This window comes from Triticum urartu, chromosome 3A (genome assembly GCF_056163025.1).
Source record: "Triticum urartu cultivar PI428250 chromosome 3A, HENAU_Tu73, whole genome shotgun sequence".
Classification (NCBI taxonomy): Eukaryota; Viridiplantae; Streptophyta; class Magnoliopsida; order Poales; family Poaceae; genus Triticum; species Triticum urartu.
The window spans coordinates 12,740,992-12,796,299 of NC_141875.1; the positions used below are offsets into that span (position 1 = coordinate 12,740,992).

General features: G+C 42.6%; 3 protein-coding genes, 1 long non-coding RNA gene and 3 pseudogenes across 5 annotated transcripts in view; 4 read left to right on the forward strand and 3 right to left on the reverse strand.

The window, feature by feature from the left end:
• Positions 1 to 2,146, forward strand: part of LOC125547605 (S-type anion channel SLAH2-like) — a 2,194-nt pseudogene extending 48 nt beyond the window's left edge. Inside the window, exons 1-2 of the transcript XR_015617963.1 lie at positions 1 to 538; positions 626 to 2,146. The exon at positions 1 to 538 is cut by the window's left edge and continues 48 nt beyond it. The product of XR_015617963.1 is annotated as an S-type anion channel SLAH2-like (transcript). The remainder of the gene's footprint in view (positions 539 to 625) is intronic.
• A 5,960-nt stretch (positions 2,147 to 8,106) lies between these two features.
• Positions 8,107 to 11,525, forward strand: LOC125542378 (transcription factor BHLH6). Its single transcript, XM_048705399.2, has 5 exons — positions 8,107 to 8,201; positions 8,309 to 8,552; positions 8,619 to 8,885; positions 9,180 to 9,350; positions 11,178 to 11,525. The coding sequence occupies exons 1-5, from the start codon at positions 8,122 to 8,124 to the stop codon at positions 11,253 to 11,255; spliced, it is 840 nt and encodes a 279-aa protein (XP_048561356.2). The 5' UTR covers positions 8,107 to 8,121; the 3' UTR covers positions 11,256 to 11,525.
• A 1,150-nt stretch (positions 11,526 to 12,675) lies between these two features.
• On the forward strand, positions 12,676 to 20,673 carry LOC147977788 (uncharacterized; annotated as a pseudogene).
• Positions 20,674 to 31,323: 10,650 nt separating this feature from the next.
• On the reverse strand, positions 31,324 to 36,123 carry LOC147977789 (uncharacterized). The gene is made up of 4 exons (XR_015617964.1): positions 35,996 to 36,123; positions 35,323 to 35,392; positions 35,191 to 35,241; positions 31,324 to 31,432 (listed from the first exon to the last, which is right to left on the reverse strand). It is a non-coding gene; the product is annotated as an uncharacterized LOC147977789 (long non-coding RNA).
• A 3,611-nt stretch (positions 36,124 to 39,734) lies between these two features.
• Positions 39,735 to 40,740, reverse strand: LOC147977790 (uncharacterized). The gene is made up of 3 exons (XM_087545963.1): positions 40,615 to 40,740; positions 40,265 to 40,396; positions 39,735 to 40,163 (listed from the first exon to the last, which is right to left on the reverse strand). Exons 1-3 carry the CDS (start codon positions 40,717 to 40,719, stop codon positions 39,747 to 39,749), a joined length of 654 nt encoding a protein of 217 aa, XP_087402089.1. The 5' UTR covers positions 40,720 to 40,740; the 3' UTR covers positions 39,735 to 39,746.
• Positions 40,741 to 43,409: 2,669 nt separating this feature from the next.
• LOC147977791 (uncharacterized) lies at positions 43,410 to 46,188 on the forward strand. The gene is made up of 11 exons (XM_087545962.1): positions 43,410 to 43,822; positions 43,912 to 44,097; positions 44,199 to 44,324; positions 44,398 to 44,531; positions 44,609 to 44,684; positions 44,761 to 45,023; positions 45,093 to 45,279; positions 45,355 to 45,474; positions 45,540 to 45,793; positions 45,869 to 45,944; positions 46,021 to 46,188. Exons 1-11 carry the CDS (start codon positions 43,661 to 43,663, stop codon positions 46,132 to 46,134), a joined length of 1,698 nt encoding a protein of 565 aa, XP_087402088.1. The 5' UTR covers positions 43,410 to 43,660; the 3' UTR covers positions 46,135 to 46,188.
• Positions 46,189 to 46,362: 174 nt separating this feature from the next.
• Positions 46,363 to 47,415, reverse strand: LOC147977792 (uncharacterized; annotated as a pseudogene).
• Between the last annotated feature and the right edge of the window lie 7,893 nt (positions 47,416 to 55,308).

Sequence of the window (55,308 nt, forward strand, 5' to 3'; positions counted from 1 at the left end):
CTGATATCATTGCCACTTTCAGGAGAGTGCTCTGTCGAGGTTCATGGCGTCCATGGAGAACATCCATGTCCGGACGGACGGCGAGCCGGGGTGCGCTCTGCCGCCGGAAGCACACGCTTTCTCGGGGGATATCGGCGGCGGTACGACGATCGAGACGCCTTTCTCTGTGTCGTTGAGCGTTCCGGCCTCACCGATGGAGACGAAGATCGGTGTCCACCACCCCGCCATGCCCCTGAGGCAAGCCCGTCAACACTCGCTGCCGTCCCCGGTAGTCAGAGGTAATGCCGACGCGCCGGCCGTGCCGCGGAGCGACACCATGCGGAAGCGGGACCGGCGATTCGACCGCTTAAGGACCTTCTCCGGCCGCCTCGACCGCCAGCTCTCCACCCTCCGCGGCTTGTCACAGGAACTGCCGGCTGCTGACCCCGAGCGTGGCAGCGCCAATATCTCCGAGGAGGACACTGATGAGGACCACGACGTCCCCACCGCCGGCCGCTACTTCGCCGCACTCGAAGGCGCCGAGCTCGACACCCTTCGTGTATGTATATATCACATTTTACCATTTCCCGCAAGCAAAACCAGGGGTCGTTGCTTTGTTTTTTAACAACATGCTGAATGTTTGCAGTCGACGGAGGTGGCGGTGCTGCCCAAGGACGAGCTGTGGCCTTTCTTGCTTCGGTTCCCCATCAGCGCCTTCGGGATGTGCCTCGGCGTCAGTAGCCAAGCGATGCTATGGAAGACGCTCGAGTCAGAGCCCTCCATGGCGTTCCTCCGCGTGCGCCCCGCCGCCAACCATGTCCTCTGGTGGGTCTCCGTTGCCCTCACCGCCGTTGTCTCCATCGTCTACCTCCTCAAGGTCGTCTTCTACTTCGAGGCCGTCCGCCGCGAGTTCCACCATCCGGTCCGCGTCAACTTCTTCTTCGCTCCCTGGGTCGCCTGCCTCTTCCTCGTCAAGGGAGTGCCCCTCCCAGAGTGGGAGATCCACCATGTCTTCTGGTACCTTCTCATGGCGCCGATCTTATGCCTCGACCTCAAGATCTACGGCCAGTGGATGTCCAGCGGCGAGCGGCGCCTCTCGAAGGTGGCCAACCCATCCAACCACCTCGCTGTTGTTGGCAACTTTGTTGGTGCGCTACTCGGTGCCAGGATGGGCCTCCGCGAGCTGCCCATCTTCTTCTTTGCTGTTGGGTTGGCCCACTATGCGGTGCTCTTCGTCACCCTCTACCAACGGCTCCCCACTAACATGCAGCTCCCCAAGGAGCTCCACCCGGTCTTCTTTCTCTTCGTTGCCGCACCTAGTGTTGCGTCCATGGCATGGGCGAGGATCTCCGGCGAGTTCAACAACAGCGCCAAGCTCCTATACTTCATCTCGCTCTTCCTCTATGTATCGTTGGTGGTGCGTGTCAACCTGTTCCGGGGGTTAAGGTTCTCGTTGGCTTGGTGGGCCTACACGTTCCCGATGACGAGTGTTGCCCTAGCGACGGTGTTGTATGCGTCAGAGGTGAACACCATGGTAACACAAATGCTTGCGGTCGGGCTATCAGGAATTGCCGTTGTCACCGTCATCGGCGTGTTGGCGACCACCGTGTACCACGCCTTTGTGCGTGGGGACCTGTTCCCCAACGACGTTTCCATCGCCATCACGCAAAAGAGGCCCAAATTTAGCAACATACTTGCACACCTCCGCTCGCCCACTCCGGCGTCAAGTAGCTCATCCTCTTCATCCTAATTTCATTTCCAAGCATGACACCTACTTTGATGAGTCTATCTCCAACTCTAGGACAACGTGCAGCGTCGGTGAGACTCCGGTGGTGCATGGGCATGGAAGAGCAGAGTGTTATATGGTCGGTGAACAGAAGGATGCATGTTGTGAATGCACACAAGAGTTGATATTGATTAGTACTCCCACTGTAAACTAATATAAAAGCGTTTAGATCACTATCTAAACGCTCTTGTATTAGTTTACGGAGGGAGTGCCAACTTATTTGTACAAAGTTCCTTCTCTTTGTTTTCTTTTGTTCTTTTTCCATCATTTGCCAACTGACTACACGTAGTGGCAGGTGGCAGTGATATCCTTGAGCAATTTGCATTGCCATGGACCATGGTACGATATATAATTTCTAGAATTAACATTTGTGTTTGCAAATTGAGTGGGTTCTTAAGAAGTTTAAATTAGTACAATATCGAATTTTCAAGTATTGGTCGCCTTTCTAAGACTCTATTCTCATCTCCAATAATTCCATCGGAGGTGCTAAAAATCAGTCGACTGAGACTTCGCGAAGTCTCAGTCGACAGTCTGGCCGTTCGATGTTTGTCACTTCAAGATTGACGTAATATAATGCCTTTGTATCAATTCGGCCTGTTAAGATGCGACCAGCCCACTTTCTTTTTTTTTTGCCACGAAAGGCTACACGCGGCTGGCCAGCGGCTGGATGGCCTTTTCCATTGTTTTGCTTTTGTCTACAACAAGCAGGAAACTTGCTAGCGCAGCCCACTCTCGTGTATACCTGTATTTTATTTTTTGTTTTTATTTCCCTTTTCTGTTTAAATGTATATAATCATCAATTTATTTTTATTAAAATGGTTTATTTGTAATTTCTTTTTATCTTTAGGCAATACGGAACATCTAAATTTTGTAGAACAGACTTTTTTACATGCATGAAGGATTTTACGCTCGATTGTTGATATCTTTTGTACATGGATTTTTGTTTATTTGTATGTTGCCAGTTATTTTTTTTGTACATGGATTTTTTGTTTATTTGTATGTTGCCTGTTCTTTTTTGTAATTTTTTTGTTTCACTCATGTATTACCCAGGAATATATTTTTTGTAATGTTGATATGCCCTATTTTTCCTACATATGGTTGACAGAAAAAGGGTTGCATTTTCTTTCTTTTTTTTGTCACAAAAACTCTTGTTCCCCTTACGTACAACTAGAATTATTGGAATCCATGCAACTACGTGGGTGCAACACGTATGCAATTGTATGCATCCAAAACTACGTGCAACTCAATGGATAAAATGTGTCCGCAACTGTGACGAGACTTGTGTGGCGATGAGATCGAAACATGCATAATATGGGAAATTTTATTATTTAACTTTATTTTATTTTATAGTTTTTGTACTTTCTTTTTCCCATCCACATGGAAGTCGACATCCAGTGGGATATTCAATTTATTTTGTTTTTCCTGCAATTTGCCCCGTCGATGAGGTGTTTCTTTCTTTCTTTTTATTGCTCTTTTCAAACCTTTTTCTTGCTACCTTTTTTATTTTTCATTTTTTTTATTAAATAACTGTTTCACTTTTGAAAATTGGAAATGTTGCCATCTAGTTGCACAATCGGCCCCAACTGCAACTACATGTCTTCAACATGATGGTAACTCAGTGGTGTTTTTGTTGGGGAGGGAGTAGCTAGCAAGGGTCACCCCTAAGTATAGCTGTACATCTTCTATGGGATTGCAACTCTTTGGTGTTTTATCGAAATATGTGGTAGTTGCATGTCTATCACTAGGCACACAACTCCAAGTGCCCGCCAACTACAACTCTATGATTTTTCATCGGGAGGACAGTTGCATGCTTGGAACTACCATGCAATTGCAAGTGTCTTGTCCTGACTGCAACTGCAAGTCTTCAGTGCAATTGCAACTCTGTATTGTTTTGTCGGGAAGAGACAATTGCATGTCTGCTACTAGTCATGCAACTGCAAGTATCGCCCTATAATGCAACTATGTGTTGTTTTGTCGGGGGAGGGGGGGGATGGTCGTGCCCCGGCGGCAACTACATGTATTCAAACACGAATGCAGCTCTATGGTGTTTTGTCCAGAGGACAATTGCATGTGTACCACTAGGCATGCAATTGCAAGTGTCTCGTCCCGACTGCAACTGCAAGTCTTCAACGCAATTGCAACTCTATATTGTTTTGTCGGGGAGGGACAATTGCATGTCTAATACTAACCATGCAATTGTAAGTATTGCCTCGTAATGCAACTATGTGTTGTTTTGTGTGTGTGTGGGGGGGGGGGGTGGAGTTGCATGTATGCAACCAGGCACGCAACTCTGATTGTCGTGCCCCATCTGCAACTGCATGTCTTGTAACCTGAACGCAAGTGGACTTTTTTGTTCTGTCGGAGGGGGCGGGCCAGTTGCAAGCCCGACAACAGCCCCGCAACTGCAAGCACCGCACCCGACCGCAACTGCATGTCCTCCAACATAGTTGCAACTGGACCTTTGTTTTGACGGAGGGGGCGGGCTAGTTGCATGTCTGACACTAGGCATGCAACTGCAAGTGTTGCACTCGACCACAACTGCATGTCTTCTAGCTCGACGGCAACTGGACTTTTTTATTCTGTTGGAGGGGGTGCCGGTAGAGGGGGCAGACCAGTTGCAAGCCCGACAGCATCCCCGCAACTGCAAGCGCCGCACCCAACCAAATTTGCATGTCCCCCAACGTGGTTGCAACTAGACCTTTGTTTTGTCGGTGGGGGAGGCGGGAGAGGGGGCGGGCCAGTTGCATGTCCGACACTAGGAATGCAACTGCAAGTGTCGCACCCGACCGCAACTGCATGTCTTGTAACCCGACCGCAACTAGACTTTTTTGTTCTGTCGAAGGGGCGCCGCTAGAGGGGGCGGGCCAGTTGCAAGCACGACAACTACAAGCGCCGCACCTGACCGCAACTGCATGTCTCCCAACATGGTTGCAACTGGACATTTGTTTTGTCGGAGGGGGCGATGAGAGAGGGAGCGGGCCAGTTGTATGTCTGACACTAGGCATGCAACTGCAAGGGCCGCACCTGACCCCAACTACATGTCCCCCAACATAGTTGCAACTGGACCTTTTGTTTGCCGAAGGGGGAGGCGGGAGCGGGGACGGGCCAGTTGCATGTCCGACACTAGTTGCACGTCCCCCCATGCGCAACCACATATATTGCAAGTGACACCACCTGAGCAAAACTAGGGTGTGTGTGTGGGTGGGGGGGGGCGGTTGGTTGCTTGGGCAGACCGATATGACAGGTTTATTTTTAGCTTTTTCGTTTTCTACTTTTTTGTGTTTTTGTGTTTTGGATTTTGTGTTTTTCCTTTTCTTATTAGTGATGTCTAGGATTTTTATTTTAAATAACGCCACTCGACTTGCATACCCATGGGCCGAACAGTCACCTGTACTCTGGCCTTGCCCATCCATGTACAACTTAATATATTTTTATTTTTATAAGATAGTGCCACTAGTTATGCACGTGCCACCCGCATGTCAATCGTCCACGCGCAATTGCATGCTCGTCATTTCTATGCAACCTTTTTTCTCAAAATATTGTCATCTGATCGCTCACACGTTGATCACACGCAATTGCATGTCCGTCATCTGCGTGTAACTTATTATTTTATTTTCCCACGGATCACCTAAAACTAGTGATATACACTAAGAGAGAAGTAGATGGTCCCAGACTAGGCATATGCAACATTAGTCTTGTTTCAAATTACATTTTTGTTGATCAGAGAGTGACCTTTAGTTTTCTACTATCTGCTTCCCCTTTTTAGCAGTTTTTACGACAGGCACCAGGAAGCTCATTTTTAGTTCAACCAAAGATGTTCTCTAATGATCTTAAAAAAATATGTTCTCTAATTTATTTTTCTATTTCTTGTGTCAAAAGTATGTGCTCAAGTAATACAAACACACATTTTTTTATGCATTATGTTATGTTTCATGGAGACACACTCCACGCCTGGCAGCGTTGACACAGACACTGATATATTTGTCAGGCCAAATACAAAAAAAATAACCAACCAAGTAGGAGACTAGACAGCCCAGTACACTTCAGAAAAATAGGCACCGGAAAAGAAGACAGCCCAGCACGAGACAAGCTTTTGGGAGGACAAAATAAAAGAAAAGCAGCCCACTTAAGAAAAGAGTCGTACACACAGCCCACATGAACGAAGAGGAAAATCAATCGTCCGGGTCAAGCCTATACGTACGATCCTGACGTCAGTCGATTGAGAGTCTCAGTCGACTGAGTCCTATCTAAACCCTAATTCCATACATAACTAACAAACTGAAAATGGCACGACAGGGTGTTCCTACAATTTCATATAGATAGGAAAAAGAAAGAAAATACAAAGTGGCCTGGTTTTTTAAGAGGGAAACAAGGCCAAAGACCGAAAGAGAACAAACAATGAGAAACAAGTAAAAACGACTAAGCGGTCACCGGACGAACAAGAACAGCAGCACCAGCATATCCACCAACTGAAGAGAACTGAATGGTTTCTTGGAAGACGCCTTCAAAAAGGAAACATTGCACCCACAGGCACCGTTGCCGCTGGCATCGACCCTTGTCGAAGACTAAGGTTTCGCCCAGAATCACCCACGACCACATCGCTGAAACCATTTGAAAGGGTTCGGACACGTCATCTTCAAATTCAAGAGCCTCGGTAAATTGATGTGCACTAGTAGAAAACGGAGCTTTAAAACCGGTTTGTAAGGGCCTTTAGTGCCGGTTTCATAACCGGCACTAATTGGTGGGCACTAAAGCCCCCCCCCCCCCTTTAGTACCGGTTCGGCACAAACCGGCACTAAAGTGCCACCACGTGGCGTGAGCTCACGCCCTGGTATGGGGGACCTTTACCAACCGGTGCTAAAGGATTTTTTTTTTGAAAATTTTGGAAAAAAATTTGATTTTTTTTTCAATTTTTCTAAATTATTTGGTGATTTAGTCTTTAATCACCTCTCTTAACTGCTCAAGTGTGGATCACTCATTCTAAATCATCTAACTTCCAGACCGGTCACCCATCCCTCTCACTACTCCAGCCCGAGCACGCTTAACTTTCGGGTTCTATTCTCCTTCGTTTCCAAGTCTGCACTTGTTGTTTTCCTAACAATAGTAAGATGCCAATCCTATTAACCCTCAGTTTAGCTTGAGCATGAAGTCACACATTTCACTGTTTGAGTTTTTGAAACTATTATTCTAAAAAACAGTAATTATTTAGTGACACTAATATTTCTTGAATAAGTTTGACCACAGTTTGACCATAGTTTGACCAGATTTGACCAAAATTCAAAAAATTAAAATAATTATTTAGTAACACTAATATTCTTGAATAATTATGTAGTAACATTAATACTTCTTGAATAAGTAGTTTGACCAGATTTAACAAAAAAAAATTTAAAAAACTGAAATTTGACCATATTTTTTTTCCTTTTGGAATTTGAGGATTCTAAAAAATTGCAAACAGGCCACAGGCGGTCTCCGTCGGATGCGGATTTTCGTGCTGAATTTTTTGATATATTATACGTTTTTTTTCCGACATCGTATGCAAAAGTTATAGCCGTTTTACATTTTCTCTACACTTTTTGCGAAACATGTCCAAATTTAAGTTTTCAAATTTTCCTAACTAGTAGATGTAGTAATATAACTACCTCTCGAAGGATTTTATTTTTTGAGGTTTTTATCATTTTCAGAACTGAAATGGCGACACACGGGGGTGGGGGGGTGGGGGGGGTAGAGTTTGAAAATTGTCCTATAGTGTCGGTTTGTGTCACAAACCGGTACTATAGGTCAGACCCCTTTAGTACCGGTTCGTGACACAAACCGGTACTAAAGGTTAGCCCTTTAGTATCGGTTTGTGCCACGAACCGTGGAACGAACCGGTATTAAAGGTTCAACACGAACCGGCATTAATGCATAGTCGTTCAAACCGGCACTAATGTGCTTCACGTTTGACCCCTTTTCTACTAGTGGTGTCACCTTAAAATTCAAGAACCTCGTGAAACTTATGAACCAAATAAAGAACTTATCAATCAACCTGTCCATGGGGTCAAGAGGCCGACTTATTTTGGCTCTATGCGCCGTGTTAATTATTGCCAGGCGCCAAAGCTGATGGACCCAAACATACTGAGATATTTACGGGACAACAGCAGCGCACAGATTCAGATTCCATCTCGAATTTTATGGGGGAGCAATCCGAAAATGGAGAAGCAGCCAATTACCGTGCAGTATGCACGATGGCTTGGTCGGCAGGGCGCCAGGTGGCACCAGGATAGGGTACTGCTCTCGCTCGCCACGTCGGCCATGGCGCACAACAAAACCCTGGAAGGAGAGAGGGAGAGGGAGAGGGAGCAGTGCAGAGCAGAGCAATGGAGGCCGACATGGACGCGAGCTTGGACTTCTTGGAGCTGGAGGCCCATCTGGTGTTCGATCTCGGAGACGCCGATAGGTACGTACGTGATGAGATGAGATGAATTCAAAATATTGCATTGCTTCTCAATCTCGCGTCAAACTATTGCATTGCTGACGACGTCTGTTTCGCTCTGCCCTGCCTAGCAAACGTTGGATGAGCCTGGCTGACTGCTGCAGCTCGTACCTGCCGGCCGAGGACTCGCTCTCCGGCCTCGACTCCTGCTACAACGACTCCACCGGCTCGCCGGACGGCGCCACCAGCTCGCGGTCCACGGCGTCGACGAGGGCCACCAGGGCCAGCAAGAACATCGTTGAGGAGAGGGACCGGCGCAGGCGGCTCAACGAGAAGCTCTACGCCATCCGCGGCGTCGTCCCAAACATCACCAAGGTCTACTTCATACTAGCTAGTACAGTTTGATTTGATAGGGTTTTCTCTTAATTTGTGCGGCGTTAGATGGACAAGGCGTCCATCATCCAGGACGCCGTCGCATACATCGAGGAGCTGCAGGAGCAGGAGCGCCGGATCCTCGCCGAGGTGTCCGACCTCGAGGCCGGCGGCTGCACCGCCGTGGTGGTCAAGTCGGAGGCCTCCACCGGTAGCGAGGGGGTGGAGGACGCCGGCGTTGGCTTCTCGCCGCCGAAGAAGACGAGGAGGACTGCCTCCTCCTCCTCCATCAACGACCCCGTCACTTCTCCTGCAACGCATCTGGTCCTCCTTGAGGTAAAGATTGCTCGCCGGAGAAGTTGAGTAGCATTTTTCGGGTCTTTGTATATAAAATGATCGAGAAGTCCAAATGTAAATCTAGTGAGAATGTTTCTGACCAAAAGAATAAAAAAAACTTGTGTAACAACTAAAATGTTAGCAAAGAGAAATACTCTATGAAACATTTTATAGACAACAAAACGCTTCCAAGATAACATGGCAAATGTGAAACATTTTGGGGCAACTCTATGAAACAAGACCAGGATGTCAAAACACACCATTGAATAACCGCGTGGTTTATCATTTCTACAGCTGGAGGTGATGCCCATAGCGGAGAAGCTGGCGGTGGTGAGCATGAGGCACGACAACGCGCAACACGTCATGGCGAAGATGTACAAGGCGCTCGATTCGCTCCGTCTCAAGGTCATCACCTCAAGTGTCACCGTCGTGGACGGCCACACAGTCCACACAATGTTCATCGAGGTAGCCATCCGTGATTTGCTGCATTTCTCGTCCAATTAGTTTCCTCTAGTTCTCCTCCTGATTTCATGAACGAAAAGCTTGCTTCCATCTCTTTCGCTCGGTCGCTCTCGAATTCTTTGAGTGATGTCACATGAATGACATCATAAGGAATGTCACTGTTGGTTATGGGAGTTCATCTATACTAATATAAAAAGACCTAAATGGGCAGATCCAATTAATCTCGGCCATCAAAACATGCAATCCAACGACCTAGACTGCTTCAATGTCGAGCGCTCAACACGTTTAGCGTGCAGTTAATTTCATGTCAAATATAGTCTAATCACATAATAACACGCAAATAATATCATACTTAATATCCGTATGCACTTAATATACTTCCAAATTAACGTGCATTGCACGTACACATTGACTAGTAAATTTAGGAGTCATGTTTTACTTCACAAGGGAACCAAGTCCCTATTTGGTTTCAAAGGAAAATTACAGCAATAGTGGGGAAACACAATTCATACAGAAAGTTTTCTCTTCAGCCCACTTGGAACGTAGGATAGCAGCCCCTCCCCCCCCCCCCCCCCCCCCAAAAAGTTTTTTCCTATCTTGTGCTCCAAACGAGGCCTAAGAGGGTTGCCATCATCTCTTGTTCTTCAACCCTGTCCAATTTTTGTATGTTCTGCATTTTTTGCTTTTATCATTGGATAACTGAGACGATTTTGCACATGCTCGAAATCCTGCCCACAGGTGGGAGATATTTGAAAAAGCATTGTGAAAAAAAGTAAATGTATAGGCATGATTTGAAGGTTTGGATACAATTTTTCTTGTCTATTATTTAGTTTCATGGATATGATTATGAAAAATATTATTGAAAAAATAACCATAAAAGAATGTATGATCTAACAAATTTTCATCTAACATGTCATCCTAATGGAAGACGACAAAGAAATAATGGGCACCAGTAGAGAATCATTCACCATTTCAATCTCCCCAAGTTCCCCACATCACCGACACCTCATTAGTCAGTGAGAGGCAAGGGAACCACTTATCAATGCTTGGTGTTCATTTCTTATACGTTCTTTGTTAGGTTTGTGTGCTTTCGGCGGTTGAGATGGTGTCATGCCGAACATAGATATTTTGGCTCCATCACTTCCCTGGCATTGTTATCATGATCTAGGTCTACCATATAGAGCCAATGGTTCTCATTAGTAGTCGCTTCATACTTTTTATATTCTTCCTCCTCAATGCTGACTAGGCATCATTTTGACAAGTTTTCCATGTGAGACGTTCGACCCGTACATGGCTCATTTAAAAAAAAAATCTTGAGGTGTGCAACTATTAAGTCTCTTTAAACGTTATGAGGTTGGCTCTTTAGACCTTATGAAGTTAGTCCAGCTTGTATGGAATTTGTAACTTCATCATCAGGTACATGGGGAAACATCAAGATGGGATCTAAAGATGTCCGCTTCGAAGGACCTTGACATGATCTTTGGTCTTGTTGTTGGTTTTCATTTCAGGTCTTCTGATCTACTGGACTTTATTTCATGAATCAATAGAGCCATGCCGCTGTTCTGAAAAAGGGATTGCCAGCAAACTTATTGCATAACATAATTTTTCCAATTACGTTGATCAATGACCGTGTTGCCAGTTCATATGACTATGTATTTTAGTCACACTTTCTTTCATACGACTCATTAGACATGCGTTGGCTTGACTTAAGCTTGTGAACACATGGATTACACATATGCATTTGGTAGCATGCACATAATTTCACTATATTTTGTGCAAATATCTGCAGCCATTTATATTCTTTGAAAATCTAGTTATTATATTTTTCAGATGGAAGAAACGGATAGTGTTGAGACGATCAAGGAGATGGTACAGGCTGCACTCAGCCATCTCGAATTCTTGATGTGAGAAGAAGCCCAAAAAAGTCCATGAGTCACTGATGAAGATTAAGTGTCTCAAAGAATGCGTAATGGGCACCCCAACTACTGATGCTCCATCATGATCAATATCATGGAGGAGAGCGCGTGGTTTGGTCCAATCTGGTACTACAACATTCTAATAAAAGTGACTACAACTGCAATCACTTGTATGGCCCAAAAAATAGTAATGTGCCTAGAATTTATGTAAGCTCATAGTATTAGTACTCCCTCCCTTGGGATTTGTGAGGACATCTCCATACATCTCTACTCCTAAGGGAGCAGTTGGTAGTCTCGCTTCCAGGTTTTTTTTAGTCCCACCTCCCACGGTTTATTTTGGTACCTCCTCCCACCTCTGACTAAGCCACCACAAACCGAAAAAACCTGCTCCTGAGTCCCAAACCGCACCATTACACGTGCGAACCTCAATAGACGTTCGAAGGAAAACGTGCGACAAAAAAACCTACGACGGTTAACCAGCGATAGGAAAACCGTGCGGCCGCACGTAGGAGCGAGTCCTGTTATCGAGCTAGGTCTCCCTTCGTGGCCGCCCAACATCCCTGCGCCGCCTCGCTTCAGTCGCAACCCTACATCCTCGCCGCCCTCCATCCTGGTCGACGTCCCCGCCCCGCATCACTCGCCTTCCTCCATCCGCGTCCATCCTGGACAAGGTCACCGCTGCCCTCCATCAATTCGCCGCCGAGTTCAACACCTCGACGATCCGGCGCTAATCCGCGCTGGTCCTGGATTAGGTCGCCGACGCCATCCATCTCTTCGCCGCCGCGCTGGATACAGGATTCGGCGCTGATCCTGGACGCGGATACGCGGACACGTCCAGGACCCGGCCAAAACACGTCCTGGATCCGAAAAATAGGTATACAAACCATCTCAAACGTCAATCGCATCTAATACATCTCAAATTCCATACATAACTACCATACAATCGCATCTCACCCAGCCATGGCAAGTGCTTTGACATGGGATGAATCCGCCTGCATGATTGATTTCTGTTCTACACAGTTTAGGTTTTTTTTCATGTTAATAATAGTCTCAAGTACACATGTTTAAATATCCCGCATCCTGCATTTGTATAAATATGGCAAGAAAGAAAACACAGACCATACTGGACCAAAGAGTATGTTTCCAAGAAAGTACAGAGATGTAGAACACGTCCTGGATCCGAAAAATAGGTATACAAACCATCTCAAACGTCAATCGCATCTAATACATGTCAAATTCCATACATAACTACCATACAATCGCATCTCATCCAGCCATGGCAAGTGCTTTGACATGGGATGAATCCGCCTGCATGATTGATTTCTATTCTACACAGTTTAGGTTTTTCTTCATGTTAATAATAGTCTCAAGTACACATGTTTAAATATCCTGCATCCTGCATTTGTATAAATATGGCAAGAAAGAAAAGACAGACCATACTGGACCACAGAGTATGTTTCGAAGATAGTACAGAGATGTAGAAGATGCAGATGAAAGTGCCATCGCATTATATATGTAGAATAAAAAACCATTTCTGTCTTCATGTTTTTTGCCATTCAATAGTTGCATATGGGGAATTCAAAAAGCACAGCGGGCGAATATCAACCAGAAGACGACGTAACTACAGGTATGCTGCAGACTACCATGTTTCCTTTTAGTCGTGAGACCTGAATATCTAACAGTGAAAGACTATATGCATAACATCTTCCAGGTCTTACATGTGGGAGTAGTGATGCAGACCACAATGCGAGCATCATACCCGTAGCTGATAATGTTGATAACGTTTACACGACGGAATCAGGTATAATGCAAACTTCATCCCCTTACATGCAAGTATAAGACTGTGTCAACATTGCTGATAATGTTTCGTGCATAACATATATTTTGTTGATTGCTAAGCTGTAGGGCGGGAAACTTCAAACGATGGGATTCCGTCGTATTCTGAGAATAATATGGATGGTACGACTAAGCTACAAGATGATACTCAAGGTATTCACAGGCATGCTTATACAGCTTCCAAATAGACATCTTCGGTAGGGGATCAGAGAGGTTAAGTCCATGTTCCCAGATGAGCTTAATGGGCCTTGTGGTTTTTACGCTTAACGTAATGCAGATGACAAAACTTGCGAGCAGCATGCAATAGTATGCATATTTAATGAAGAGAATCAAATAGTTGGCGAAACAAGGAACCAGTTCAACGCACAGAGGCGTGAATCTTATCGGAAGAAAAAAGAGGAGGATATGGTCAGATTACAAAAATATTATCAGCCATCCCTTACAAAGTCTGGTAAGTATTTAAGCGTGATTGTGCTCACTAATCTTGGTGTTTTCTGAATACCTATAGTATGCAACTTAATCGTTATGGTAACCTGACTTCATAGATGTTCCCCGTGTTGGTTTCATAGATTTTGCATCAACATATATCTAATTGATTTGTACGTACCTTTGTTGTTCTCTAACTGTCATCCATGTTGTAACAGTGGTAGACAATAGGGATCTTATCAACGCGTGGAGGCGGGCATCTTATCGCACTAAGAAGGCAGATGGTTTTATAAACCAGACAGACGATGGGACGATTGTTCACTGCCGTACTCTATGTGATATCACAAATGTTCAACAACCTTCATATGTGATCCCTGGTACAATGTCGTTAGTTATATGTGTGTATTTGATAATCATACTGTTTGTGATTATGTTTAACTTATCTTTGCTTTCTGAACGCCCGTGCTGGATTACAATAGGAACTAATGTTGGGGTAGATCATATTTTGGGGCAGCTAATCAAACCCACGCGAGATGAGAAGCACCGGAAAGATGATCTTCGTCCCCTTTGTAATTCAAGTAATATTATTTTATGTTACATCCTAGCATTCATGGTTCAGCCATTTTAATAAGTAGTAACCTAGCATTTTATATCAGATGACCCTGCAAGCTCGGTTGATACATCAATCTTGCATAATGAATCAACATATCCACCTAAAGCTACGAGCACGTCGGATGTAATTGCAGATAAAAATATAGAAGGTAAAATGATTGAGCTATTTCCATACTCGTTTGCTGTCATGTTGTTTTTACCTTTCATTTTTGAGATAATGACATGTAAGACATCAGTAGATGACTTGAATGATACCACAGAAAATACGCAAGTAACAGAAGAAGAACGCAAAAGAGACCGTAAAAATGCCTTGAGGAGAGCTGCATATCGGCAGAGAAAAGATCGGAATCTGCAAGATCAACATGCACATGCTATTAATTTATCTGGTAACCTCTAACGGTTTTTACCATTATAGTCAGTACCCGACTTCATGTCTTAACGATTGTTTAACCGATTTGTTGATCCGATTTGTTTAACCAGACAACCCAACTAGCTCCAACTATACATCATTTTCGGTTGATGCGACAACATTTCATGCTACTACTACAGTCACATCTGGTCTCAATAATGACAAAGAAGTACAAGGTAATCCATTTGTGCGTACTCCATTCGGTTGATCCGATTTCATGCTGTCATTGTTATGATTTATTGTCTAATGTCCTGATCGACATCAGATGTGATCTTCAATGACACACTAGAAACAAAGCAAAAAACCGACGAAGAACTCAAGAGAGATCGTAGAAACGCACTGCGGAGAGCTGCTTACAAGAGGAGAAAGGATAAGCTTATCCATGATGAAAACCTATGTCCACTTTCGTAATCAGGTAAAACATGATCTATATTTTCACCATGAATTACATATCTTCTTGTAATGTTCATAGGTAAATGTTCTTTTAGCCACCATCATGCTCTTGGCCTACATTTTATTGTGGCATATTAATGCACCATCATGGTTTTTTTTGGTAAAGACATCTTAAATAATATTGGTTCTAACTATGTTTTCAAATCAACACGAAACCAGCCAACCCTAATAGCTCCAGCTATATTGAATTCGAGGGTGACGCAGCAATAATTCCCCATTCAACATTAGACGCGTCTGTTGTCACTCATGACAATGATCTAGCTAGGAGGAGAAAGGATAAGCTTATCCATGATGAAAACCTACATCCACTTTCGTTATCAGGTAAAACATGATATATATTTTCATCATGAATTAGATATCTTCTTGTAATGTTCATATGTAAATGTTCTTTTAGCCAAAATCATGCTATTCGCGTACAGTTTATTGCAGCATATTAATACAACATCATGGTTTTTTTCCTAAAGACGTCTAAAATAATATTGGTTCTAACTATGTTTTCAAATCAACATGAAACCAGACAACCCTAATAGCTCCAGCTATATTGAATTTGAGGGTGACGCAGCAATATTTCCCTATTCAACATTAGACGCGTCTGTTGTTACTCATGACAATGATCTAGCTAGGAGGCAACGTGATAATGAGCGGAAAAGAAATTTAACAAACGAGCAAAGGGAGCAAATAAATGCACAGAGGCGTGCAGATTATCAAGGGAATAAGGAAGATGTATCCGTTGATGTCAGAGAAACAGTGAATGAAAAAGTACGAGAGAAGCGAATGCAACGTCGCAAAAGCATGTCAGTGATTGAGAAGGGGGAGTCAAGTGCTCGGAGGAAGGCCAATTATGCCAGAAGAAAAAACACCCCATGTAACGAATCCATCGCGCTCCCACGTCCAGACCTAGCAAACTCAACCTCTGAATGTCCCACTTTAATCTGTCGTGCATCAGCCGTCTCTCGGGCGGCCGAAGATGATACATCTGATGGCGACCCTCCGATGAACAAGACAAATTACATTGATGGTATCGAAGGTATGAAGTTGCTACTGTCAATTTCGTGTTGTCATTATCATCAACCATCTTCTAACATGATTTTATCTATGGTGACATTCGCAACAACGAATGTCCAGAGGGCATCGAATTTTTTCAAAGCGGCATCATGGGCGATGAGCCGACAACAGCTGAATTGATGGATGAGGAGTACTGCATGTTCCGCAACGAAGGTATGATCAGATATGAAGTACGACGGCGTGCAGCTATATTGTAGTTAAATTTTTTATGTAATTATTATTTTGAACGTTATGTTTCAACAAATGCACGTAGGGTCCGATGATGATAACATGGATGCTGACGAGGAAGAAAGCATGTCGTTTTCTATACCTAGCGAGGTTGATCCATTAGAATTTGTTTACACAAACATCCCAGACACCACTCACATCCTGAAGCTCGACACAAACTGCAAACACTGCAAGGCCAAAAAGTTTGTGTCTGAGACCGACGGGTTCTGCTGTCGCAATGGCCAAATCGAACTTAAACAACCGGAACCAATCCCAGAGCTGATGAGGCTATGGTCAAGCATGGATGCAGATTGTAGACATTTTTGGGAGAACATACGGTTCTTCAACGGGCATTTCGCCTTCACAACCCTTGGCGTCAGCCTTGATGAGAACTACACAAACATGAAGTCTGGGGTGTACACATTCCGTGCCCATGGCTCCATTTACCACAATGTACATTCGTTCGGGCCTAGCTCCCGTCCAGAACATCTGCAGTTGTACTTCTATGATGACGACCCAACCATAACTCATCGTAAGGTGGCCACCAAGCAATTAGACCAGGATGTCGTGAAGAAGTTAGTAGACATACTCAAAGAAAACCCGTACTCTCAGCAATTTAGGAGTTTGGGTGCACACAAGGACAACCTTGATGATTATAGGATAGACCTAAACACCGACAAGAAGCTTGACCAAAGAAGATATAATAGACCGTTGTCATCTGAGGTCGCTGCAATTTGGGTTGAGGGCAACGACCTAGCAAAAAGATTTGACAGGAGGATAACACTTTGTGGTAACAACAACTAAAGGCACAGTATACGTGTGACCTCCGGAGCATATGACCCGTTGTCATATCCCCTATTCTATCCAAGGGGGGAGCTAGGTTGGCATCCAAAGCTACTTAAACGTAATGTTCCGGATGAGGTTGTACTACATCCTCAACTGGTCCATGATGATGATGAGGATGCAGGTATGCCGTCTGCGTCCCATTTTGCTTCAAATAATGTCTTATTTCTCGAATATATCCTCATTTTGATTGTACTTAATCATGTGCAGAGGGCAACAACAGGTTGTGCGTCTCTGTCAGAGACTACTACTGTTACATGCTGCAGACACGGCCTGGAATCTTCAATCCCATACTCTATGGAGCACGCGTCTTGCAGCAATGGGCGGTCGACATGTACGTCAAGATTGAAAGTTGTCGGTTGAGGTGGTACAGGAAAAACCAGACGCAGATTCGTGCCGACTTGTATAAAGGAGTTGTTGATGCAATAACATTGGGGGAGACCCGAGCAAGCGCTGTTGGGGTAAGAATAGTGCTCCCTAGAACATACCCTGGTGGCGACCGCGACATGAAGAAGAGGCATATGGATGCCATGACAATTGTTCATACATACGGGAAGCCTGACATCTTCTTGACGATGACTTGCAATCCTAAATGGGAAGAGATAACGAATGAGTTGCTGCCTGGTCAGACGGCACAAGACCGACCTGATATTGTGGCTCGCGTGTTCTACGGCAAGCTAGAGGCTATGAAGGACATGTTGTTCAAGAAGCACATCCTGGGTGTGGTTGTCGCATATGTATACGTAGTCGAGTTCCAAAAAAGGGGCCTCCCCCATGCACATTTTTTGTTGATCATGGACTCTAAATATAAGCTTATCGTCCCGGAGCAGTATGACCGACTCATTTCCGCAGAGCTCCCAGACAAGCATAAGTATCCGGAATTGTATGCTATGGTGGTAAAACATATGATGCACGGACCGTGCGGTGCTCTCAACCCGAAGAATGTTTGCATGCAAGAAAACGGATGCAAATGCAGATACCCACGGCCGTTCAATGAAAACACATCACAAGGGAAGGACTCGTACCCAATTTATCGGCGTAGAGACGATGAAGGCGTGCTAAGGTCCGAGGGAAGATGTTGGACAACAGATGGGTTGTGCCATATAACCCATACCTTCTGCGGATGTTCAATTGCCACATCAACGTTGAGGTCTGCTCCAGCATAAAGGCCGTCAAATATCTTTATAAGTACATTTACAAGGGCCATGATAAGGCTTCTTTCAGCATCGACCAGCCCGACGCCGATGGTAACATTGATGAGATCAAGAGATACATTAATGCAAGGTGGATCACCCCTCCGGAGGCTATGTGGAGGATATTTGGCTTTCCACTTTGCGCCAATTACCCGCCTGTCTTGCAATTGCCTCTTCATCTCCCGAATATGCACAAGGTCACATTCAATGCGCAGGCTGACTTGAATAATGTTGTCGCATCTGAAAATAATTCAAAATCCATGTTAACGGAGTATTTCAAGGCTAACCAGGAACACCCTCGGGCTAGGCATATATTGTACAAGGATTTTCCCGGAACCTTCACGTGGCAGAAGAAAAAGAAGTTTTGGAAGCCGCGCGTTGAGCGTTTTCAAATAGGTCGCATCGTGTCTGCCAATCCTGCCGAGGGTGACCGATACTACCTGCGTGTGTTGCTAAACCATGTTACGGGCAAAACATCCTTCGACGACTTGCTCACCGTGGATGGCGTTCTATGTGGGAGCTTTAGAGAGGCTGCTGAAAGGTTGGGAATCATCGAGGCAGACAACACGCTAGACGACTATCTTACTGAGGCTGAGCAGTGGGCGATGCCATGTTCTCTTAGGAGGCTCTTCGCAACCATCTTGGTGCACTGCGAGCCAGGCGACGTTCGTGGTTTATGGCATAGGCACCTCGATCCTATGTCAGATGACTATCGTCGATCACGCACGTCCCCTATCGAGGTGGAGCAGATGGTGTTGCTTGACATTAGGGGTATGTTGCAATCCATGGTTAAAGACATTGTTGATTTCGCTCTTCCAAGCATAGATGATGCGTTTGACCCAACCAAGGGTGAGGCAAGAGAGGTCATCGAGGAATCAACCGTTGAGTTTGACGTGCATGACACTAATTTGGCGTCTTCCCTAAACTTGGAGCAGAGGGCCGCATACGACGAGATACTAGCGACTGTTGAACGCGGTGATGGGGGTGTATTCTTTGTTGATGGCCCTGGAGGTACAGGGAAGACCTTTCTATACAGGACGATTCTTGCCAAGGTGAGGAGCGATGGCAAGATTGGTATCGCTACCGCGACGTCGGGCGTCGCCGCTTCTATCATGCCTGGCGGCAGGACTGCCCACTCGAGGTTCAAGATCCCATTGAGTTGCGATGATGGAGCCTCGTGCAGCTTCACGAAGCAGAGTGGGACCGCCAAGTTGCTTAGGATGGCCTCATTGATAATATGGGACGAGGCCAGCATGACGAAACGACAAGCGGTCGAGGCATTGGATAATAGCATGCGCGACATCATGGGAATACGCGACCGACCCTTTGGAGGAAAGACTGTTGTTTTTGGCGGGGACTTTAGGCAGGTGCTTCCGGTCGTCAGAAGGGGGTCGCGGGGCCAGATAATTGATGCAACCCTACGAAGTTCTCATCTATGGAAGGGTATGCGGCAGCTTCGGCTCATCACCAACATGAGGGCTCATAACGACACGTGGTTTGCAAATTACTTGCTAAGGGTCGGCAATGGCACTGAGGAAGTCGACGATCAAGGCAACATACTACTCCCTGAAGACATTTGTCTGCCGTCTACAGGCGAGGCTGACGACCTGGAGAAGCTTATTCACCATGTGTTTCCGAGTCTAGATGACAACATGTCTGATTCAAATTACATGACATCTCGAGCAATCCTTTCCACGACAAACGACAATGTCGACAAGATAAACATACGCATGATAGAGTGTTTTCAGGGAGATGAAGTAATATACCATAGCTTTGACAGTGCGGAGGACGACCCATATGGCTACTACGCTCAGGAATTTCTGAATGGATTGACTCCTAACGGTTTTCCTCCGCATGCACTCAAGCTAAAGCTGAACTGCCCTGTCATACTTCTAAGGAACATTGATCCAGCAAATGGATTGTGTAACGGCAGTAGGCTTGTTGTTAGAGGTTTTGAGAGGAACACCATTGATGCCGAAATCGTGATTGGACAACACGCTGGCAGGAGGGTCTTCCTTCCTCGAATACCTCTCTGCCCATCTGAAAACGACATGTTTCCGTTCAAGTTTAAGAGGAAGCAATTTCCTATAAGGCTTAGCTTTGCTATGACCATTAACAAGGCTCAAGGGCAGACAATCCCGATTGTTGGTGTCTACCTACCCAATCCCGTGTTCTCTCATGGTCAGCTCTACGTTGCTTTGTCTCGAGCCACCGCAAAGAGAAACATAAAGATACTCATTCAGAAGGAGAAGCCGAAGGAGAAGTCCAACAAGCAAAAGGACAATCCAAAGAAGCGAAAAAGTCCGACCGTGTCCTTACTGACCTCGATGAAGAACATCGTCTACAAGGAAGTCCTTATAGGCTGAAGTCCGGTCTTAATAGACCGGCAGGTTATGTAATGACGCAACATTTACTCTTGTGATGGTCAAGATTTATTGTAATTCGTTTTTACATATATCCTTTTTATTTGGTATTTTGATAGTTGGATGTATACTCCATTTAGTTGAGCTACTAAATGCATTTCAATAATCAGCCGTCATGTTGGCACCATCATCGCTGTTATATATTTTCTACTATCGCAATGTTTCTGGCAGTGTACATGTCACCCACCGTAGTATTTCATGTGTGATATGTGATTCAGATATAATGATTGGCCTGAAAAATACCTGGAACATGCAATGAAACTTTTGTGTTACGGCAAGTGATCATATCCATTGTTATTATTTTGGTATTTTGATAGTATGATTGAATGTAAATTTATTGGCGTCCTTATTAGCCCTGTATTATTCTGATATGTCAGAAGTACAGGATTATGATTTGTCTGAATTATAAGACCAACACACGCAGAAGGGAAGTTTGTGTAGCTTTTCAAGATATATTTTGCATATGTACATCTAATAAACAATAAAATGGTAGCCTGCGTACTTGCAAATATGTTCAAATGGACGTGCTACTCTGGAGAATGTGACAATGCACGTGTCTGATCGCTGAAGTGTGCAGTATTTTGGAAAAAAGATTTATTATCTGTACTTTCACGTATCTAAACTAATTATTTATCAGTTCAGCTCAAGTTTCATTTTAATTTCTTGCGTTGGCTCATGTACCTTCATGAGTTTAATGCCGATCTGAAAGAGTTCTAACCTAAAAAATTGTAGAAGGCTGCATTAATCTAGGACCTGGCGAGTATTGGTTCAGAGAGGAAGCATCGTTCTGTAGTATTTTAATGACGCTGGTTGGGCTGAGGGTCGTCGACTTAAAGGTTGCACCCAGCCAAGACGTTTGGCTGTGCAGGTATCAACTGTTTAAATGTTCATCAAAATGTGTATCCTTTTCTAGATGCCATTTAATACTAGGTTTCTCTATTTACCTTCTGATCATAGCATGCACCAGATTATATTCTTTTGGGTACGTCCGTAGCAACTAGCATGGCGACTAAGGCTCTTAGCTAATTATGTAGAGCAAGCTTCTGTATTACTTATGGATTTTCTGGTGCAACATGATTCAAACCCGGGCAACATGAATCAAATAAATAAATTATTAGAGATTGATAACTCCTAAAAGATAAGCTTGGAGGACTTTCTCTGGCCTCAGCCACGGAGATTTATCCAGCTTCCCCTTTGTGACCTACCCGTTTGTGACAGGGTTGCCATGTGGTAGTGGCCATAGTGTCCAAAAGTGTGTATGTAACAGGAGACTTCAGCCTGCAAAATTATTCATGTGCTCCAGCAGTGATTTCTAACATCCTATACAGAGCAGTCAGCTGATTGAACCATAACTGTACTGCTTAGAAGATGATAGCTGAAAATGTTTGAATTTGTTTCCTGCTCTTAGGCTACCTTTGTAGATGCATATCCTCTGCTCTCACTTACCTTTTCAACCCATTTTAATAATTTGAACAGACGCTTGCATCTAGAGTAGCTGAAGAAGTTGGTGCGGAACTTGGAGAAGAAGTACGATATACAATAAGATTTGAGGATGAAACAAACCCTGTATGATATAAGTTTTTATCCTTTCACTGATTTTCTTTGTCTGAATTCTACAGCGTGGAACACATTTTTGTACTAATTTGTTTAATGTCATGTACTCTGCTTATGCCTACATCGTTTGACACGGCATGACCATGATCATATTGCCTACATTCGCGCGTTTGCGTGGCCGCCGAGGCTGGATACCTGGAGCTGCTAGAAGGATGGTGGCATCGGCCGCTGCTGGAGGGGATCAGTTCGTTTCGAGGTGTAGGGAGAGAATAGAGGGATGGATGGAGGAAGGCGAGTCCACGGGCTTGCTGGCTTCTGCTGCTCCTTTCGGGAGAGAGAGCGAGAGATGAGCCATTTTTTTGACCGAATGATGTCGCTCATGTGCTGCTTCTGCTAATGCATGGACAGAGAGTGGCATCTGTCTAATACCGTTGCTGCTAATGCATTGGCATAGATAGACAAAATTATGTTTATCATTTGTACGTATGTGTGTTGTACAGATTGTTATGATGAAAAAGAACAAACAATATGATCTTTTGCAAATCTTTGTTTGACAAAAATATTTGTAGTCCAATAATATTTTTTGATATACATTAGGATCGTAAATTTATTGTGTTATACACGATTTATTTGAAAATACTAAAATTAACATTTGTCCCGTAGCTACGCACGGGCAATAACCTATAACATAATTAAAGATATCATCAAGGTAATGGAAAATAACATAATAGAAGGGAAAACAATAAATAAATTAATGTGATTATCATAAAGGTTAAGAAATATTCATATAGAAGAAAATTAATTTTTCATAGGCAACTGAAAAATCAGATACGTTTTCATAGGCAAGTGATCATAAATCACAAATTTGCATTAATGAAATATAATATGAATCATTACAAAGGATCATGGCCCGATTTTGAGATGTCTGTTTCCTTGTTTAATAAACAATTTTTAATAGGCTGCCAAATATTAAATATCTTAATATAGATATGTCACCCACAGGGGCGTAGCCAGCCAAAAACAAATTTTCATCACTATTTCGTTTTCCCGCCGCCCTATGCTTATATAAAAAAAGCCCCGCTGCACCATATTTGTCACCATCTTTATGTAGAGGAGAAGTCATCTCCTCTACGACTACAATGGTAATCTCATACGGATCGTTCACCTCTAAGAGGGTGATGGCGTCGCCGCCAGTTCCTGTCGTCAGTCAACCCATCACCCCTCCGATTAACAGGCAAGATAGAATAATCTTTTTGTACGTATAGTTGCCATCACTAGATAATGTGTTATTTTATTGAAATAATCACCATTGTTTGGCCACTAGAATGTTATGTTCGTTGTTTGGTTATTTTTATCCTCCCCTTGCAAAATAATTTTACCTCATCCTTTTGTTTTTATTCTACGCACAGGAACTTGAATTTTCATCGCGTCCAAATGGAGCACATATATCAGAATTGCTGGATTATTCAAGCTAGGGTCATGTGGAAGGCTCACATCAAAGAGAATGCCATGGGAAACTTGTATCTTCAGTTCATACTACTTGATCGGCTGGTAAGGCATTAATCATCTACTTGATAGCCCGCATTTTCAAATTACAATATTGACATGTATTTTTTTGCTCATAGTTGTTATGATTCATAAATATATATTAGGGAACAAAGTTGGAAGCGATTGCGTACAACAGGCAGGCAATCCGTTTCAACAGCATACTACAAACCGGTAGGACCTATGATCTCAATCGCGTCGGGTTCAACCCCACAGATTTGCCAGATGGACATTTCTGGTACCTAGCCATGGACTTTGTCACCACACTAACTGCTACGACTGAGGTTAGGATGTCGGCACAGCAAATAACGCCGACAATTTTCCCACCGTGCTTCCCACAGTTTGGAGAAATATTTGAGCTACGGGACAAAACCATCACTGGTGCATCATCTTTATATTTGTTCTTGCATATTAATCTGTACAACTCAGCGTCTCATTGTTATTTCAAATTTGCAATTTCAAATTTGCAGATGTGGTTGCTATCCTTGCCTACGTTGGTCAGATAGAATATAAGTGGGATTCAATATATGAACGCCGCGTCCCTTCACTCGAGATTGGCCTCATGAACTTTCAGTAAGCACCATTTATGATTTGAGATTTTTCATATGCTTTTCTTTTGTAATTTTATTGTTGCAATGATAGACTAACATTTGTATTTGTCTGTAGACGGCAGATAATTTCTTACGTGTACGTGAAGAGCACGTTGGGCGACACTTCTGCCACTTGCAATGCACTGACAAGCTGTTCGAGAAGCTTGTTGTTACTTACATTCAGGTAAATCGAAGGCAGCGATGCTTGCAAACTATGAGGGAGAGCACATTCTTCTTCTCTCCTAACATTAATGATGATCATCATTATCTACAAGGTAGGGGTTGCGTTCTATTTTAAATTTGTTGTCAATGTATTTTTTATGTACTACTATGTCACTACTATATAACACTGATTTTTATCGTAGATATCCATGAAGCCAGCCTCATGACACTTGACGAAACACGTGCGTACGTCATTGGTGTTGTTCAAGCTAGGAACAATGGAGGCTAGAATTATATTTGTACACAAGTGCACAATTTGTCTTAGATATAAAAATGTATGAACGCTTTGCATGCAACATTTTGTTGCCAATTGTCACATTATGAAGTGTTCGATTATGTCTTGGAGGTTTAATAATATGTGATATTCAATAAAAAAATCTATCTAACAGTGCCGTCATATTTCAGAGCCATATAATGTGAAGTTCTGAACTATATATTTGACTAATATATATTTGATGACCAAACTGTCCATAATGGACTTCAAATGGTAGCCTGTCTACTCTCATTTGAGCTACACGTACGAATCTCTTTCAATCTAGGTTCAAATTTGTTAATATACAGTGCAGCGCAAAAAGGAAAATATGTTTACCTTGACAGATGCTATCGCATGCTATCATGCATTATGACATTCCAAAGATAATATAATTAATTTTGTACATGGAATCAAGGACTGCCGTATGCCCATGCGTTGTGTTTTTTTCTACACACGGAAACAATAGTTCTTCAAGTGACGCGGGCTTTTTGATCGTGGTGAGGAGGACAAAAATATAAGAAGAAAAACTTTGTGTTTCTTTATATTTCTCGGACGCCCGTGTTTGACGTATATTTGGGAAATAAACTAATTGTTTCTTTTTATATATCTGGAGGCAAAGTTTGGAAAGGAGTCATAAATTAGGAAATATATAATCCGGCGTTGATACATTTGCCAGGTGGAGCATGCAACGAAAATAATTTTATACCATGTTTCCTATAGTTTTTGTTATGGAATATTGCCATTACGGAAGGATATGGGCCACCTTCCGAGTACATGCCCACGATTCCTCCCGGCGAGGATATGTCAATTAGAATTATAATTATCATTAAAGTCATTTCCTTCCAAAATGTTATATTGTCCAATCTCCCGGTCCGGCCTACCATACGTTCAATGGGTTTCCCAGTGTGGCCATTAATATTCCCTTAATCGGATATGTTTCTAACGAAAGTTATATTAGGCTTCTTCCGATCGGGAAAGAGAGGAATATATAATAGATATATAATCCGGCGTATATTTATTTGCCCAGTGGAGTTTGGAAGAAAAATATATGCTTGTCCTTTTATTAGCAAGGATCTATAATGGAAACGTGCACGGATGGAATAATAAAGGGCACCTTCCAATCCATACAACATGCTAATGCGTCACCGACCTGGTGCCGGACACTCATATATACTCATATATATGGTCCGGCTGTGAGTCCACCGTTGTCCACTGCCCCCTCGCTCGCTCGTCTTGGTGCTAAGACGACTTTCTGCCCGTGCCAATGGCTGCAATGCCGATTTTTGATGGAGTGAACGACGCAGTCGAGTACATATACAACTACGTCATGCTTTCCTCAGTCGAGGAGCAGTTAGAGTTTGTTCTGGCAGCCCTAAACTCTATCAATAATTTATTTGCAATTATTAGCTGCAGATCAGTACCATTATATTATGCATTATTGGCATCTTATTTTGAACCCGAGTAAAAATTTGTTCTTTCACATAACCCACGTCGATGAGTTGGTCATGTTCATAAGTTGTTGCATGGATGCACTGGTTAGGATCATGCGATCCTTTCTAAGTCCATACGGTTCTTAAGATCTAACGTAGTGGTTGCAAAAATCTGTTCATGCGCTAATATTATCCTTTTACATTACGCCATGTTAGTACCATCCACAGCACGTTATTTTAAACTACAAATTTTCAATGAACTGTAGTATATTGCAACAGGTCCTGGTGCATGATACATGTACCATTTATAGTTTTTATCATATCTGTAATAGGAATAAGTTGCAACCGAACATATCATAATAGATTTGGTTATCTTATGAAATAGTATTTATTTCCTCAAATGACATGACAACTCCAATTTTTAGGTACATACATTTCAGACCTTTCTAGAGTTGTGAATACTAAGTATTGTTTGCCCACATATTGAAGTACAATATTTTTATGATACCCTGATTTTATCATGCCGGTTTATTTGCAGCACAATATGGATAAGGAGCCCTCGTCCATTCGTGATCGAGTTAAGTCTACGGACTATTCAAGACACCATGCGAGGTGATACATGGATCAATCCGAGCTGCTTCGATCTTGCAGTGCGTAAGCTTAGTAGCGACGCGATACAGAGGAACGCAGGAACAGACTTTGTTGGCTCCACACATATGTTTGATTTGCAATTCCATGGCCTAGCACGGGTGCTGAGTCAGACTAGCTTATGCCAAGCTGAACGCACCAACTTGTTGATTAACAATGTCATTGTACGGCCTTTGCCGAAATACAACGTGCTCATGACCCCTTCCATTGTAAGGATTTTCCTTTTTAAAATTTGGTGTGTACCATTAACTTTGTATACTTATTGCAGTACCTATTGCCGTTGTATTTGGTGGATTCCTCGTACGGCCTCCTTGCAATTAATATTGAAAATAGGAGGACTCTCCTGATTGATCATTCTAACGAGTCATTCCTAGGCTCAGAGGACTTTCATGACAAGGAACTTAAGAAGGAAGCCCTGATAGTTCTGCAAGAATTTGGCAGTGTATTGCAACAGGAGAGGCCTGGTTTGAATCCCCAACTCGTGGATTGGCCACAAGATCATACCTACATTACAGCCTCGCGGTAAATGTTTTAATTGGTCATGCACATTATAGCCTCACTGGTATAGGTTCTAACATATGGAGTTTTTTTGTCACAGCCTAGACTCTGGATTCAAACTCCTACAAGAGATGGCTCACCAAGATGATACTCTCGGGCATAACATTTCCAGGACTTCGGTAGGTGCATATATAACAAGTTTCTCTCTTCCATATATTTGTTGAATATAAATTTTTGTTCTTCCACTCACATAGGTTTTTTGTGCAATTCATTCTTCAGCAGTTTATTCCCTACATATATATAACAATTCATTTTTTTATGTTTTCTAGGATGCAATACAGCTCAGAAAGAACTTGCTGGTCCAGATGCTGACGATCAAAGGCAATGAAGCAGCTGGAAACATCCTAGCTGAAATTACAGCGGCCTTGATGTTTTTGGACGAATGAATATGGACTGATGCATATTCAAATGTCGCAGATATAATAAGCCAATATAGCTTTGTTAGGGATAAAATATCAGATTTATCCTTTTGGCAATATGAATAATGTATTGGATTATATATATGTAGGGAATAAATGCTTCGATGGCACCCTCTAGCGTCGTCTTCGCTTCAACGTTGTCTGCTTGTTTTGGTTCTATCTATATAATTTGGCTTCTATGTATATTTTGTACTATAATACCGGTGCGGTCAGGAGCAGGTTTGTTGCTCCCGGTGAACCGGAGGCATTTTGGAACGGACCATGGCAGGTTCAGCCGGCAAATGAGGTTTTCAATCATCCCTCACATCATATATCGTGTAACTCCATCCATACACGCTCTGCTATACGTTACAAGGGTCGGAAATCGTCACATGCCAGCTATGGAATAGCCAACTAAAAAACATGATGGTTATAAGTCACGTTGCTTCCATTCCCTTTAATCTTAAGTTCTCACGTTATCCAGCATTTTCCGACAAACAGTATACGTGACCAACATTTTTATAATTTGATGTGGGGAGAAGAAAATTATTATTAAGCTACTCTAATGGAGTCACATCTTTTTCAATCAAATATAATATAATCGAAAATAATTTGTGTTCTATGTATGAACTTTCTCTAAACAAAATAGCCATATATTCCTAGATATGATGTTAAATAACAATAAAATAATAAAATAAAGGAGGCACCAATAACTGATTCAGAGGACGAAAAAATAGGTGTCTTTTTCAAACAGGAAAGAGATAATCAAAAAATGTGCGTGGATTTGGGAAATAAATAAACTAAATTGTTTTATCAAGTTTGGATCTTTTACATATTCTCTAATTTATTAGCAGACGTATTCCATTGCAATCCTTCGGTGTATATACATTAATATGAGTTCGTACATTAAATATTTCATTTGTCTCGCATAGAAAAATAAGATTGTATTAAATCTAGAGATATGATTTTCCTAATAAAGAAATAATGCTTGTACATGTAAAGGAAGTGGGCTGAAATAATGGATATGGGAAGATATTATCTAATATTGGGAGATATATAAGATCCGTCCACAATTAATAATAATTTCTACAAGGAAATGGATGACGGCATTAATTAAACGGCGTTCAACATTTGGAAGGCAATATCAACTCTCCAATATATTAGATGTCACGGTAACAAAATGATATTCTCCATCTGCCTACTATTTCACCATCCACCCAAGTTCACATATATCCCATCAGCAATTTCCGATCAAGAACGGATTTTCTATCACATGGAGGCGATCATTGGGAACGCTGCGCACGCACCCCAAGAGGGTGCGCCCGCGCCCCAGGAGGATGTTCCCGGGCCCCAGGAGGATGTGCCTGCGCCCATGGATCATCTGCCTCCACCAATGCATGCCGTGGAAGATGCACTCGAATACATATTTCACTTTATCATGGGCATTCGAGACCAAGATACATTAAAGTAAGTTGTCTTTTGCTACATACAAAACATGTTGGAACACTCTGCTACACATCAATGAAAGATAGCTAGACTGGCAATCCTAAAACATTCATAGGTACATGTATACGTTTTTTAGTTGATTTGATACGTGTAGATACATGTAGGTGAGGACAATGTGACCTCATGCAATGTCATGCAAACGCCATGAATTCAGATTCTAGATTTGATACGTGTAGATACATCTAGGTGAGGACAATTTGACCTCGTGCAATGTCATGCAATCTAAACATGAATTCGGTTTATAGGTTAATGTAGACAAAGTTAAACTAGAAGAGGACCATTTATGTCTTTTGCTATATGTTGTTGTGAATTTTTTTCAGCTCAATATGGATAAAAAGCACCCGGCCGTACCAGATCGAAATCAGCCTCCGAATGATCCAGGACACCCTTTTTTTCATAAGAAACTTCATCCCGAATGTTTCAACCTTATTGTTCGTAACCTTGCGAGCGCTGAAGTAGAGAGGACCGCAAGCACCAACTGGGTTGGAAGCAAACATTATTTCGACTTGCAGTTTCATGCTCAGTCACAGGCTCTGAGGTACTCCTCGATGACGCAAGGAGAGCGCATCATGACGCTGATTAACTATGTTGTGGTCCAACCTCTTCCTAAATACGATGTGTTCAACTCTATAATTGTAAGAGACGCTCGTTATTAAAGTTAGTTTTTATTATTATAATAGTAATTGACATGTGTCGACCTGCCACAGTATCTACTACCGTTGAAACTTTCAGATTCCTCGTGCGGGTTACTTGTAGTCAACCGGCTGAGGAGGAGGGTTGTCGCGATGGATCCATCCTTCAACATGTTTGATCCTGAAGATAGCACTCATAACATATTGATGAGGAAGGAAATCACTTTGCTCAAGGAAGAATTCAACAATGTGTTGCAGACGAGGATCCCGGGTTGGAATACCCAAATCATGGATTGGGAACAAGAAACCATGTCTTCTGCTGGTCGTAGGTAATGGACTAAATTGATCGCATACATAAGATGCAGACCATTATAATGTTTAATATTTAATTTTTGTGTCGCAGCAAACACTCTGGCTTATTTGTCCTACAGGAGATGGCCCACCAGATAGGTCGTTTGCGTAGCATGGGCTGGATGAACACTAGCGTAAGTACATATACGATGACTTGCTGTGTGCTAATTATTATCCAACCAATTTATTAAATGATTGAGATTTTACACCTTTCCTAGGATCCAATACAGCTCAGACACCAAGTTACGGTCCAGATGCTAATGGTCAAAGACAATGAAGCAGCTGCAAACATCCCGCAAGAGATTAGAGCGGCCTTGAGGGTTATAAGCAACTGAAGACGGACTAATGCATGCAGATATGCCAAAAAAATACTATACTTCAGCTTTGTTAGGGATCGATTTGATAATTATTTATTTTTGATATGAATAGTTAGATAATTACTTTATGGGGTCTTCTATACACGTACGTTTAAAAATTTTATGATGTTTTGGTATTATCAAACTATCCAAACTTTATGGTGTTCTGGTATTGTTGAAGTTTGGTTTTACTACAATATTGTTGGATTATTAATTGATTTTGTTGCAACGTCATGAACGAATCATTCGTTTGTCTGCCATGAAGTAGCAGTGAGACCCATTTGGGAAGCTGTACAGGGCTAATATGGTTTGACGCAATATGAGATGAGTCGCCAGGATTTATTAGATGAAAGGCACATTCATCCTATACGAGGTTTTCTTCATCGGAAATAATCACATTCCATCTAGAGAATAGTCAACAAACATATGACGGTCATACATGCACCATATACTACCTCGTATAGTATAACCCCATCCATACAGGCACTGTTATACTATACGAGGTTTTCTTAGTCCGAAATAATCACATTCCATATGACGGTCATACGGTACGTACCTTGCATGTATTCTTAAATATTGAAGGTGTCCTTGATCTTGCTCTCTCGCCGTTGCCTTTAATTCCAGCTAGCGAATAAACGCTTATTATCTTTTGTGTGCTCCTGAATAGAGTAAAAAAATGAGAGAGGAATAGTTTTTCTTATTGATCAGTACCTACAGTAAAAAAGTAAAACCATGGTAACAGTAGATATGTTAGTGTGCAGGCTGTGAATTTTAATGAGTTGCATACAAATCAATGATAAGTTCATAATTTAATGAGTTACATACACCACGGGTGCCTCGGTGTAAAATACGTCCTCAAACCCGTTGCAAGTTGTGAGCAAGTTAGCTAAATTCATCAGCGTGGCACTGACTGAAGAGGAGGATAGAGCTCTGGTATTGCTAAAGAGGTGGTGAGACTCTCCAGTTTTGTGACACTTACCAGCCTATAAGTTAACCAGGTTGGTGTCGTTAGCCACGGAAACAAAGTTTACTTTGGTAATTCCTGGTTTATACAATGGACATTAACATGATCAAAAGTATGGATAGGACAGTAAGGACAATCAGCACAACACCTACTGAAATAGACATTCAGATCAAAAAGAATATGCCCCAAATTATATGTGTTTTTGAAAAATGTTCATCATGTATTCAAAAAAAGAAAAAATCTATCTTAAAAATTGAACATGTAATAAAAAAAATGTGTAAAATTATTCATACATTTATACAAACACGTTGGACATGTTTTAACTTATTTATAGTATATCTTAGGGGTAAGAATAATTTTATTATTAAGCTACTCTAATGGAACCACGTCTTTTCCTAACATATAAGATAGTTGAGAATATCTTGCGTACGCAGGTGAAAATAATTCATACTAGGAAATGAATAATGGAAAGCATGCACGTATGGAAAGATATGGGGCACCTTCCATCTGCCTGAGCGACCATGTCCTGTCAGTCTTTAATGCCCCCGATGTTGAAAATCAGGTGGAATCAAAAGTTTGCTTATTATTTGGCTTTAAAAAATGGAAGTTGCCTTATTATTTGAAAGGCACATAAGTCTCGAAGATGCATCTGTCAATCAGGACGTGATCCCTTCTTATAACCTTCGACGAGCTCCGGTTTCAACACCTTGGACATGGTCTCTTCACCAATTTCCGATCACTCACCACTCTCATCAATGGAGGTTGTGCACGGAGCAATTGGTTTTCAGGTCGCACCACAAGAAGCTTTGCCCGCCCCTCAGGAGGATGCGACCAACGTTAATGCCCTAGCAGATGCCGTTGAATACATTTTTCAATCTATCACTGCTGTCCAAGACGATGAGGCACTGAAGTAAGTAGTATTGCTCTGCGTAATATTTGGTTTCAATATGCTTGGCTTCTGATTGCATAGTGATAATTATATAATCTAAGTGTTGAAGTCATGTACAGGTAAAACATATTTATTGCCTCATTAGCTATTCATCTAGACTTGTGTAGTACTGACTATTAGGAATATGTTGATGACTGCTACAATTTGTTTGTTGCTTTTACCTTAATTGATTACTTCTAATTATAACTCCTTAGATTAATGTTGCTTTACCTTGAGTGTTCATTGTCTCCTACACTTTGTTACCTATGGTACATGTTGCCATGTTAATTTTGTACACAAAAAAATTGCAACAGATTATCACAAAGGAGTTAGCATGTTTTTAATTAAATAATTTTTATCACTGATCCTTATTATACAAAAGAGTTAAACAATATGTGATGTTTATTGGTAAAGATTGGTCTGTATTTTTTTGTCAGCACAATTTGGATTAGAAGCGTACGATCGTATCAGATTGAAATCAGCCTACGGATGCTCCAGGAAACAATTTTGCTTTTTGGACAATTTCATCCCGAATGCTTCAATCTTGCAGTTCGTAAGCTTGCGAGTGCTGAAGTAGAGAGCACTGCAGGTACAAGAATGCTTGGAAACAAACATTTTTTCGACTTGCAGTTTCATTCTCAGGCACGGGCCCTCAGACACTCTTGGATGAATCAAGAATCACGCACCGCAGTGCTGATTGACAATGTCGTTGTCCGGCCGTTTCCTAAATATGATGTGTTCAACTCTAACATTGTAAGAGACTCATTCTTATCATTTATTTTTCTTATTATATTAGCTACTAACATGTGTCTATTTACCGTAGTATCTACTACCATTTGTTTCGGTGGATTCTTCATACGGACTATTTGTAGTCAACATGGGAAGTAGGAGGGTTCTCCCAATTGATCCATGTATCGACGCCTATGGTGGACCATACAGCTTTCATAGCACTGAAACGAGGAAGGAAGTCACAATGTTGAAGCAAGAGTTCAACAATGTGTTGCAGATGAGGATCCCTGGTTGGAATACCAATCTCATGGACTGGTCAGTGAACGGCAAGTCTTCTAACGGCAGGCGGTAATATACTAAATTTATCACATAGTTTATAAGCACACAGTTATAGTTTTAATATAGTTACTTTTTTGTAACAGCAAAGACTCCGCTTTCCTTGTCCTACAGGAGATGGCCCACCAGAATGGTACTGCTCATTCTGGTAGGATGACCACTCGCGTAAGTACATAATAACAAGGTTTGTCATGCAATTTATTTTCCAGCAAGTTATTAATTTTTTTTTCATTTTTATAGGATTCAATACAGCTCAGAAAGAACCTGTTGGTCCAGATGCTGACGATAAAAAACAATGAAGCAGCTGGAAACATACCGGCTGGAGTTAGAGCGGCCTTGAGGGTTTTAAATGACTGAATATGGATCGATGCATATTCATATGTCATAAATAAAATTCCCGTGCTACAGCTATCTTAGGGATTGAAGTGAGAATTATCTATTTGGCAATACGAATAACTTTATAATGCATTGGATTATATATACATATAGGTTTAAATACTTTTTGGTGTTTTGGATATATTAAACGTTGGTTTTGCGACGCACCCTATAATTCCCTGTCTCGTATAACTCGATCCAAGATATGTGAACTATAACTCGAAATATCACGTCAATGAGTACAATAAAGTCATGCATTATTTTGAAGGCGGTAAGGGTGATGTTTTTAAGGCGGTAAGGCGAGGCAAGGCGCCGGAGGGGGGGGGGCCTCACCGCCTAATCGGTAAGGCATAAGGTAACGCGGACGCGTTAGATAGTTCTAAGCAGTAGAATGAAGTAGAATTTGGTAGGCAACTAGGCATAAACACTACACATCTTGCACTTTCTGTTGGTTGTAGAGCGCATATAGGATCCATCCTCTTTGCACTTTCTCTTCTCCCCAACATAACCACTATAACAGAGGCAGTGAGCAACTAGCAAAGCAGCTAGCGCAAAGCAGTGAGGAACCAACAAACTAGGAAACAATGAACAACTGAAAACAACAAGCAATTAACAACTTAACATGGAAGATACAGAGCAGAGGATGGTGGGGGAGAATGGGGAGGCAGAGGTGTTGTCTCCTTGCTGTTGCTGGTTGCTGTTCTACTGAAGAGGAGGAGGATGAGCTACTGGAGAGGAGGAGGATGAGGAGCTGCTGGAGAGGAGGGGATGAGGATCTTTGTATTGTATGGAGAGGATCCAGAGAAGGAGGAGGATGTGTGTGTGGATTGACGGTTGTTTCTCCCTCTCTTTCACCCCTCTTACTTGTTGACGCCAACAGCATCTCTGTTTCCCACCAGAAGACTGTTTCCCACCTAAAACTACTTCCCTGCCTGGCTGGCAAGCTCAAGGCATCCAATGATGTCACGAACTATATCTTTGGCAATAAGAACTATATATAACTATCACGTCAATGCCTACTTATCAAAATCAGCACTAAAAGAAAAGCAGTTGTTGTAAATCATAGGTTGATGGAAAGTATGTACCTCATGTTCAAGTCCCTCTGAAATCCAACGATCATTTTCTGCATGTTTTGCCTGCAAATTAAAGTGTAACTTGACCCTATTAGAATGAATTAATGGACTCACTTATCAAAATTTAGTTGAGCATACTCTTACATGATAAGGCTTCAAGGCTGTTCCTGATTGTACATTCACCAAGTTTAGTTTATCAAGGAACACATTTGCACTGAAAACAAACATTTGTACAGGGAAATCAATGAGCCACCACGACACCAAAGTATATTCATGAGAATTTTGATTATAAAAAGAGACTGATAGTAAACGGCCAAATACATTGGAACTTATAAATTGAGCGTAGTAATATTAATATTTCAAATGAGGAAATCATCAAGCAATTTAGGTTTTATTTCTCATTTAATTAAATTCATAGTGCTTGTTATAAATTATTTGGAAACCCATAATATCTATGGATCTTATTACTAAACAGACTAGCCTGGTACTGTTTTATATATGAAATTTGGGTTGGCTAATTGGATCCTAGCCTACCAAGACGACGATGCATTTTGCTTCACACATGAAAGAAAAAATAACAAATCAAACAGTCTGTTTGTCTTACATAGATTGTGCAAATATCATCAAGCTTAACATATATAAGACCACTCACAATATCACAGACCCCCACACATATATAACCCCAGGCTTGCATATCCGGTGCAGTGAATGTTCGACATAAACTTGCGAGTACAGGAACCTACTACTACTAAGCTACTATACTAATCAAGTCAAATTTTGTTCAATTTGCTACCGTGTAGTTGTGTAGAGGATGTACCTGGTTGGGCAAAGTCGCTCGAGTCTGCTCTGTCTCACCATCAAAAATCACCACCGTGGCCGTGTCTTGGCCGTCGGGGATACGTCTTCGCCCTGGCCCTGCCTGTGAGGCCGGGTCACGTCTCCTCGATACATCAGCGAGGAGGATATCAGGTCATGGAAGCATAAAGGAAGAATTTTCTTCAAGTTGCTACCATGTATCGGATGTACCTAAAATGGGCAAATTCGCAGGAGTCTGCTCTGTCACAGATGGGCTGCAGCAGTTCCACGCCCCCTTGTGACCTATGGCCGCTCGTACTTAGTCGATGTCGACCTTGCAAAAGATCGATGATGCATTAGGTGCATTTGTGTTTTGATTGTGCAAACAACAAAATCCGAAGGCTGCTAATTGCCATATTTCAGAAACAAAACATTTAAGATTGTTTGTTTGTTAATTTAACTTGATTTATAGTACATGTTGAACTCATTAAATACACATAAATTATATATAAAGTTCATGTTTACCCCTTCAAATTGAACAATATTAACAAAAGAATAAATATTTAAATAGACAAATAAGATATTTCATTTTTATATATGGGAAAATTTTATACCTCATAAGAACGAATAAGTAACTTAGTGGCATGCAATCAATGATAAGTTGTTTATTTAATTAATACAACAATTTAATTCTTTAGTAAGTTCTGATTTCTGACATATTTTCTAATTAATTAAGATGTGTGCGTTTGATGAAAAAAGCAAAGATATCTGACCATACAGAAGTACATATCTGAAAAAGGAAATATATCTGCACCATGCATAAGTATATATCTGAAAAAAGGAAAGATATCTGCTACCCAGCCTTCCCCTGCATGGCCTACCTATATATGTTAACCTCATGTGCCATCCCTCACCCCCCTCCTTACTCTCCCTTCCCCCATCACAGATATCAAAGGATCAAAATACCCATACTTGGACGACAAATTCCCAAGGAGTACCTTCAGTAAGCATGGGGCATCAAGCAGGCGAGTTCCTCTAGGTATGCAACTTTCTGGATCTTTCTCTTCTATAAAAGGATAACAGGTGTTAGATTAGGATCATGTTTGGTCAGGCATACCATCAAATTCCAAAAAAAACACACCAGTGGAGATAGTGCCATCTTATAAAAAGATCATAGCCAATACAATTGATTGTAGATCTAATCAAGCAGTCCTATTAGGTGGGCTACAACTGAATACAAACAGTACTTTCAGATATTATAGGCTAATAGTCTATTCTGGACATTGCACGTGTGTCATACACCTAAATTTTTAAGTCATGACCATAGTTGACTGCCTAACTTTTTAATGTAATCTCATATATATATTCGAGCCAGAAAAACAAACAAATAACTTATTAAGTGTTTCAACATGCCAGAAAACAAACAAATAGAATAGGACTGCTTGAAGATATATATCATCAGAGTCATAATATTAAGCCATTACATGTAACAGAAATTGCATGAGGACAAAATGCTTCGATGGAATAGTCTAAAATTATTCACAATGGATATGTAATACTCTAATACCAACTATATCCCAACCGAATGAATCTACATTCTCAAGATAGAGCAAGTAATACAATGAATATAACAACTATATCCGGAAAGTGTCAAAGCACAACATCTGGACAAGCAAGCAATAAAAGCAAAGTTGGGCAGGAAGATCTATTACTGTATGATGCAGTACGTAGAAGGTTGCATATTCAAATTAAAATAAACTACCACTGGTTTTGAACATAAAAACTATACAGAAGTCAAGGGGAGTAATTGTATATGACATAAATAAAAGAATATATAAGGAATACAAATTTAGCCATAAGTTCCAGGTAAGCATGGTACTAAAGTACAGAAAACAAGATAATATGCTGCTCATAAAATTATATACAATTTACCTGCTTTGCAATTATTTGTGAACTGTTCTCTTTCACTTTAAGTACTTTTTGAACTCTTTGTACAGCAGCTCTAGCATTTTCAATCTCCATGCGTGCATTAGTTCGTTCTTCGTCAACAATTCTAATAGCATCTTCAGAAGCCTGTGAACGACATAGAAAGAGTGATTTGTGAAAATCAAAAAATGGCAATATACCAAGATTAAGCATACTTGATATGGATAAATTATGTTTATAAAAAATACTAATGATTGTCAATCCAAGAGGAATTGGAACATGCTTTACGCACAAATCATTGCCAGCATGTTATTTTCTTAACCATGTTAAGAAAATCAGGAAGAACTCCTAAAAATTTGTTGTTCAACAAACCATTGGCAGGCCCCTGAAAATTTGTTGTGCATTTGCAAGAAAAGGAAACCATTTCAAATTTGTAGTACTGTTTGATAGTCTGTTTCATAACTCCCAACAAAGGCAAAACTTCACCTTGCCTTGCTTAATCATGGCAGATAATTAACATTTAAAAATGACGGAACTAAGTTTTCCTCCAAAGCCCTAGCAAACATCTAGCAAGCATCTACACAAACATATGGAAACTAAAATGCTCAATATTCAGTGGAACATCTGCACAAACCCTACAAAATAGAGCTAAGGATGCAGAGATGCTGCCACAGATTAAGGATTAATTTGCTTACCATCAGATAAGCGGGATCCGTGCGAGCTAGCTGTTGCTAAGAGGGAGTTGCTGCCGAGGGGTGCAACAGCATGAGGCGGGCACAGAGCGATGTCTTATGGCCGGCAAGCTGGAGCGGTGGGGATGTGGACGGGTGGCCAGACGCGCCGTTGGTTGAGGTGGTTGTGTCCCCGCGGCGCGTCGGTCGGCGCACAATGTGCTGAGTGCTTGTGCATGTCATCGCTCCTCGCCGAGGGCGTCGGCGTCGGCAAGCAGTAGTCGTCTCGGGTTAGAGGTAGCAAGAGCATGTAGAACACTACTTTAGTGATCTAAACTCTCTTTTATTACCTTACGGAGGGAGTAAGTAATAATACTGTGCCTCCTATACTCTTGTATTACAAACAATTGATAAAGGAACTACGTAAAGACGGGAAAATAAATAAATCAAAGAAGCCTTTTCATGTTCACGTATCATCAAGATAGACAAATTAACTGTTGCCTAGAAAAACAAACTGAAAGAGAGATCTAGGCTTGCAACTGACTAAACAAACTTAAAGAGAGATCCAGGCTTGCGACTGACGAGAGGTTATTTTGTACGAGTATAGAGAATTACAACAAGAGCACACATTCCGTTGAAGCTAAATCGATGTTCTTCCTATAAATAAGCTATAAATGGATGTTTTCTTCGAACTAAGCTAAAGAGATGTTTTGGCAAACCAAGATTAGAAGATTCAAGCTTGCAGGCACAAATAATAGGCTAAATTGATGTTTCAGCACAACAAGACTAGAAGATTCAAGATTGCAGGCACAAATTACAGCTATACGTAAAAGCTATACTGTAAAAACTGGAGCTAGCATAACACACAATTACGTAAGTGTTACATAGAATTTTCTGGCCATCCTGTTCTTTTACTGTGAAACTTAAAAGGTTGGGAATGTATAGAAAGAATGGAGAAAAGTTTATCCTACAATAAAATGGCATGGTGTGAACATTATTGACAATGCAACCTTGCAGGACACAAGTTTGAACCCAAAGCACATAACTGCAGCCTACATGTATAAATCAAGATTCATTACTCATAGATTCATTTTATAAGAACAATGTGAGTTGTAATATCAAGGACGATTCTATCAGAAGAACTCATTATTAGGAAGGCATTAGGCTCTACATTTCTTAGTTTTGCTTGACAAACAGTTTTACTCTACCAAAGTAGACAATGATAGTTATATGAACATAACTAGGCAGGGCAGGGCAGGGAGGAATGCTCTTGAACTCACCAAAACGAACATGGGCAGCATTCTCCCTTGGATAACACTGAGAATTATCCGCAAACCCAGCATTGCGCTTGGCATAGTCACTGATCCGAGCAGGAGACAAGATTTCCACATCATCATCGTCGTCCTCTGATGTCGCTGGTTTCTCCATATCGATCATACGGCGGTAACCAGACCTCCCCTGTACACCACCATCATCAGGTTTTCTCCTGACTGAGCCCTCAGCACCAAATTTTCCTGCAACCCCGTTGCCACACCAAATGGCCTGCTTGCCTCGTAGCTCATGAGAAGAAGCACCCAGCAGATCCGGATCAATCTGTGGCAGCAAAGCAGAGAGACTTGTTGATTTAGATTGTAGCAATAGGAATTTGGGAAAAGTTTAGATGATTCCTGTTTGGCCTGAATAGCGTAGCTCACCATGTCAGATTGGGAGGAAGTAGCCATGGGCATGGAATGGGTGGGATAGAGGACATCATGGGATTGCTCCCAGAAGGGCACATCAGGCCTGAGATTCCTCTGCGCCCAATACAGCCTATGCAGTTCCTCGACCTACAAACACCAAATCAGATGCAACCACATGAGCAAGGGAAATATTTCACAGCACAAACAAATTAGCTTTATGTCTACCGAATCTGGCGAAGAAATTGCGAAAACAATTGACTTTTATTCATGGCTATATATTATTTTTAATCGTGATTTACACGGGATGGCTTGTGAGGAAAGAAGAGATTTTTGCGGGGAGCAAGTAGGTAAGCAGGGGAAGGCACCTGGTGGCGGTAGGCGTGTTCTTGGCGGAGCATTGCGTGGCCGAGGCGGTGGTCCTGGGGCGCGGGCTCCGGCGACGGCGGCGCGCAGTTGAGATCCAAATCCATGACAGCGTATATGATCTGCCCCCTCCCTGGATTAGACTGTACCCAACAACAAGCAACCGAGCAAGCAACAGAGAATCTAATTGAGATCAAACGAACAAATCGACTGGCAGCAGGAAAGGCAACCAAATATACTAAATAAACAACGGATTAAAACAAGAAAATATAGGCCAAGATTTTACTTACCTAGGCGAGGCAAAACATTTGGCTTCCGATGCAGGGCAGGAAGCTAGCTAGCTACTGGTCTCCTCCTCCTTTCTGCATGCTTTTCTTGTGATGTTTTCCCCTCCCCCAGCAATCGTTGCCCTCGCCATCCATGTGAGGTTTGCTCATGGCGCGGCGGCACAGAGAGAACAGATAAGGAATTCAGTGGCTAAGAAGACGAGGAGGGGCGGATCTGAGCAGCCCGCGTTGAATGGATTTGCCAGGCATGGGTAGTGGCTTACCGGAGTTGTGTTATTGCAGGTAGTGACGCGTCGTTGCGGATCCAGCTGCGACATCGCGGGAGAGTAGCACCGCCGCGGATCCGACCGGAGCGGGACCGCATCCATCACCCGCAGGTGCTCCAGGAAGCGCGCCCCATCCGTCCCGCTCGGTCGCGCAGCCCACAGCAGGCAGCCCCAAGGTCAGTGGATGCAGGAGACCGATGTGGTGGCCGGCGGAGGGGAGAGTTGGGCTTCCTGCTCGTCGACGCGGGCGACGATGCGGTGGAGGGAGGGGAAAGGGCAAGAGGGTTTGTGTGAGTGAGAGACGATAGGAGATGAGAGAGTGAGAGAGACGAGAGGATAGGTAGAATGCGGCGGGGGGAGGGGAACGGGCGACGCCGCGTCGCTTTAGTTCTACTGCCGCGCTAGCGGCCTGCATGCCAGGTGGGCCGTGGGGGCGGGCCGCGCAACAGGCCCGTCGTGGCGGGCCTGGCTTTCTTTTTTCTTTTCCTTTTTCTCTTTATGTTTTTGGGTTTCTGTTAATATTTTATTTCCTATACTTTTTTATTCTTTAGTTAGATTGTTTTGTTTATATTATAAAATACAGCGTTCGTTGCATGTCACAAAAGTGTTCAATAGTATTAATGAAATGTTCATGGGTTTTTTCAACAGTTCATCATCCATAACAAAATTGTTCAACATTTATTATAAAATGTAAAATGAATATATAATCAATGTCTTTTTTAAATTTGTAACGGTATATTACAGCAAATTCAAATATTTATTCAAAAATTGTTCAAATTATATTACAAAAATATATAATCATTGTGTTTATTTGTTTATTTTCTTGTCCTTTTATCTTTCTTTTCTTTTTTTTGTTTATATTTTTATCCTATACTCTTTTAATCTTTATTTATAATGTTTTATTTTTATTATAATATACAAAGTTCAATGCATGTCACAAAAGTGTTCAACGGTATTAAGGAAATGTTCATGTTTTTTGAAAAGTTCATCGTCCAATACAAAATTGTTCAATATTTATTATAAAATGTTAAGTGAATATATAATCACTGTGTTTTTTAAATTTGTTAAGTGTATATTACAAAAAAATGAAATATATATTAAAAAATTGTTCAACTTATATTACACAAATATTGAACAATTTTTGTTTTTTGTTTATTTTCTTTTCAATTTTCTCTGTTTTTTTCTGCTTATAATTTTTTCCCAATACTTTTCTATTCTTTATTTATATTGTTTCGTTTTTATTATAATATAGAGAGATCATTGCATGACACAACAGTGTTCAATGGTATTAAGGAAATGTTCATGGTTTTTTACAATAGTTCATCATCCATTACAAAAAATTTCAACATTTATTATAAAATGTTAAGTGAATATATAAAAATTATTGAACATTTATGATAAATTGTTCAACTGTGTTTTTGAAATTGGTTAAGTGTATATTACAATAATTTGAAAACTGTATTAAAAAATTGTTCAACTTACATTACAATATTTATCATCACTATGCATTTTTTGAGTTTTTTCAAAATAAGTTTGATACTTAATATGTCGCTCCGCAATATTTTTTTGCGGGTTACAAGAGTTCCTTAGATGTTTTTTAAGATTTATTACATGTTGTTAGTTTGTAGCCAGTTTTCTACACGGCTGGAGCTCGTTACATCCAAATGGGCCGTCCCAGTCGCCCCCTGCCATGCTTAAAGGCTCCCGTGTTTTGCTTACCGCATGTTAACCTGGCCGGGCTGTGATTATTCTTATTACATATACTAAGAGGAACAAAAAAATAGAAAAAACACATATACTTGGTTAATGCTAGTTAGTTAGCATGTTTTTGTTTGTTTCTCAAATTTCAATAGCATATGTAATTAATTTAAAATCATTTAAGCAATTTCAGATGACCACTTACTTATATATGAACATTATAATTTGTTGTTTCCTTCAATTGCTGTATTGGTAAAATGATTTGAACTGCATATTTTCTAATATAATCATAAGCATTTTTTATCACAGCTAAAATAGTTTTGTTAATTTCACATTATATGATGCATAAATAAATCCTATTTATATTTCTGCATAGATATAAAGTGATGGGTTCCGACATACGCACTGATGTAACGATGACAGTCCGCACTGATACACCACGAGAAGAGGTGCATATAGCTAACCTTACTTTGTATGTATATTATAGATGATAATATGAATGGTCTATTTATATTCTTGTTTAATCAGAATATAGGAGAAATGGATATGGACTTCGGAGATGCACGAAAAGAATCCATGGAGGTTTCAGATGCAATGTCGCTGGAAGGGGCCGGACATTCACAACATAATAACGTCGAAGAGGTTATATCTCATAACAAACCAAAAAAGGATGCTAAATTGCATGTTATCCCACAAGGTATATGTTTATATTATTATCTATCTTATTTTTGTGATCTTGCCTTTTGTATTCAACTAATTTGGTTATTTTTTTGTGTTACTAAGTTGTCTCACTTTTTATGAATTTGACAGACTATGTTTGTACCCCTAGAGATATTACAGTCATCGAATCAATAAAGTCTGCCCCCAAGAATACCCAGTTCATGGACATTGGAGATGCCTTGTTAGCAACCGACGATTTGAAATGCCTTATAAAAAATGATATGTTCTTACATGACGGTGTAAGACCAATTGCACAAACTTTGTAATCAATAATATGATCAATATATAATATCATAAAATATTAATATATTCTAAATGTTGTTTACAGGTGATAAATGCTTACATATATTGCATGCTTGATCACGACCATCTACAAGACAGAGCGGGTGAAAAGGTACACATTATTAGCACGTTTGTATCTGGCCAGATAAAAGAAGACGGTGAAAGAGACATCGACCCATCAAAATATCATCGCATCATGCGTCATGTTAATACTTATATACAGCAAGATATGGTTAGTTTTTGTCTTATGGAATGTTTTTTAGTTCATATGTGTGATTATATATTAATAATTATATCTAATTTTGATTGTGATTTGTATGATATTTACACCAGTTATTCATTCCGATTAACATGCCGGGCTACCATTGGTATCTAGCAGTTGCCAATGCCAAAAAACGAGAGATCCAAGTATTGGACTCACTTGGTGAGAATGTCAAACGCAATGACCTTGCTACTACGGTAACTATATATTTTTTACTCATCTTAACATTTGTTTTGTTTGACTTCATCCCTAACATTTCTCATATGATAGTTACGCAGGCTCGAGAAATGGCTGAAACTTGCAGAGCAGAGTCCGGAGTTTATCAGAGGTGATAAGTGGCCCGATCTCAATGTTACAAAATGGACGGTTGAAGAGCAAGTTCAGGAGGCAATACAAACCGATGGGTAAGCAATTGTTAAAATGGTTTGTTTATTTGATTCATCTCTGTGATATTCTAAAGCATTATTTTATAATATTATAGCGTATCATGTGGATTGTTTATGCTAAATTATATGGAATATTGGACATCGCATGGACTGTCAGACCAGTTCACCCAGGTATTTCATTTTTATACATTATCTCGTTATTTTATATGAAAATATTATATATATTTTTTGTATAAATTTTTTGTAGGAGGATATGAAATATTTTCGTCAAAAATTAGCAGTCATTTTGCTCGATTCAGAGCTTAATAAGCTAAAAGGATGTCCCATATACCATCAACCTGTCAGCGAAGAAACTTTAGGTAATTCTGATATCGAGATCCTGGATAATCCTTCTGACGTAGTCGAAGAAAAACCTCCTGCCCCAATCACTATCATTCCCACGGACCAACATCAAATAATTGCCGACCTCTGCAAGTACATCATGTCGATCGATGATGCCGGGTGTTTGGAGTAAGTATCATGTATCAATATTTAATGTGCGGATGTATATTATTGTTCTTCTTACCATCCAAATTATAGGAAGGTATGGGTCCTGACCTGCACACCCGATCCAATGAGCTTAAGTCTTAAGAAACTTCAGTGCATACTTAAGATGGAGCAGCCTATGGACAATGATTGCTTCAACACTGCCGTGCGTATGCTGGCATGTGATGAGGGAGTATTGTTCACAGACCCTCCTATACACTACATGGATCTACGATTTTGTGTAAGTTATCGTAACTCTTCATTCTATGTGACATTAGTATCAACATGTTTAAACAATATTTCTTCTTTTACTTAGTCCATGATGCTAGAGTCAACACGAGGTCAGAAGTTTTGTGAGAAGGAAACTATACAGACGTTGGCAACATTATTTGATAGCTGGCCTGGGATGGAGATCGACATCTCATCTTGCAATAAGGTAAATAAAATATTTTGTCCATCGTTATCATGGTTTATTGTTGTTTCTAATAACTCCACTTGTAGATTTATCTTCCCTATGCATCCATCGGCCGATACATCTTGTACGTCATCGACAAAGAGGCATGTCGTCTATATATTATGGATCCTATTCAAACATCACAATCGTCAGAGGATAACAACATGAGGCATTCACTGAAATTAAAAAGTTTTGCAAGGGATTTCAAAGAAGCACTCGGAATAAAGATTCCCGGTTGGAATTATGATATATCTAAATGGCAACGTTTATTTCCGTTCGGTGTTCCAACGAGTGTGGACGGGTAATGAATTCATAACAAGAATATTTACTTTTGTTATCACTATATTTTTTATATTATTAATTCAAATTTTTGCAGGAATGTGTCTGGCTATTTTATTTTCCATTTTATGCTCTCGTGGAATGGTAAAGAATTGGTGAAGCCGATTTGCGCGGTGAGTATTGTGCGTTACATGTGTTAAGACCTTCGACGTGAAATTGTCATACTAACTGCATGTCTTGTTTCTGCAGGATGGGTATGAATTGAGGAAGCATTTTTTATTATACTTGCTAAAACATCGTGGGAATGAAGCTAGAGGAAACTTTCCTGATATTGTGAAAGAATTTCTTAAACGCATCATGTAGATATTAATAGTTTTGTAATAGATGCTCAGTTGGAACATCACTCAGCTTGTTACATGGACATGTCGTTAATTTTTCTTTTATGTTATCCAATTACATTGCAATAATGGACTTCAGTTATTAAGTAATTGTGTTTGTGTTATATTCTTTGTACGTGTGGAATTTAACATGTAACTTTTGTAAACTATTTCAAGAGCCCGTGGCAACGCACGGGCATTCTACTAGTAATTATAGAACTTCAGTTCAGTTTACATCTTTGTGCACCCAACTACTGGTATGAAATCTGCACTTTAACTTTACCATGGTCGGCATTGCAGATTCTTTTTACATATTGATCAGGGTAAAAGGTAATATAATCTCGAAAGGCGATGGTGTGACCCTCGTCATCACGATCATAGTGAGTTGCAACGTGCAGGTCCAGGTAGAGTATCAGGAGCGGCTCCATGTATATCGGAACAGCCACACACTTCCGCGATAGCGGGAGCTCGCCATCGATGACCTCCGCCTTGTTCTCTTCTCCACGAGAAAAGAGCACGACACTCTCACCGTCGTAGAGTTCGTGGTGCGCGGTGATCTCGCCATAGACATGGTAGACGGTGCCAGTCCCAGTGGCACCGGACGGGAGGCGCGAGATCAAGGTTGACGTACACGTTGGCCTATATAGCCTTGTGCAGCGCCATGAAGGTCATGTCTATCTTGCGGCCGTGTCTATGACTTTGTTGCACACGTACGGGTTCACCGTGAACGAGAAGTTTCCATTGTCGTGATCATCGGTTTCGCTGTTGTCCCCCGGGATCTTGATTTTGACCCAGAAGGTGTCCGTCAGGGCGCTCCTCGACTCGAGTATCAGATTGTTCTGTGGATCGACGATGTCTCCTCTTTGCGAGGACCAGATGTGGCAACAAAAGCCGTCGGTGGCGGCAAAGGACCCCGTGAAGTGGAAACGAGGGCGCACGGTGAAGAGCTCCACCCGGTACTTAGTAAAGGAGTAGGCTAAGTTCAGGTTTTTGCTGTCTCCGTTGTAGTCGATCATGTGACCGGGTGGTGGATAGTCCCTCTCGTCACAGCCATCGCCGTCTCCTCGCTGATGTAGTTGGCCATGTCCTGCGGTCTGCAGAACCCCCCATTGTCGACATCATCATACTCGCTAGCTGCTCCTGTGGTCATCGTCGTCATCATCATCGCCGCTGTCGTTCACGATGACGCCGTCATTGCCGATGCAATGGAGCCCGCTTCGATCATTGTCGCCCCCGACGCCTTCATCGCCGATGCCATGGTACCCATCGCCAGCATTGTCGTTGTCAGGACCCCGATTCCAAGTCACATCGATCTAGCCGGTAACACCTCATATCACTTTGCGGCCTCACGCACGGTATCCCACGGGTGTCGCCTTACCATGGCCCGGGACCGTTTGCGCCTTTTGGCTCACGTATATGATAGTGTCGCTAGCATCCATATGACAGAGAACCCAGGCCGACATGGCTAGTCGTGAACCCAAAGCGGCACAGACCTATGGAGACAGGCATAGATGAATCACATCGAGCATGTCGGTCATCAGCGAGTGATTCCAGGCTGTAGCACTGGGCTAACAGGACTCCGGGGGACCCGGGCTGTAGCAGGCTAGGCAGGACTCCGGAAGTCACCGCGTGACATTTCCCCGAAGGGACAGACATAGAAACGAAGTGAAACACATGCCGGCCAGTCAAGTGTCCTGAACAGTAGTGCTGGGCTAGCAAGACTCCGGTGAACCGGGCTGTAACGGACTACTATGGCTCGAGGAACACTAGACTACATTTCCCCATAAGAAAGGCTGCCAAGGATAAACAACTAGATTGTCGGATCCCACTCGTACCAAGCATTTCAATCATACACACAATATGCCCGATATGAGTACATACAACATTGCATCACAACAAAACTCTACAACTCAAGTACTTTATTTAAAAGGCTCCAGGGAGCCATACATAACATGTTCATACAGATAGGGGTCACATGACCCGACAGTCAAGTCATACAATCATACAAGCACATGCAGAAGCAACCGGTCTGAGTACAGACACTAGAAAGAAAGAAGGCTTCTCGAAGCCTGTCTATCTACATAGGGCCCTCTATGGCCAGGATCACCACCTGGGTGGCTAGTCACTCATCGACATCAAGTTCTACATAAAACCCATCGGAGGGGCCAGTGTTGTCGTCTGAAAACAATAAATAAGCAAACATGAGTACAAAGGTACTCAGCAAGTCTTACATCAGAACCTAATATACATGCTCATTCTCAAGAAGGTGGTGGGGTTATTGCAGCAAGCCAGCTTTGACTCTTGGCTAAGCTATCCTACGGAACTTCACCAGTAAAATAGTTTTCGCACACGAGTCCACTACTCACCAACACAATACTCCACCGTGGATCCTCCCTCGTCATCCTACGAGAGGGCCATCCTCGGTACTCACACTTATCTTGAGTCTTTTAGTAGTATCCATTAACTCGTCTATGAACTGTATAGGCAACCAAGTAGTCCTTTACCGCGGACGCGGCTATTCGAATAGTTTTATACCCTGCAGGGGTGTACTTCGTCATACACGCTTTCACCACTTACCGCCGTTTACACGACATGTACTCGGCAACCTTCAAGCGGAAGCCCAGCGAGGGTGTCGGCCACGGCCTACCTAAACACTTAAGTCTCTAGTCCAGGTTTATCGCCTATCCAGGTTCCATCCGTAGGGAGTCCGGTCGAGGTTTCCACATACGGCCCCGAACGATGTGAACAGGGTTCTCGAGACACCAAACGGGTGACTCGGTACACCGTGCCACGGTGTATCTACCGCAACATAGCCCACCCCTAGGGTCAGCGCTACGCACGGCCGCCAACACATAACCTACAAACACCAGAAACTATTTGCAACTCCTGGACAGAGTACTAGGGTGATTAAGAAGCCGAGAGGGTCAATTAAGGATCCCAATGCATGGTAGTAGCTGAATCTTAAATCACACATACAGATCTCAGTTTTTAGGGATGATCTCAATGAAACAACCCACCATGTACTCCTACATGGCCTCTCATCGATACCTTTACCAAAACATGTTCAACACATCCCTCATATTACCGACATAAGCATTTCACTCTAGCCCATCACCCAGATGAACCAGACCTGACACAACTCTAAGCATAGCAGGCATAGCAAGGTAGGAATCACATACATGGCTCAATCAACTCCTACACATGCTAGTGGGTTTCATCTAGTTACTGTGGCAATGACAGGTCATGCAGAGGATAAGGGTTCAACTACCGTAGCACACAGCAGTTTGAATCGCGTTGTCTTAATGCAGTAAACAAGAGCAGAAGCGAGAACATGGGTTTGTATCGGAATGATCAATGGGTTGCTTGCCTGATGGAGTGGTAGTGGGATACTGCCCTTCAGTTGGATACTCGTGAATATCCTCGGAGGCAGAACCTACCACGAAGAACACATCGGAACACAATCAACACATGACGATATGCAACAATATGATGCATGCTATGACATGGCAATATGAATGTGTCTTGGCCTAATTCAAGCTATAACAGAAAGGAATGTGCTTATTTGAATCAAAGATTCAATTATTAGCTTATTAAACATGGCTTTAATAGTGCATTTCCTTATTCTGCTTAAACAGCAAGGTAAACTTGTTTTGTCATGCATGAAACCATTACAGATGGATAGATTGAATTTTTCTGATCATTTTTCATATATAAATCTTTGCATTTGGAGCTATGGTTGATTTTCTATGATTTTTAGAAGTTTTGACTATTTTCTGGAATTTCCCGAATAAAAATAAATCCAGAAAATGCATTACTGCGTCAGCATTGCGTCATGCTGACCTCAGCAGGTCAAAGGCGCCAGCCCAGGTCAAACCTGACTGGTGGGCCCCTTCTGTCAGCCTCTCAGCTAATTAACGGGATTAGATTAACACTAATTAGATGTCAATGGGGCCTGGGCCCACATGTCAGTGACTGATTTAATTAAAATTAGTTAAAACTAATCCTAGATTAGTTAGCAGACTGGCCCCACCTGTCATAGACTCAGGGGGGGTCTACCTGGGCCCACCCAGGAGTCAAGCTGGGTCAAACTCGCCGGCGACTCGACGCCGGCGAGGCCCGAGACGGTGGTGTGGCTCGGAAAATGCCCACAGGGCACGGGCGAGGCCGTTCTTGGGCTCGTTGGAGAGCTCTTGCAGTCGCGCATCTTGTGGTGGTGGAGGCCGGGCCTACGGTGGCCGGAGACGACGACGGCGAGCTCCAAGGCGGCGGCCGGAGTTCGGCCATGTGCGGGGTGTGGGCTGCGGCGTGCAAACGCAAAAACTAAGGCGCTAGCGAGGCACTACCCGATGCGGCAAGCACGTTGCATAGCACGGGATGACCAAATGGTCGCCGGAGCGACGCCGGCGACAAGCTCGAGCAGAGACGAGCTTCGGCCATGGTGGAACTATGGCCTAGAGGGTGCAAACGCGTGGGAAAGAAGAGGGGAAAAGCGGCGGAGCTCACAGGGAGGTCGATGAGCAGATCAGTGGGCTCGGGGGCGACCTGAGCGAGGCGAATCGATGAACGGCGTCCGGCGGGTACCGAGGTTGAAGACGGTGCGATAGCGGCGATGCAGGGCCTCCGGCGAAGCGTGGCTCGGTGGGGAGGGCGAGGGCATCGTGGCGGAGCGATTTGGCTTGTCGGAGGGGCGAGGGGGTGGCTCTGGCGTCGTCTACGGTGAACGGCGGCGAGGAACACGCTTGGGCATCGCGGGAGAGAGTGTGGGAGACGAGGGGGAGAGTGAGCGAGGATGAGAGGGGGACGTGGGGGTCGCGTGGCATCCCTGGACATCTCCAGGACGTCGGCAGAAGCAGGAGGTGGCCGGCGTGTGGCCGCGGGCGCCGGCCACGCGCTCCGCGTCCTTCTGGCGGGAGGAGGACGACGACTGGCAGCCAGTCGGCTGGGCCGAGCCAGGTGGGCTGGGCCAGCACAGGTAAGGCCCAGGTAGCTTCCCTCTCTCTCTTTTATTTTTATTTGTTTCTGTTTTTCTATTTAACTGCAAATATTGGGCTTTAATTAAAATACTAAAACATTTCCAAAAATCCTGAAAATAATTTTGGGCTCTGTTTAGAATATTACCAACAGCAACCATTTATTTCCAGAATTATTTGAGCATTTAAATTATTTTATAGCATTTAAATGCCCAAATTCAAATACTTATGATTTAATTCAATGACCTTTTGTTGACCTAGAAAATTGTGCGCCAATTTTGCTAGAGGTTCTAACCCAAGACAAAGAGGGTGAACTTTTTAGAAGGGCATTACAGGTTCATTGAAAATAATTTTAGTAAACCCTAGTTGTTTCCAGGGGGGTGTTGGGGGTTTCTGCCTTCCCCATTTTAAATTTAAGAGAAATTTAAACATGATGCACACTCTAATGCTTGAACTAGCTAGGGTGTGACAACTCACCCCCACTCAAAAGAATCTCGTCCCGAGATTTAGGATCTTCTGGAAAGAAGGTGGGGTACTCGAGTCAAAGACGATCCTCCCTTTCCCAAGTGGCTTCTTTCTCGGAATGGTGTGACCATTGAACCTTGAGAAACTTGATATTATGACGTCGAGTGGTACGCTCGGCTTGATCAAGGATACGAACGGGATATTCCCGATATGAGAGGTTATCTTGTAGATCAAGTGTTTCGTGGTCCACTCCACGGATAGGATCCGCGAAGCAACGCCTGAGTTGTGAAACGTGGAAGACATCGTGAACTCTGGAAAGATGCGGAGGTAGTTCCAATTGGTAGGCAACTTCTCCTCGTTTGGCAATAATGCGAAAGGGTCCAATGTAACGAGGAGCCAATTTGCCTTTGATACCGAAACGATGGGTTCCCTTTAACGGGGTAGTAAGCCTTCTCGTCGACTTCATAAGTCATAGGCTTATGTTTACGATCATATTGACTCTTTTGACGAGATTGGGCTGTTTTCAATTTCTCACGAATAACGCGAACCTGCTCTTCTGCTTCCTGAATCATATCCGGGCCAAAGAGTTGTCTTTCCCCGGTTTCTGACCAGTTAAGAGGCGTTCGACATTTTCGTCCATAGAGAACTTCGAAAGGAGCCTTGCCCAAGCTGGCTTGATAACTATTGTTATAAGCAAACTCCGCGAATGGAAGGCATTTCTCCCAACTCATTCGGAACGAGATGACAGAAGCTCGGAGCATATCTTCAGAATTTGATTGACTCGCTCTACCTGACCACTTGATTGAGGATGGAAGGCGATACTAAAAGAGAGACGAGTTCCCATAGCATTTTGGAAACTTTCCCAAAATCGAGAGGTGAAGAGACTCCCATGGTCTGAGTTAATTTCCAATGGAACACCATGAAGAGACACTATTCGGGAGATGTATAAATCGGCTAGCTGGCTAGCGGTGATGCTCTCACGAACAGGTAGGAAATGGGCTACTTTGGAAAGTCGGTCGATCACGACGAAGATGGCATTATTCCCTCTCTTGGTCCTGGGAAACCTAGTGATGAAATCCATACTGATTTTATCCCATTTCCACTCGGGAATAGCCAAAGGTTGAAGGGTGCCAGCAAGCCGTTGATGCTCTGCTTTAACACGACGACAAACGTCGCAATTAGCAATGTATTGAGCGATTTCTCTCTTCATCCTAGTCCACCAAAACCTCTGGCGTAGGTCTTGATACATTTTAGTACTATCGGGATGAATGGTGAGAGGGGATTCATGAGCTTCCTTAAGGATCAACTGGCGTAGATGTTGTTTCTTGGGAACCACCAAACGGTTCTCGAAGAAGACAGCACCTCGCTCATCCATGGAGAAACATTTAGCAACTCCGCTAGCGATGTTTTCCTTAATTCGGGATATGCCCTTATCATACCGCTGGGTGGTTATGATTTGATCCATAAGGTTAGGTTTCGCTACCAGGGTGGATAGAAAACCTCGAGGAACAATGTGAAGATTAAGCTTACGAAATTCCTCATGGAGAAGTGGTTGACTTTGTTGTAACATCAGGTTGTTACAATAGGACTTACGGCTTAGCGCATCAGCCATGACATTGGCTTTGCCCGGGGTGTAAGTTATTCCTAAATCCTAATCCGAGATCAACTCAACCCAACGTCTTTGCCTGAGATTCAAATCTGGTTGGGTGAAGATATATTTCAAACTTTGGTGATCGGTGAAGATCTCGCAACGATTACCGAGAAGGTAATGTCGCCAAGTTTTAAGTGCATGGACTACAACTGCAAGCTCTAGATCATGTGTGGGATAATTTTCCTCATGTGGGTGTAATTGCCGTGAAGCATAGGCAATTACCTGACGATCTTGCATGAGTATGCAACCTAGTCCTTGTCGCGAGGCGTCGCAATAGATAATAAAGTCCTTGGAGAAATCTGGTGGTACCAGTACGGGAGCAGATGTCAGGCATCTTTTCAGTTCCTGAAAACTGAACTCGCATTGTGGAGTCCACTCGAACTTTTATCTTTCTTGAGGAGTTCAGTTAGAGGTTTAGCAACCTTGGAGAAATTCTCAACGAAGCGGCGGCAATAGCTCGCTAAGCCAAGGAAGCTCCGAACTTGCTTAACCGTCTCAGGTGGAGTCCAATCAAGGACGGCTTGAACTCGCTCGGGATTGACAGCAATACCCTTACCAGAGATTACATGGCCTAGATAGGTCACTTCTGGCAACCAAAATTCACACTTGGAGAATTTGGCATAAAGGCGATGCTCTCGGAGTTTCATCAATACCAGCCTTAGATGTTCGGCATGTTCCTCTTCGTTCTTGGAGTAGATGAGTATGTCATCGAGGTATACTATGACGAATTTATCCAAATACTCCATGAAGACTGAGTTCATTAACCGGGAGAAGGTGGCTGGGGCATTGGTTAAACCGAAGGACATAACGGTGTACTCGTATTGGCCATAACGAGTAACAAAGGCCGTTTTGGGAATGTCCCCGTTTCTGATTTTGATTTGATGGTAGCCCAACCTCAAATCCATCTTGGAGAAGATTGAGGATCCAGCGAGCTGATCATACAGATCGTTGATCCTGGGAAGCGGGTATTTGTTGTTGATGATGACCAAATTGACAGGTCGATAATCCACAACCATTCGATCCGTTCCATCCTTCTTCTTGACGAAGAGGACGGGGCAAGCCCAAGGAGAGGAACTAGGACGGATGAAACCCTTTTTCAAGGACTCATCGAGTTGGTTCTTAAGCTCGGCTAGTTCTAAGGGTGCCATCTTGTAGGGTCTTCTAGAAATTGGAACGGTTCCTGGAACAAGGTCTATCACAAAGTCAACATCCCTGTCAGGTGGAACACCTAGCAGTTCTTCTGGAAAGACATCCGGAAAGTCTCGGACTACCGGAACATCCTCAAGGTCTGGAAGGGGGTTGGCATTTAAGGAGTAAAGCTGGCGCTTGGCCACTCGAGTTAAGACATTGACTGTCTTGCCCGATGGGTGAGTAAGTTGAACGGTTCTAGTGGCACAATCAATCTTAGCATAATGAGCTGACATCCAGTCCATACCCAAGATGATGTTTATGTCCGAGGACTTGAGAGCTATTAAGGATGCAAGGAAGACAAGTCTATCAACAAGAATTTCGTTCCCATGGCTTACTCTAGAAGTTTGCCATTTGGAACCCGGAGTTTGAATTACCATGGAAGTGGGCATGTCACAGAATGTCGTGTTATGCAATCAAGCATAGTTCTTGGATCACTAGTAGAAAACAGGGCTATGGTCCAGGCCGGCTCAGCCCATTAGTCCCGGTTCAGTCCAGAACCGGGACCAATGTGGGCATTGGTCCCGGTTCGTGAGCCCAGGGGGCCGGCCGGGCCACGTGGGCCATTGGTCCCGGTTCGTCTGGACCTTTTGGTCCCGGTTGGTGGGACGAACCAGGACCAATGGGCCTCGCTCCTGGCCCACCACCATTGGTCCCGGTTGGTGGCTTGAACCAGGACCAAAGGCTTCCCTTTAGTCCCGGTTCATGTCATCAACCGGGACCAATGAGGTGCCTATATATACCCCCTCACGCAAGAGCAGAGCACAGTGCTCTGTTTTTTCTGGCCGAGGGGGAGAGGGCTTTGTGGTGCTCTAGCTCACCTCCTATGCACATGAGGTGTTCGATGGAATGCCCGAGCCACACTACTTAAGCTTTCTCCTCTCGA

Coding starts and splice junctions, on each gene's coding strand:
- LOC147977790 (XM_087545963.1), bottom strand. CDS start 40,719: ATGGATTTGGATCTCAACTGCGCGCCGCCGTCGCCGGAGCCCGCGCCC. Junction 40,397..40,614: donor AACACGCCTACCGCCACCAG/GTGCCTTCCCCT, acceptor TGGTGTTTGTAG/GTCGAGGAACTGCATAGGCT. Junction 40,164..40,264: donor CTTCCTCCCAATCTGACATG/GTGAGCTACGCT, acceptor TTGCTGCCACAG/ATTGATCCGGATCTGCTGGG.
- LOC147977791 (XM_087545962.1), top strand. CDS start 43,661: ATGAATTTGACAGACTATGTTTGTACCCCTAGAGATATTACAGTCATC. Junction 44,098..44,198: donor CTTATATACAGCAAGATATG/GTTAGTTTTTGT, acceptor TATTTACACCAG/TTATTCATTCCGATTAACAT. Junction 45,024..45,092: donor GATGATGCCGGGTGTTTGGA/GTAAGTATCATG, acceptor TCCAAATTATAG/GAAGGTATGGGTCCTGACCT.
- LOC125542378 (XM_048705399.2), top strand. CDS start 8,122: ATGGAGGCCGACATGGACGCGAGCTTGGACTTCTTGGAGCTGGAGGCC. Junction 8,553..8,618: donor TCGTCCCAAACATCACCAAG/GTCTACTTCATA, acceptor GTGCGGCGTTAG/ATGGACAAGGCGTCCATCAT. Junction 9,351..11,177: donor TCCACACAATGTTCATCGAG/GTAGCCATCCGT, acceptor TATATTTTTCAG/ATGGAAGAAACGGATAGTGT.